The 72,089-nt window shown below is 44.2% G+C and overlaps 2 long non-coding RNA genes across 2 annotated transcripts; one reads left to right on the forward strand and one right to left on the reverse strand.

The window, feature by feature from the left end:
• Positions 1–9,025: 9,025 nt before the first annotated feature.
• LOC147578038 (uncharacterized) lies at positions 9,026–40,120 on the forward strand. The gene is made up of 2 exons (XR_015254726.1): positions 9,026–12,092; positions 38,126–40,120. It is a non-coding gene; the product is annotated as an uncharacterized LOC147578038 (long non-coding RNA).
• A 23,956-nt stretch (positions 40,121–64,076) lies between these two features.
• On the reverse strand, positions 64,077–66,159 carry LOC147578039 (uncharacterized). The gene is made up of 2 exons (XR_015254179.1): positions 64,575–66,159; positions 64,077–64,235 (listed from the first exon to the last, which is right to left on the reverse strand). It is a non-coding gene; the product is annotated as an uncharacterized LOC147578039 (long non-coding RNA).
• Positions 66,160–72,089: the final 5,930 nt, after the last annotated feature.

Consider the following 72,089-nt stretch of genomic DNA (forward strand, 5'->3'; position numbering starts at 1 on the left):
TGTGGTTTGATTATCCTACCTTCCCTGGCTTCTGGAACAGACCACAAGATTCTGCTTGTTGCTCAAACTATCCAGTATTTCAACTCAAAGGACTATAACAATACACTAGTTATCAAGGAACGTAAGGCCAAGTGAAGGATCTGATTATATACACAATATGCATGCAAGTGGGCACAAATGATTTGTCTGTCTCTCCCTCGAGGTCAGGTACCATGTCTGGCTCATTTTTGTTTACTCAGTGCTTATCCCAGGGTCCAGCACCTCTTAGGCACTCTGCCAGTATTTGTTCAAGGCAAGTTTTAAAACACTTCATAATGATTTTGGAAATGTTATAATATTCATTAAAGTATCGGTTCATTCCACATGTATGGGCACAGAACTAAGCTTTGAAAATGGGAAAGCAATAGATTTGTAAAAGAAAAAAAATTAAACTTCTGACATATTTGAGATGCCCACGAGCATCCAACTGGAGCTCTCCCACAGTCACATGGATATACCAAACACAGCACAGAAGGGGCGGAGTGGTGTTGAACTTGGAAATTCCAAATTGATCATCTGGATAGGTGGCATTTAAGTCCATGGGACCAGATGAGAGCAGCCAAGGAGTCAAAGAGAAAATAGGAAGTAACCAAAGAAAGAATCCTGAAACACTTCAACATGGGTGAGAAAATGGGGGAGAAACCAGCAAAAGGGACTAAAAAAAAAAAAAAATGCGGCAAATGATACAGGAGAAAACCCAGAAGCCAGGAGAAGAAAACACTTGAAGAAGCAAGTGATGCATAAGGAGTTCCAGTGCTATTGAGAGTTAAATGAGAATTTAGCATAGTATTTGGCAAAGTCCAATTCATGCCGAATACTGAGGAGAGCAGTTCTGAGGTGTAGCGGTGCACATCTGCCTAGAATCATGTGTGATCATTCGCCTTTTTGATCTTCCATTCCATCCCTTTTCCTCATTCTGTTCTGCATTGCAGAGGAATGCAGTTTCTAACATGCCTTGCCAACTGCCAAACTTCAGACCAGATTGAGTTTGTGAAAGATCTTGGCAGGAGACTGAAGGACAGAGGACAAGCCAGGTTATTTCTTCCACATATTCTCTGCTTTGAGTAGCATCTCCAGCAGGGACTGTATCTCCCCTGCGGTCCCACGTAGCAGTGGATAGTCATTTCTCTTTGTGATCCAAGCTTCCCAGTGGGCAGACCCATTGAGGTTCCAGCTTCCAGAGAGGTCTGGAAACAGTGTCTCCTACCTCTGTCTCTCCAGTCTACAGGCAGTCGAAGCTTCCTGAAACAGCTAATATCGGAGTTGCTTTGCCTCACCTTCCCCTTGCCACTCTTTCATCTCCTCCTTAGGCATAGCCTACTCCTCGGGACGAGTTTGATCATATTCATCCATTTTTGGTCAGAATCTTGGGCCTTACGTTCCACACATTCTGGGCCACTATCCAGACATCCCTGTGGTTTCCAAGCACATTTTTGAGAAGGACATGGGGACCCAAGCCCCAAGAACAATAGTTCTTTGGGTGTTTCTGGAATGGTTCATGGGGGTGGCTGATAGCCTCTTTCTACTTAGCTGGGGTAAAAGCATTCTGCCCAAGGCATAAATCTTTCCTCGGATGTGGTGGGAGGGCTCATCTACAGGAAAGCTGTAGGCAAATAAACGTGCCACCAGTTCCCAAGGTCCCATCTAATCAAGGCTGAAATGGAGGCAACGCACAAAAATTAACTCAGCATGCTTGGCATAAATGAATGGGAAGCAATCACTGGGCCACAGAAACAGGAAGGAAGCCTCAATTTCACCCAATTTTTTTCAGGTTAACAACGAGTTTCTATGTTTCACAGTTCGAAGATTCTGAGATTCTTAGATTTTGAGTTTCTCAGTGTAGTAGTTCTTGTGTCTCCAGGCTTCACCAGTTTATGGACATACACTGTGACCTCTTAATAATAATTACAATTTGCTGGCAGTTTTGCCCCATCTGTGGGCCTGTTAGCCTATCCCAAATATCTTACCTCTGGGCTGGCTCTTCTCTTGCCCCCACACACTTGTAAGATGGGGTCCCTTCCGTGGCTCTGGTTCTCACCAGGCTCTGACAACACTGTTCTCTTCTCTTCTCCTTTCAGACCCAGGGGTGGAAAAAGCTTCCCGCAGTTAAGAGGTTCCTGTCTCTGTAGTGTCCCTTTGTTAAGTTCTTATTCAGTTAAACTCTGCTCAGTTTGTGGTCTCTTTCTTGCCAAGGCCAAGATGATATACTCAGGTACTTCTTGGAGTCCTGGCAGCAGGGCTTAGGGGGGAACTGGAGCAAATTCAGGAAACTTTCCATCATGCCATTTAACATCGTGTGCCTGCTCTGGGCCAGGTCCAGGGCTTCCACTCTTATTCTAACTGCCTTCACTGAGATGTGTAGCTTGGAAGCCACTGGAAGACCTCTCCCCACTGCTGAGTCCCACTGGCCATGCCATGGTGCTGTTTAGCTCCTGATGTCCACAAGGCTGCAGGCTCTCACTATGCCAATGTCTAGTCAGGGCTCTTGGAGTCTCCACCGTGCTGAGGCCTTTCTGGTTCTGCTCAGAGTTGAGAACAAACCTCTCTCTTACCATGAGGTCACTGAGCCCAGGTGTCCCCAGTGCCTTACAGAATACCCTCCTTCCCCAGCAAAGTACTGCCATGTAACTTCTCCCTGGAGACCCCTCCATGGTCTCTGGCACAGGTTTGTGCAACTGGGCCAGGGGCTGTAATGGTATTCAGATGAAAACTATTCTATGGCTATATCAGTCTGGGCAACACCGAAATGAAAAAGAGGGAGGCCCCCCACCCCCAACTATGCAGAGCCTTTAGTAGACTGTGAATCTCCAAAAGGAGGACATAGATATCATATCTGTCCATGTTATTGGACCAGGGGATACTTCTATTAAGAAGTACTTGATGGACTGTACTTTTGGGAGTTGCCGGCCTACAGTGTTACTGCTTTTTAGTAACAGTGCATTACTTGGTATCTTTGTCAGTTCCTAATAATAATGAAGCTTTTTTAGGTTTTTAAATTTTCACCCTAGGTGGACAGAATGGACTCGCCAATGAGAGGCTACTTTGAGGAGAGGAAGTCTATTGTCATGGAAACTAACTCTGGCTTGGGCTCCGCCAGACTAGAGACTGAATCCTGATTCAGTCATTGAGTAGCATTTGACAAATCACTTAACCTTTCTGGGCCTCGGTCTCCACATCAGTAAAATAGAACCAATAGAGTCTAGTAAATGTGATAATATGATAATGGTTAAGTATCTACCATTGTGTCTGGAATATAGACAGTATCCAGCAAATGATTTTCCCTTGCCTGGAAACAAATGCTCTAGCATATGGGCCAGACATTGCCCACCTCTGATAGGAAGACTTATTGCCTATTTCTTTCCAAATTCTTTCTTCTTCTGAACTTCTCCAGTATCTAAAAGATAAATAGGATCTGGAGAGGCAGGGAAATAGATCTCAGTGAATTAGAGAAAGTTACATCAAGAGAGAAACAAACTGTCATTGCAATCCCAACTCATTAACAATGGCAACGGCTGGAATAGCTTTGAATTCTTGGACCTGCATCTTGCTAATACCCTCTGAGGCAATATCCACAAGGATTTCTTAATTTCTCATTCCAAAATCTGGAAAGAACTATTTTCCCCTCTGGTTACTATTTCTCTTAACACTGTTCCATAATCCTTACTACGATAACTCACCAAAGCCTACCACCCAAACACCTCAGATTTTGCCATCTTTGCTGGCGACTTTTGGTTTTTGCAATAGAATATGTTTGTGTACAATCACGTTATGGATATAGAATTAAATAATATTCTAGGTTGATGCCTGGTCTTCAAAATCATCACTAATCTTTACATGATACTCAAAGATTATTATGAAGATTAAATTCAGGTACTCTTTGAAGGGAAAAAAAAGTCTGCTCTGGTTATATGATTATGACCCCATTGTTGTCAATTTGTTTTGTTTCTAATCTCTTCACCAGGATATTTTGAGTTTTTTTTTTTCCCCTCTCTGTCCATGGCCCCTCACCTGAACTCAGGTCAACTGTTCTTATTCCAGACTAGAGGTAGCCTGGGATCGGGCTAAAAGCACAGCCTTCTAGAAAATTCTTCTCTTCCTGACTTTTGTTTTCAAAGGCTTGAGGTGGGAGTGTGGGTAGAGGAGGGATGAAAGGAGAGAGCAACCAGGGCATCTGGAGAGAGGCCGAGTGCCTTGGAAAACAGAACAAGAACATGGTTCCTGCTCTCCTTGTTAGGGGGATGGTGGGGAACATTATCTCTCACACACCCTGGGCTGAGGAAAAGTAGAGAGAGAAAACTACATGACCAAGAACATCAATAAAGCAGGAATCCAAGGTCTTCCTCCCTGACAGAAGAACTAGGAAGGTAGCAAGGTCCTACTATGAGGGTTTAGGCATCGTGTGGGACTGTGGAGACACAGTTGGGAACTTTCTCAGTGATCCTTTTGCTCTACACAAGATGCAGAAGCAACAGAGAGGCAGAGCTCTGGGGTTATCCACAGCGGGTAATGGAACGCCAACCTCATCCTAGTCCTAGGAATCTTCAGCATTATGGACAATCCTGGAGCCCTACCATGACCCCGTATTCAAGAAAACCCCAATAGCAGAACTTCAACTTTCCAAGACTATTAAAGAAATGGGTTTTGGAATTGGAAATTAAGTTATAGAAAACTAGGATACATTTGTACCCTGTGTAAGCAAGCTATATTTCATATCCATCCTTGAGTTATTTTCAGAGGGGGAGGTATTTTTTACAAATAAATTTCCTGAATAATTTCTGGATCGAGATATATATTTTTCTATCTCGTTTCATGTTTCCAGATTATTTTCCAAAAGAATTAGCTTAATTTACTCTAATACCAGGAATGATCAAAGGTATTTTTACCACATAGTTACTTGCTTTAGTTACTTGTACTTTAAAAGATTGTTGCTAATTGAATCATGAAAATGTTACTCAATTTAACAAGCACTTAAGTTACTAGAGGGTTTGATTATTCCATATATTATTTGTGACTTGTATTTCTTGTCATACGTTAAGTTTTTGTTAGTATACAACAGCTGTGAAAGCAAACATTTAATAGCTAACCCTCCTTGTGCATAGTGCCTCTCCCAGAATATATACGTCTTAAGTCTTCCCAATCCAGACCCAACCCCCAACCTCTGATCACTGAAAAATAGGTCTTTCATCAAGTGAGTTCAGACCTGACCAACCACCTAAAAGGCCAATTTTTCCCTTTCAGCTGAGATGAGCAGGCTCTAATTGAGCATCATGATTATAAGGAAATGATTCACTTTTGAAATACAGAGGAAATGTGATAGGGAGTAAGGCAACCCATCACATGATATCAAGACTTGCAGACACACGGGAGTTAAGACCTGCTACCATTGGCTGCACATTTTCTAAAGGAAAGGAAAGGAAATTACCCAGATGAGAAATGTGCCTTGGTTACAGACACAATATAAGCCTATGTAAGCAAACCCACGTTTTATTTGTAAAAGTGAGTTTAGAAAACTAACAGCCCCACCAAATGTTACTCAGGAGCACTTTCTTCATTCAATCCAGGTAAGTTTGAGAGGCCCCAGTCGTGAAATTGAGAACAGCACTGGATGGGGAATGCCCTATTTTTCTTCATCTACTTCTCTTGCCTGGAGAAATTAACTCATCCTTGATGTAGCTTAACGCAGGGGTTACCTTCTCCAGGTAGCTTTCCTTGACCAACAGATGGAATGATTGGCGATCCTGATCTGGGCCTTGGCAAACATGTTCTTCTGTCGTCTTTGACAGAATCTTCTGTGTCCTTCCCCTGTGTCATTAACTTTTCTCTCACCTGGACCCCTTCTGTCAATCATCAAGCAGGCCCCAGTCTCTTCCTATTTATAAAAGACTCTTGGAGTCCACATTCCCCTCCAGGTACTGCTATCTTTCTATCCATTGCCGAATTTCTTGAAAAGATTGCCTACATTCTGTCTTCACTTTATTTTTCCTTCTCTCTTCAACCCATTCCAGTCCAGTTCTGCTGTATAATTCCACCAAATGGTTGTCACCAGAGTTACCTTCATGTTGCTGAATCCAGGCAACCACTTTGAATTCTCATTGTACTAGACTTAAGGGCACCATTTATCACTGCTGACCACCAACCCTCTGTCTTGATTTACTCCTACTTTGGCTCAGGGACACCCCATGTCACTTGACTTTCTTACAGCCTTTCCAACTGCCCTCTCGACTATTCTTGCTGGATACTCATCTTTGTCCTGATCCCTAAATGCTGGCACTCTTTCCATTTGTTCTTTATCTCTACTTGCAGGGTTTCACTCCATCTAAATGTTTGAGTCTCACCTCTACTCATCACTTTTGCATTTTAGCTGTTTATCCAAACTACAACATGGCCTCTTTCACAGGCACTTTGAAATCAATGGGCTCCAAGTGAATTCATCACACTCTTTCCCAACTGCTCCTCTTCCAGTGTCCCTCCCTTTAGAACATTCCCCTTAAAGTTTGGGGTTATATCTTATTTCCGCTTTGTTTTCTCATGAATTTCCTAATTGACCGGATCTAAGATTTATTTTTCTAATAACCAAGAAGAAAGCTTCACACTTCATTATCAGTTAAAAGCATTTCCTGTTTAATCAAGAGTGCCTCCTCAATTCACCTTTCCAATGTGATTCATCAGTATTGTCTATGATCTCATCAATTCTTTGAAAATTTTGAATGTTTTTAAAGATTTTATAGGATATGGATCCTTTAAAACCAGTAACTTTGAAACCACAGTTTACAGTGTTTCTCCAGCACCAATGGAACTAGATTTAAAGCAAATAAAGCAGAGTTCATTAAAAAAAAAAAAAAGATCTGATGCTTTGAAAGGCTTCCAACTATGTGAAAAGCAATCACAAAAGGCCTATTCTATCCCCTTTGTGGCTATAGCGTGGAGCTGCCATGGAAGAGGCGACTCAGCTGGGACATATCTTAATCATGTTTGTAGCCAAACTCTTGCAAAAACACATCAGCTAAGAAGATCCTGAATACTAATGACAATCCCTTACGTTTGCATAAGCAAACACAAGCCTAAGGGATTGCTTCACGATTTGCAAAGCACTTTACCATCACTATCTTGCAGCTGCTCTGCCCGCTAGGCAGGACTTTTCATATTTCACAGATGAGGAAACTGAGGCCCAGAGAGAAGGAGGGTCATTCAGTTTGTAAAGCCCTGTGGTGTGTAAGTAAGCTGCATTGCAGGTGATTGTATTCAGGTCTCTACGTTTCAAGTCTAGAATTACACCACCCCATTCCACCCACCAGTACCCCCCCCCCCAACTCTGCCCCTTGTTTTACTCAGACTATAGGAATCCCAGTGAGAAAGCTATGCTCCATCATCTCTTCCAGGGAGAAGGGCAGGTTGATTTTTAAAAGAGGGAAAACATGGGAAAGAGATCATTTAGCATACTATCATGGAGAAGCATACAATTAGGGTAGCCTGAAAATTAGGGTTCGAGTTAAAGAAGAGCAGGAGAGAAGACTGGAAAAGGTGGATGGAATCAGGGCAAGAGGGCTTCAGACGTTAGGCTAAGTTGTTTCACAGAGCCTGTTCCCACCACTTGGAGTGGATCACATCCCTGAGATCAAGAGTCACAAGCTCTACTGACTGAGCTAACCAGGCACCCCAGGGTCAGCCTTCCTTTGGAATAACCAGATGAAGGACTGTTTTAAAAGGGGCCTCACCCAAGAGGGCTTCAGACTGAGGTTGGAGGAAGGGGGTTTTAAGAGACCAGCTGCCATGTCATGAAGACACTGGAGCTGCTCTAAAGAGAACTTCACAGGGGCGCCTGGGTGGCGCAGTCGGTTAAGCGTCCGACTTCAGCCAGGTCACGATCTCGCGGTCCGGGAGTTCGAGCCCCGCGTCAGGCTCTGGGCTGATGGCTCAGAGCCTGGAGCCTGTTTCCGATTCTGTGTCTCCCTCTCTCTCTGCCCCTCCCCCGTTCATGCTCTGTCTCTCTCTGTCCCAAAAATAAATAAACATTGAAAAAAAAAAAAAAAAAAAGAACTTCACAGAGCTAAGAACTGAGGCCTCAAACCAACAGCCATTTCTATTAGGCCATTTTGGAAACATCCAGCCCTAGTCAAGCCTTGAGTGACTTATTCCCTATGCCCATGGCTCCACTGAAGCCTCCTGAGAAACCCCCAGCCAGCAGTACGCAGCTCAGCTGGTCATAGATTCCCAAACACAGGAACCATGTAAGGTAATGATTCTTGTTTTTAGCTAAGTTTCAGGGTATTTTATGTACACCTCTGTGCTGCTAGATTACAACTCTTTTAACAAGAAGTATTAGTTCTCAAATGTTCCCCAAAGGGGATCACTGAAGGATTCACAGAAGCAGCCCTTTAGAGGAGAAGGTCAGTTGTGAACATTTACCCGTCCCCCAGGACATCCATGGACGACCACCATCATTCCAATCTAGGAAGGCTTTATCTTCTGGTTCCTCCCGCTGTGACCCTGCACACACCTGCCCATACCTGGGCTAGCCAGCTTGGGAGAGAAAGAGCAGCAAGAGACAGGCCATAGAAAGACACTAATCCCTTCCAATCTATGAAAGATGTTTTAACTTACAATGAAATTTGGCATTTTTGACTATTACATGGAGTTGGGCTCCTTCCTTGCAGAGATGACAAGGAGCGGACAGAAGGGTCAAAGGCAATTGCCCTGGTTTTCACCCAATGAACAGCAAAGACCTCCAAACAGATGGACTCTGAATAGACTCAAGGGAAAAGATTAAAATTCTGTGTCCTGTGGAGGGGTCCTTCAACACCGTCCCTCCATTAGTGTTCAGAATCTTCCACAGCTTAGGCTCCACCTGGATTTTCATTAGCTCTTCTTTCGAGAGTCAAAGTTTGACTCGTATTCATAGCATTTTGTATTTTTTTAAAAATTGTTTTGAGAGAGCACGCACACGCAGGGGAGGGGCAGAGAGGGAGGGGGAGAGAGAATCCCAAAGCAGGTTCTGCCCTGTCAGCACAAAGCCCAATGCAGGCTTGAACTCAGAAGCCACGAGATCATGACCTGAGCTGCAACCAAAAGTCAGACGCTTCACCGATTGAGCCACCCGGGCGCCCCCATAGTATTTTATACGTATCATGTGTCCTAAGCAAAGTCTCTTGGATACCATGTGAGAATTAACCTCTTCTCAGCCCATGCTCTACTGGCTCTCCATATTTGGTTGCCCCTTTCTTCTGCCCTTTGTACACACCTCCCTTGTGGAGTTTTTTTAAACGTACTTCCTCAAGGTAGGTTTACTGCTCTTGCTCTCGGACTAGACGGCAAGCTCACTGAAGTTGGGTCCTATGTGATAAATGCTGTAGTAGAGGTAAAAGCATTGCTAACGTACAGGTGGATGGTCCCCATTTGTATTTGAGTTACTACAGATCAAGTATGCCTGAAAGACAGCCCATACCTTCCAGACACTATTGAGGGAGGATCAAAGATTAATAAATTCCTCTGAGCCACCAGAGCCCAGAGCCTGTTCAAAGATGAAAACCTGGTATGCACTTGAGGTCAGAGGCTGGGGTCATGGGCAGGTCACCAGCAAGCATGCATAGAATCTACTGAGTAGACACTCTGAGGGGAAGCAAAGACAGGAAGTCCCAGAAGACACAGAATGGAGAGCTAATGCCTGAGAGGCAACAACAGGGTTGATAGGGACTCAAATTTATTCAGCAGGTCTCCATGAAGTGACAGGCAGACATTCTACAGTAGTTACCAAGGGCCAAAGCCATACCCCACCCATTGCTCCTTGGCTTAAAGGCATGGTACCCTGATTCTGGTCCAGATTTTCAGATAGGCGGGGTTTGAGACTGTGGTCTGGATCAAGAGGTGACACTCAAAGTACATTTGGAGAACTTTTTCAAAAAGATTAAGGCTATGTTGATATTACATTTGACATTGAGGAGGGCCAAGGACTGACTGCCACAGGCATTGCTTATCGGACTGTCCCCAAAAGCTTTGCCAAAAAGAAAAAAAAAAAAAGAGAGAGAGAGAGAGGGTGGCTGATACAAGCCAAATGAGCTCAATCTAGTGCACAGGCTAACTTGGTGATCCCACAGCCTATCTGGACCCTAACTTCTGTCACTTAATGGGCCCATGAACAAAAAAGCCTCATCAAGACCCTCATGGGTGACTCCATCTTATCTAAATAGGCTCCCTGTCACTGCATAGGGATGCTTCCACCTGATTGGGCCCCTGGGGATGGACACCAAAAAATACTAGTGCAGAGGTAAGGCAGCCTGTGCTCTGCTGACTTCCCTTTGGTCACCCCCACCGTGACACTGTAGGGCCTCAGCTTTGAAGGGGCTCCTCTGCTGCCCCTTTCCCCAGCCTCCCACCCACTCCCTTCCCAAAGTGGGGCGGGGTGGGGGGGGGGGTGTCTTGCCTTGAAAGCTCCAAACCCTGGCTTGTTAGCAGCCAGCTGCAACCCATCAACCCCGCTGATTAGGCATTTGAAAGGGTGGAGCATTTTAATGCCATGATTGACAATGGCTCCTATCACACACCTGCTGCTGTAAAATCCCCATAAAATGTCAGCAGGGAGTGTAAGTGATATATGGCAGGGGTGCTGCCCAGGGTAGGAATGTTAAGTGCTAGGAGCTGGGAGTGTCAGAACCTCAGCTACCGAAAACAAAATAAAACCAGCACCCAGTCGAATCCATTTCCAAAGACAGCGCCACCGAGGCCTAATTCACCAAGCCCAGCTCTGCCTTAGCACTGAGCCTTAGCACTGGCCATCACTGTTGAAGCCCTACTGGGTGGGTACTGGGTGACTACCACCAGATTGTTCCTGCCCCATACAGGGGCCTGGCTCCTAGAGTCCAGGCAGCTTCCATGTGGGTCAGCAACTTGCCCGTTTGGGCTCGATTCGAGTTTCACCGACTCCGTGTGTTTTCTTGGTGCCCTGACCGGCAGGAGCCAATCAGTCAAGTGGCTCTGAGTGATAGTTTCCTGGGAGGCAGGTTGCCAAATCCAGGTGGCCCAATGCTAAAACCTCACCCTAGAGCCAAAGCTCATTTTGCTGCAGGCAAAATGAGGATGAAAAAGATTCCAGGTGGATCTGAGATCAAGGGCTGAGGAATTAGACACAGAGGTGGGTCCCTCAAGGTGGAAGGTAACCTGAGTACAGTTTGCAAAGGTGGTCTTCAGTCGGGGGGGAGTTCAGTGGGAGGGAGCCGGGAGCAGCAGGCCTGGAATATTGCTCTAGAAGACAGTGGCAAGGGAAGCCCAGTTCATGTTTCCTATCTGGTATGCAAGGAAGGGGCTAATCCTGGGTGGTTACCAGTAAGAGCAGGTAGTGTGAATTGTACGCCGTGGGGTTATTAATGAATTAAGTTCTTTTACTTAATAAGTATCAAGTTCTTGGTTGACACCTGGGGTTACCAGAGCCCACAGATCCTCTTCTTGCCCTCACTGAGCAAAGCGGGTATTATTAACGCACTTCTAGTCCAGCCTGATGAGTATCTGGTGGGATGGCGAGGTAAGGGAACTCCGGGGATCCTGGATCTGAGGAAAAATGCAGGGAATCCTGGAAACAGCGGGGATCTCTGATTTTAATTCAACAAGCATTTATGAGCACCTGCTATATACCAAGTACTGACAATAAAGGAAATGGAAAATTCTTTCTACTGTCAACAGCTTAAGGACTGAGTTTCCATTTCTTCTAGGTCCACAGAAGCAAGAGGTAGCAAGAGAGGATGTCCAGGTACAGGGCAGCAAAAGGGTATGGGTGATTATTACCGACTTAGGTTTTTCTTTTCATTATAAACTATTCCAAGGGAGCTAACAGTTGCCAAGGAATGTCCATCATGCTGATTGGACAGTCACCAAGCTGCAAAGCATTCTGTGTCTCTCTCAAGGATTATGCATAGGACTGCAGCCTGTTCCTCTCAGAGAGCAAAAGTCTCCTGAAGCTGCTAGGATTCCCAACATTGTTACAACTGTTACTTTATCTGTATGACAAATGTCCTCTCCCTGTGGAAGACTTGTCTTGCCACCTCAAGTACATTGGTTTTGTTCAGGTATGTTCATTTTTGATTCACTCATCTTATTAACCTCTTAGATTTGCTTTTCGTGGTTGGATACAGAAACACTTTCCCTCCCCTGCTGTCATTAGATATTTTGGTGTTCCTTTCTAATAGTTTCAGAGATTTGCTTTGCCTTTTATGGCTAACTCTTCTCCCATCTTGGCTTTTTCATGAATCACAGGCAGCCAATTATCCCAGCGTCATTTGGCAATTACTCCTTCCTTTTCAACCAACTTTAAATGTCCTTTCTCATATTCACGGTTTTCATAGATGTGTAGACCCATTTCTAAACACACTAATTTTTATGGTTTGTCCCTGTGTCAATACCATACCATTTTAGGGATCATGCCTCTGTTGGGTTAAGGTTTTTTTAAAGATTTTATTGATTTTGAGGGTGATAGAGGGGAGGAGCAGAGGGCAACAGGGGTGGGTACCAGCAGGCATGTGCAGGGGAAGGGGAGAGAGAGAGAGTGCAGGAGAGGGAGAATCCCAAGCAGGCTCCACACAGCGTGGAGCCTGGGGCAAGGCTCACACTCCCAAACCTGAGCAGAAATCAACGGTCAGATGCTTAATCAACAGAGCCACCTGGGGACCCCTGGATAAATTATTCTTGACCCTTCACTTTTTTTTTTTTTTTTGTAAAATTTTGGCATCAACATCTTGACCTGCATTAAAAAAATCCGTTGTAGAACTTCAGAATTTGAATTATAGGGATTTGGGTATTAATTTAGGGAAAATAATATGACTATCTTCCCAAATTTGAATCCATTTAGATTTTTTTGTTCAGTCAAGTGTTATAATTTCCTCCATAAAGACGTTCGCAGATGCCAACATATGTTTTAAATGAATTATGCCTAAGTGCCCTCTATTTTGGTTGTTATAGTAAAAGGTATTTATAGTTTTTAAATTGCTATAGATTTACAGGTTTACAACTGGATTTTGCTTGATACAGCAAGTTGAAACTTCGGAACTTCATTTTTCTGCAGCTACTCTGCAATTTTTCGAGTAGACAATTTTATCTCTGCACATGATACTGATTTTTTATTCTCTCCAGTCTCGGTATTTTGTATGCTTTGACTTACTGTTATGGCTCGAAACTCCTGTACAATCTGTGTGCTGCATCTGGCATAATTGTTTAGAATTATAGTTTATTCTTCATTTTCATTTTTCTACTTTGTCTGTTATGTTTACAATCTCCTATTTCATTCTTTGATTGACTTGATTCACTTCCACATTGATCTTTCTTTCCATAGTGTCTTAGATTCAATTGTGCTAGGTCATTTGGCAATAACCTCGAACTCTTGGTGGCTTACAATTTAATGTTGTATGCTCAATGCCCTGAAAAAAAAAATTGGTAAAATGCTCCACACAGCCCCCCCCCCATAAACGCACACTGATTGCACCATCAACGTCTTGTTTCTGCATCAACTGAAACAGTAACAGCCAACCATGGCACGGGAAGAGAGCCTGTGTTAATGGACTGAATATTTTGGTCTCCCCCACATTCATATGTTAAAGCCCAACCCCCAATGTGATGGTATTTGGGGAACAGGGCCTTTGGGAGTAATAAGAGTTAGATGAGATCATGAATGGGGAGCCTGCACGATGGAATCTATGCCCTTATAAAAACCAACACCAGAGAGGGGGCCGTCTTTTTTTTGCCACATGAGGGACACAGCAAGAAGGTAGCATTTAGCAAGTCAGGAAACAGGTTCTGGCCAGTGAACTACATCTGTCTGCCTACAGGACTTGAGCTTGGACTTTCCAGCCTCTAGAACTGTGAGCAAACACATTTACAAAATTTAACATTTATTTATTATTTATTTATTATTTATTTCTCAGGTGGTTTCTGTTTTCATGTATTTAACACATTAACTCTTTCCAATTCTTAAACTGTATTTAATCATCTCTAATTTGGAGGATGGGTTTTATTAACTCTTGTTAACTCTTCTTTTGTAATCATTTCTTGTTTTTACATTTTCTATTATAAGCTGATCTTTTGCTGTCTTCCCGACTTGAAGGGAGCCCGTTAGTTCTCATATCTCAGAGTGTATTCCCAGAATATTTGTTCGTTTCCTTCTGCCATACACTCCAGGTGTATTACTGGTCAAGGATCATTTTATCTTATTTAATTGGTGTCAGGGTTCCTAAGTCCCATGACTAGAATTCAGACTCCAAATACCAGAGATCTAGATAGGCCTAGTGTTCCAAAATTTTCAGGGAGAGTATTTGCTAGTCAGAGTCCAGGTAGGGGAAACAAGCTTCCTTGGTCTCTTCCTATCCGGGTAGTCATACTACTTTTACAGCATTGTTTAACCAGTGTTGCATCTTTTGGAGCCTCTGTTTTATGCAGGTGTCTTAGTTTCAACTCTTTCGCCTCCCCCTCCTCCACACCACGGCAAACCCAAGCTCTTGGTGTTAAATGCCCGAAGTTGCATGATCAGTAATTTTTGTAATTTTCCCTCATTTCCTGACATCTGATTTTTCCCTTTTCTTATCAAACAAAACTTGACATTCTTATTCCACAGTTTCTAAGAATTTCAGTGTGTATATATTCTTGTAGTTCTTCATGTTGCCACAATTAGAGCTTCTATAAAACGAACAAATTGAGGGGCGCCTGGGTGGCACAGTCGGTTAAGCGTCCCACTTCAGCCAGGTCACGATCTCACGGTCCGTGAGTTCGAGCCCCGCGTCAGGCTCTGGGCTGATGGCTCGGAGCCTGGAGCCTGTTTCCGATTCTGTGTCTCCCTCTCTCTCTGCCCCTCCCCCGTTCATGCTCTGTCTCTGTCCCATAAATAAATAAAAACGTTGAAAAAAAAATAAAAAAATAAAAAAAACGAACAAATTGAGTATTTAAGCCTTTATCAATTATCAAGCATCTCTTTATCAGGTGCTGTAGAAGGTTCTGGAAATCCATATATACATGGAATAATCTCTGCTCTTGAATTCGTCCTGGTCTTGTGTGAAGAAAATCAATGCAGTAAAAATGCTCTAATAAAGGAGGTTAAAAAAAAAAATTCTCAAAAAGATGGATAGAAGCCCAATTCCTAGGTCTTACAATGTAATTGAGATTTTTTTCCAACTAGTGATCTTCTCTTTGCATTGATTTTATGTAAATCACTTTTGTGAATTTTTTTTCTGATAAGTTGAGATTCTGAAGAAAAGGAACTAGCACATGTCTTAGGCCTCAAAGGAAGTGTGAGGTTCTTAAGATCACTATCAAGCTGGTAGCAGTTTCCTTGAATTGCAGAAAGGAGTTCAAATATGGAAGCATCGAAAATGTAGGTTGCTTCTAATAGTGGTCCTATGGCTGAAATTGCCCAAGCTGATTATCAGGCACAGGGATTTTATTTTTAATTCTATTTTAACCTTCAAGAATGTAAATAACTTCAAGAGGTCATAAAGTTTGCCATAAAAATTTCAATGCTGATCAATTGCTTTTACATTTTCTAGTGAATCTTAATCCCTACTTTTTTTTAGTTATTCACAATCTAGTATTTCATTTAAAAACGTTCCCCCCGGGGGCGCCTGGGTGGCGCAGTCGGTTAAGCGTCCGACTTCAGCCAGGTCACGATCTCGCGGTCCGTGAGTTCGAGCCCCGCGTCAGGCTCTGGGCTGATGGCTCAGAGCCTGGAGCCTGTTTCCGATTCTGTGTCTCCCTCTCTCTCTCCCCCTCCCCCGTTCATGCTCTGTCTCTGTCCCAAAAATAAACGTTGAAAAAAAAAATAAAAAAAAAAAAACGTTCCCCTAACTGTACATGATGGGCATTTTTATTAAAAGTATAATTCAGAACATTCACTAGGTAAGTGCATTTTGTTCTATTTTGTTCCATTTTTATTTCCATAATGTATGCATAAGCTAACAAATTGAAGTTTTGATCTTGAGTAATTTTTGCTAAATTGAAGATAGGTGCAGTTTGTATTACTCTCATTATTAAATTACTCATGATCAAGTTTTTTTTTTTTTTTTTTAACATTTCAAAGGAGCATTTCCTTTATATCCATTTTGAAAACTTTTCACAGCCATATATCCACTCTCTCAGATACTGAGCAAAGATTCTTGTACTCAAAGTTCAGTCGAGTTTGGTGTTAGAAACTCATAGGCAACTTCTCTTTAGTCTTTTTTTAGCAGAAACCATCTTTGAATGGACTAATTTATCCAAAAGAAGAGATGCAATTTTTTTTTCTTTTAGATCTGAATAGTTATGCCTTCGTCCTCAGTGTAGTAAGTCAGTAATCATGAAATATTGGCATAGGTGATCTTATCTCACTCTCAGAAATTGGAGGTAGGTATTACTATTGTGCATTCAGAGAAAATGAAACAGAGGAGGACTTTCAGTAATGGTGGCTGAAGATGTTGGGGTTTCCTTTCCACTACCAATGATGAAACTGGACAAAATTGTCAAAAGCAATCGTTTCAGGTCACAAGGACTGGACTACAGGCAGACAAAAAATTGAGAAGCACTTACTCTTGAAAAGCTATAGAATTTTGGGTAAGAAAGACTGGACTGTGGTCCTTTTGCCTGGGTCTGATCCTTGCTTTCGCCCTCCCTTCCTCTCACCAGATTAGCAGGAAGAACAGTAGCTTTGTCAGCCTGGAATTGACTGCAAAAACCAGCAGCTTTCCTGCCAGAAGCAATTAATTCAAGTAGGGACAGGAAGCAAAACCTTTTGGCTTTGCCAGCTAAAATGGCAGACTTAATTGGAAATGGATGGGGAAAACCCACAGCTGTTCAAGACCAAGGTTGCCATTCCAATTTGGAATGAGTGACAGGCCATTCAGAAACTTTATGGAGAGATTGTGGAACGGAGACAGCCATGTAAAGGTTGAGATAAGCTTTTCCACACTTTTCTTCTGTCTAGAAAACTACATATGCATAGGGGAGACCAAAGAGCCTGGTAAAAATTTAAAGCCAAGGTACACTTGAGAATTGCCTTAAACTTTAAATGCATTCCCCAACCCACATAGAACTGACAGTGGGTGAAGGAATCCAGATGTTAGATTTCCTCGATAAAAACTCCAAAGCAGCCATTATAAATATGTAAGCTATGTTTAATAAATTAAAGGAAAATGTCCTAACAATAAATCAACAAACAGGGAATCTACGAAATGGAAAATGTATTATAGAAAGAACCAAATGGAAATTCTTAACTAGCAAAGGAAAATAATTAAAATGAAGCAACTCACCAGATGTGTTCAATAATCAATGAATTTGAAGATGGATATAAGTTATTCTAGTAGAGTAACAGAGGGAAAAAACTTGAAGTCAGCATAGGGTCAGATGTTTGTAGAAAAATATTATGTGTTCCAACGTGTGCGTATGTGTGTATACATACACACACACAATGGAGAGTTAGGAGGTTAGAGACAGAGATAGAAAAATCTTTGAGGGGCACCTGGGTGGCTCACTCAATTAAGCATCAGCTTCACCTCAGTCATGATCTCACAGTTTGTTAGTTTAAGCCCCGCATTGGACTCTGTGCTGACAGTTCAGAGCCTGGGGCCTGCTTCAGATTCTGTGTCTCCCTCTCTTTCTGCCCCTCCCCTGTGCACGTGTGCTCTCTCAAAAATAATTATTTAAAAAATATTTGGATATAATGGCCCATGTTTCTCAAATTTGATGAAAACCATTAACTTACAGATCCAAAGTCAATGAACCCCAAAAGGGAAACACACAAAGATTATCACACATAGACAAATTGCTAACAACAACCACCACCACCACCAAAGCCAACAGAAATACTGGAAGAAAAACAACTCATCACGTACAGGCAAAAAATAAAAAAATCCAGCTGGCAGTGGAATGACCTATTCAAAGTGTTGAAAGAAAAAAAAAACTATCAATCAAGAATTCTATACCTACCAAAATCATCCTTCAAAAATCAAAGTGAAATGAAGATGTTTTCCAAATAAAAACTGAGGGAATACATCACCAGCATACTTTTTCCAAAAGAAATACTAAAAGTCTTTCAGGTTGAAAGGAGATGACACCATCTGTTAACTTGGACCCACAGTCAGGAATGGAGAGTACCAGAATATACACCAGTTTTGTTTTTCTTTCTTTAGATAAGGGATAATTAGGATTTATTATTGGATTTATAGCCTATATAGCCATAATAGGGATGATATTACTAGCAACAAAAAACTAGGAAGGAAATGGAGCTATATTGGTACAAAGCAACTATCTTGTGCAGGAATCAAGTCAGCATTAACTAGAGTTAGATTGTGATAAATTACAGATAGATATTGAAATTTCTTAACCAGCCTTAAAAATACCTCAAAATTATATTTAAACTATTGCAATAATTTAAATGGTACACTCAATATTTGTATCACACAAGAAAATAAGAGAAAGACAAACAAGTCACAAATGGAAAATCTAGCAAACTGGCAAATTCCTATCAATAAGTACATTAAATGTAAATAAAATAAATATTTTAATCAAAGGCATACATCATCTGACTAGATAAATAAAGCAAGACCCATCTTTAAATCTTGGATCTAAAGACACAAGTCGAATTTTTTAAAAAGTGCAAACCATATACACAGTAATCTTAAGATCATCTATTTTAAGATTAATAAAAACTCCAACTAAGAAAAATATTAGGGGCAAAGATGGTAATTTCATAATGATAAAAGCATCAATTTGTCAGGAAAATATGTTATAAATGTACCTAAAAACAGAACCAAAGGATACATTTTAAAATTGACTGAACTGGGGAGTCTGGTGGCTCAGTTAGGCATCTGACTCTTGATTTCAGTTCAGGTTATGATCTCCCCATTTTCAGATCATGCCCCATGTTGGGCTCTGCACTAATAGAACAAAGTGTGCTTGGGATTCTAATAAACATTTTTTTTAAATTTTTTTTAACGTTTATTTATTTTTGAGACAGAGAGACACAGAGCATGAACAGGGGAGTATCAGAGAGAGGGAGACACAGAATCTGAAACAGGCTCCAGGCTCTGAGCTGTCAGCACAGAGCCTGACGCGGGGCTCGAACTCACAGACCGTGAGATCATGACCTGAGCCGAAGTCAGCTGCTTAACCGACTGAGCCACCCAGGCGCCCCAATAAACATTTTTAAATGTGGCACCTGGGTGGTTCAGTTGGTTAAGCATCTGATTGTGGCTCAGGCCATGATCTCACGGTTTGTGAATTCAAGCCCCACGTCAGGCTCTGTGCTGACAGCTCAGAGCCTCGAGCCTGCTTCACATTCTGTGTCTCCCTTTCTCTCTCTTTCTGCCCCTTGCCTGCTTGTTCTCTCAACAATGAATGTTAAAAAAAAAAAAAAAAAGTTGAATGAAAGAACAAATAGGCAATTGAACAATTATAGTTGGACATTACATTAGGGTCCACCAGAGAAATAAAATAGGATGTGTGTGTGTATATATATGTGTGTGTGTATTATAGATATATTCTTATAATGATGAAGTAGTTATACATAAGAAATTTATAAATAATTTATTATAATAAAGGCTTTTATTATAAGGAATTGTCTTGTATGATTATGGAGGCTGAGAAGTCTCAAGATTTACAGCTCACAGGTTGGAGACCAGGAGAAATAGCTGTGTACTTCCAGCCCAAGTATGAAGGCTGAGAATCGGGACAGCTGATGGTAGAAGTTGCATTCATGTCCCAGTAGAATTGTCATGGAGGCAAAGTTTTCTCTCAGGTTTTTTTGTTCTATTTAGGTCTTCAATTGATTACATGAGCCCCGCTCACTGTACGGAGAGCAATCGACTCATGCTACCAACTCAAATGTTGACCTCATCCAAAACACCCTTGCAGACACACCCATGACATCTGGCCAAATATCTGGGCACTCCATGGACCAGTCAATTTCAAGTTCACACGTAAAAGTAATCATTGCAGAGATTTCAATGCAAATCTCTCAATAATCAATTTAACAGAAAATCAGTAAAGATAGACTATTTCAACAGTATGATCAACCTACTTGACATTTCCTTTTATTAGCTGCCACATGTGTTACATGAGAGGGTCAGTCTGGTCTAAATGTACATAGTGGAGATAAGTAGGGCTACCAGATAGGTTATCTTGTCAGTAACTTGTAGTGCAACCAGACACAACAATGGGAACATTAGGAGTGAGAGCTGGGCACAGGCCAGGGTAAGTGGCTTATTTTAGTCATCAGGTCAGATCTTGTGCACTAGCTCTGAATGGCATCAGCAGCTAGGCTGACTTAATACTGAATACCTCAATCACTTACAGTAGATGGTATCATTGTACCCAGTTATTTAGTCCCCTCCTTGTAAGGGATTTACATATCCACCTCAAAGGATTATATAGATCTGTTGCCATGGATATGCAATGCTTCTCTATGGGAGGAGTATAATTCCCTGCAACACAGATGTCCTGCTTGGCCCTGTGGTTTGATCTAGCCAATGGAATCTAAAAGCCAATGGAAAGTATGTCTTCACTGACATACTTATGTCTGTGCAGCAACTTTATTTTTTTCAACGTTTATTTATTTTTGGGACAGAGAGAGACAGAGCATGAACGGGGGAGGGGCAGACAGAGAGGGAGACACAGAATCAGAAACAGGCTCCAGGCTCTGAGCCATCAGCCCAGAGCCCGACGCGGGGCTCAAACTCACGGACCGCGAGATCGTGACCTGGCTGAAGTCAGACGCTTAACCGACTGCGCCACCCAGGCGCCCCAGTGTGCAGCAACTTTAAAAGCTATTCTGTGGTTCAACCTTTCAAGAGTGGCTTGTCACAGACAGGGCCTGCTTCTTCAGCCTCAATTTCAGAATAAAAAAGACACACTAAGGGGCGCCTGGGTGGCGCAGTCGGTTAAGCGTCTGACTTCAGCCAGGTCACGATCTCGCGGTCCGTGAGTTCGAGCCCCGCGTCAGGCTCTGGGCTGATGGCTCGGAGCCTGGAGCCTGTTTCCGATTCTGTGTCTCCCTCTCTCTGCCCCTCCCCCGTTCATGCTCTGTCTCTCTCTGTCCCAAAAATAAATAAAAACGTTGAAGAAAAATTTAAAAAAAAAAAAAAAAGACACACTAATAGAAAGTTTCAGCTGACCCATAACATGACCCAAAATGGAGCCATGGCCTATCTGAAGCTAGCATGTGATGTTAGTGAAAAATAAGCTTTGTATCACTGCAATGTTTGTTGTTGTAGGATAATCTATTAAAAGGTAACTGATATACCTTGATACTGACCATTTCAATTAATGCTACTACCCCAGTGTGGTAGACCTTTATTGGAATGTCTGCCCCACCAGTTTTCTCTACTACTCAAGAGGTTACAGATCCATAGGTTAGGGCCATGGAAGCCAGACTGATATTCTATCTCCTTATCACATTTGGCCACAGCTGGTCAATGTGCCAAATTCTCTCCTTTGAGAATTTTACCCAAGGCCTGGAGCCTAGAAACTGGGAGCCAATTCACATTCACTGAAGAGCTTCCAGAAAAGGTCTATGAAGTCCTGCTTGTCCCTGGAAAAATCCTTGTTCTTAGCCCATTCTGCTGTTTTATTAATTTCTCTCAGATTCCATATGATATCCCATAATTCTTAAAAAAAGAAAGTTGCCTTTAAACCTAAGCCAGTGCTAGTTGGTTTGCAACCAAAAGAACCTTAATACCTCACGCACCTAAAACTACTCTGTTATTGCTCACATGTATTCTTTAAATGTTGGCTCAGCAAAAGCCAGTCCCTGCCAACCGGGGGCTGCTCCTCCAGTGGCAGGAGATGTTGAAGGAGCTGCGAGCTAAGGGAATTGGCCACCCCTTTAAGTCCAGCCAGGAACAAAGCAGAGTCTGGTGTTTCCAAATCCCATCCCCGCATCTCAATCTCCGCATCACGTATCCTTTTTTCTCCCTCACCTCCGTAAGTAACATCCAGGTTTCTAGCAGACCTGGTGCATCCTCTCCCTGGATCACTGGGACAGTGGGTGGACCAGAACATGCACAGCGCAGAGCCTTCTTGCTGTGTGAATGGGTGGTCCCTGGCACAGTTGTTTTTGGCCAAGTGGGTGCTGTATATTTTCAACTACAGTTGCACATCATTGCCTACACTTTTGGGCAGTATTCCAACTTAATGCATTAAAATATAATTGCCTTTATCAAGAGAAAGAACAGACCTGCATTAGCACATGGTTTTGCCAAGTTAAGGACCGCTAACTAAGGAGTAAAAGCTTGTAAGAACAAGCCTTAGTACTTCTTTTATTGGCACTTTCACATGTTCTTCTCTTCTGGGCATCGGAGGAAAATATCCATCCAGCTACCAAATCTTCTTTAGGATGCCTGTCAGATTTCTGGATGAAAGGCTCTAAGGTTTAGCAGTTGATACAACAGAGGAGGGATTTCTCCTTCTCACACGGCTCTAGCCAGAGCCTCCTGGTCACCCCTATGAGCTTTAGATCTATGGCCCTAAGTATCTGCTGGATAGTACCAATCTGTAGGTCAGTCCACCAGGTCTGAGTTTGGTGCAAACAAAATTCACTCTCCCTCTCCCTCCCCAGAAGCTACATCTCTTTTCCCTATCCACAGTTAATGTTGTTAACTATTCACCCATGCGAGCCAATTACAAGTTTCTCTATCATCCTGGACTCTACCCTTTCCATGACATGCTGAACCAATTATTCACAATCTTCTATTTGACTTTCCAAATCGTTTTTGAGTCTGTTACTCCAGTGCCTTAATAGAGATGAATAATGCTGAATCATTACAGTAACTTCATCATTAGTTTTCATATTAACCACTTACTGTATTACCTCTTCTCCAGTTAGTTATTCCCATTGCTACCAAAGTGATCCTTCTAAAGGATAAATTGGGTGATGCTATTCGTGATGAAATCGGTGAATTCTATAGACAGATCTTTGATACTATAGGCAATACGGAAACACAAACAGTGTAGAAGGGCATTTAAGAACCTCCAATCATGAACCTTATCTACTTTTAAAGTATTAGTGTGTAAAAGTATAGAAAACTTTGGTTGATGTGATGAAAAAGCCAAAGTTCTGAGAATTCAGCTCTTCTCGTGTCACCCCTTCATCTCCTACTCAAGTAAAAAGAGAGGGTCAGGGAAAACTTGAGTGCCTTCTTTGAATTTTAGATTTTCTTCAGCATTTCCTGTTTTCTGTCCCAGAAAGAGCCACTTATTGGGATGTTTGACCACTTTATGCCAGTATGTGTCCAGTTGGGGCCACAAGATAGATCACTCTTTTTGGAGGTGATGGGGTAGAGACCAAACATACAGGAATGTTTGTCCTCAAGGGAATAAAAACATTCTATTTTCAAAGAGCAGTGTTCTCGGTCCATCCTTAAACCAGCCTATGGGATGCCTATAGCACAGTGTGTGCCCAGCATTATCACGTTGCAACCAGATCTTTCTTATGGACTTCCCAGCGCAGGATCAAGTGAAGGTCAGATGTGCACATCCTTGCTCTGGATCTCCCTTTTAAGATCCTGAGAACAACTGCTCAGACAATACCATGCATGCCAATTATTGATGGTTCTCATGTGTGTTCAGACCTGTCCTAAGAAAAAATGTCTCCACCCAACTCTTGATTTTGGGGGCACCAGCTGTGTGGTGCATCCTCTGCCTTTTCTCCAATCCCATTGTACATACCTGCTCTCCTCTGTGGAAATCCCACAAGCCTCAGTTCAAGGTCACTACAACAGACCCCCCAGCAGAATTAATTGCTCCCTTTTGCTTGCACTGCATTTCACATAATGCTCTAGTTAGCGTTTTCATTTTGAGTAGTATTAAATCAAACCCCCCACCCCCCTGGTCTAGGCAGTGCGAGAGTCCCATCTGGAAGATGCCATGTCTGGCTTCTCAGATTTGTCCCCATCAGAAATGCAGGCCTTTTAGAGAGAGGTTCATTCCTGTAGTATAACTTTTTAACCTACAGGGACAACAGAATTTGGGGAGACTGAATTGTTCACAGAATGGGCCAGATAATTTTATCCTATCCTTACCGGTAGTGACACCATTTATTATCCAAACTGGGATATTTTGAGTACACCAAGATAAAAAAAATTATGTGAATTTAGTTAAGTATTTATTGATTGCCTAACAACCTATAATTATATTCACACATTTCTAAGTTTCTAAAAAAAAAAAAAAAAAAAAAAAAGGAGTAACATCTATTAATTGAAGTTCTTTGTATTACTCGTGAACATCAGAAAGTCAAGTAATGCTATGTACCCACATTCTTTACTCAACTTCTTCGCAGTCTCCCTCTGTGGTACGACATCATTGGCATTTTTATGCAGGAAATTTTCAAGGTCATGTTACTTCAGATTTTTTCCATACATTATCAGACATCTTCAAGTTGTATTTTCCGCTTAATGAATTCAACTTGTTTACAGTCATAGTATTTTTGAGAAAAACTAAGTACAGAGGTATCTGGTAAGCTCAGAGAAAATTCCGTTCAGTTAAGGGGTTTACAGTTTTTGTTTTTGTGTGTATTAAAATGTGTAGCCCAAATATTTTTAGGGGTACTATCATTTGCCCTCACTTGGAAAATATTTGAAATCTATTTTTAGAAGGTAGAAGTGACCATATAGGTTCTCCCGAGGAATCTTTTTACTAAATGTAGGTTTCAAAAGTGTAGGTACTCTCCATGTTATTTTTGGTTCCAATACAGAATACTTATCCAATTACAAATAGGAACTTCGAGTGATTTCTACTTGCAATAGCACACTGCTATCAAACTGTCATTAATTAGCTCTTTGCAATTTTTTTCTTCTGCTTAGGATTAGGTAAGCTCATCCAAGTGGGGTCCCCATGATAAGATTAGTGTCCTCCTTAGATTAGAGGTCTCTCTCCCACTACCACCCCCCACCCTGCTACCCCTGCCACACCCTCCCCCCCATAGGAAGACACAGCAAAAAAGGCAGCCATCTGTAAGCCAGGAAGCAGGTTCTCTCCAGGAACGAAATCTGCTAGCACCTTAGACTTCCCAGTCTCCAGAACTAGGAGAAATAAACATCTGTTGTTTGCCACTCTGTCTATAGTATTTGTCACAGCAGCCCAAGCAGGTTTAGACAGTGGCTATTTTAAGACAGATGAGAAAATGGAGGGACAGATCACCTAGAGTCAGACCCAATAACTTAGGCTACATGACCTTCAAACGCCAGGCTCCATCACCTTTTGCCCAGTGATGTGTTTGAAAGGCAATTCTATCACCAGATTGTCTGGGAAAAGACAAGCCATCTATGTGTAGCCATTTTCTCCTTCCACAATGTGGAAAATTTAAACCCTTTCGGCAGACAGCCTGCCTGCACTCTCCGGAGACACAAAGATCCTGGCAAGTTCTGTGCTCCAAAATCACCCTTCTCCAATTACACTCCCCCAGGTTCCTCAGTTAGCAGGGCCCCAGCAGCTCCTCTCCTCTGAGCCAGTTCTGGGGTTGGGGCCTAATGCATCACAGGTGGGTCCTGGCTCCAAACTCATTCCAGATGGCCTCACAGCCTAAGCTTCCCAGCAACCCATTCTATTTTGGCTATCCTGGGATCATTAATGATGCTGAAGGACCATGAGTTCCGGGGATGACAAAGACACATGCTCTGAAGTCAGGACTTTGAGAGACCTTGTATATTGCAGCACCCACCATAATAAATGCATTCACAGAGAGCAAGTATGTGCTGACCTTGGCACTCAAAGGTCACTGTAAAGGGCCCATGAACTTGATATTGTGAATGGTCTGTCTGCTTGGCTCACAGCACAAGCATAAAGGAATCATCTGTGCTCTTACAGAAAATAACTCCACTGCCCCTAGGCTCTAGAGAGAGTAAGGATATATCCTTGAACCCTACTAATTGCTGTTCCAGTTATTCCTAGGGGGAGGGGGGACATGCTGGGGCAATTGCAAGAAAAGTGTAATATTCTGTTAATTGCATCTTTACAGTACTAAATAGCCTTCTCTTCTACAGAAGAATTTCAACTCCCTTTCTAGCTGGAAAGCTTCCCAAGGCAGATACTGAAAGTTTAGCAAATATTAGACTATTCAAGGGGCTTTTAAACTTATGATCTGTTTTTGAAATGGGGGAAAAAAATGTTTGGAATCCATGTTTTAGGGTCTTAAGAACTCAGCCAAAAAATCTTAAGAGTCAAGGGCATGACACTTAAAGCCAGGCACTCAGTCATTTTTGGATTTAAGTTTCAATCCCATCATTTATAAACTTAGAGAATTTGTTGGAGAAAACTGTCCCTTCTCTCATGGTCATTTTCTGTGAAGTTAGGATACCCCCAACATAAAAGGGTATTTGCTGGTTTTGTTTACTTCCTGGTTCATTTTTTTTCCCCACCCTCATTCATTTGTTTATTCCCCGAGTACCGGCTTGGCCCCACCCTTAGTGCTAGACAATAGAAGAAATCTAGTTCAGGAGACAAAATGGACCTTTAATTCAACAAATATTTGTTGAGCACTCACTACATGCCATTTGCTGCACTGCAGGGCAGAAAGTGGTGGAAAACATGTCAGTCCTCATGGGAGTTGGGAGTTAGTAGATCTTAAGTCAATTAGCCTTCAGTGGAATTATTGCTCCAACTGTGTGTGCCTGCACACTGGAATATGATGGGGTGGAGTAGCCTGTGCTTGTCTGGCTCACCACAGCTCTCTAAGGATAGGACAGTCACTCTGGGTGGCAAGGAAGAAGTTTATGCAGTGGCTGTTCTGGGAGAAGTCCCTTTACATGAGCACACACCTTCATTCCATAGACAAATTCCTAAAATTCTCCCAAAACTTTTTGTTACCATTCACCTGCTCAATACCAGAAATAGCAAGTTTTAGCACACGATGTTTTTTACTCCTGAAAAATTACAACAAAACACTAAGCACTGTTGAGGAGGTTAAAGTTCCTTTCAACCACTGTGCTAGAAATGGCTAGTTGTTTATCCCGTTTTCCCTTCTACCGGCTGAGAACATGGCTTTAGTGCTAGCTTAAAGACTGCATTTGTTGGCCTCTTTCTGGTTGAGGCAGATGGTTGGCAATGAGGTGGTTATTTTGTTTTTAAGGTGGAAACTTAACATGGGTTAAACAACAGGTTTGGGCAGGGTGGGGGGTTAATGCAGTAGGGAGTTAAAAGGTTATCACTATAGACCATTGGACATAAACCTAGGTAAACGTAATGTGACTCTACCATGAGCTTGGGTATGCCACAAGTGTTTGTGTGTGACTCTTTACATGTATTAAATGTTCACCTCCAAGCAAGCTGCTTCCTGTTTCTACCACTCACTCACCCAGGGCCACACAGTTCATTAGTAATGGGACGGACATGCCAACTTCCAACTCCTTCCTCTACAAACTGGGACTTCCAAGTTTAAGAACAGTAGGACTTGAGACAGTACGTCCAAGACACCTAGTGTTATCTTAGAGCAAAGCTGGTACTCAATCCGTGGCCCGTTTTCGCCCCTCCCTTCTACACCTTTACTTCCTGTATCCTGGACTCCAGCAGGATCACAACAAACGTGTTGAAAACCAGTTTGAGTCTTTAGAATGTGTGTGCGTGTGGTGTGTATTCACACACGCACGGGTGAGGGAGAGAAGTTGTTGAGAGAACACTGTGCAGGCATCACGAAGATGCAGTCCAAGCGCTTGTATTTATTTGTATTGCAAAGGAGCATGTATCAACATCTCATCGTCTGGACTGGAGACTGGACCCCTTGATTGGGGCCTAGTTTCAATACCCATTAAGAAATCTGGCCTGGCCTGTGAGCCAAGCCTATCTTTTTTCCACGTTCATCTTTGCAGCTCCTATAGCACACCCTCAGGATGTCTGGGCTTCTGGGCAATGTAAGAAACATGATCAAACAAAGGCCCAAGGGTCAGCTACTTTGGGGAGACTCAAGCCATGGATGTGTATGGTTCTCATAGATACGTGCACATGCGCAATAGAAAATTGTTCCCAATAGCAGCTAAAGGAAAGACAACCAGTAGCCAGAGACATTGGGGATCAGTGTTGTGAGAGTAAGTCATTTGGCAGCTGCTGGGTGCAGATCCTGACTCACCACACTTGCGTGCATTGCCTGCCTCCTAGTTTCTATGCACTCTGTCATTTTTCATCTTCCTGCTTGTATTCCTGCTATCCCCTCCTCCCGAGATGCCACGTAACTCCCTCCATCCTCCAAGACTTCGTTAAGGCCAGAAGAGCTCTCAGAGAATTCCCTTCTCTGCAAAATCACAGACTCCTGGATAAAAAGAGATTACATGCTTTAGTACTGTAATCCCCCACACCCAAATAAACTATGGGTATGTAAGGATTTTCTTTTATGGAATGAAAGGCTAGTGTAAACAGTATTTTGTAAGAATGGTCACAATATAAAATTTCAGAACAAATGAAACTACCTTTCAACTCCAGTACCATATTGGCCTTTGTGCAATACACAATGATAGGTAAGAGACTTGAGTGATATGCAGTTTGTTCCGAAAATCAGACTTGTTTTTTAGTTTCTTATTTCTGCGTAACAAATGACTTAATACCTGGTGGCATAAAATATGTATTTATCATCTCAAAATTTGAGGATCAGAAACTCAGAAGTGGTTTGGCCAGACAGTTTTGTCTCAGGGTTTCTCAGGAGGTTTCAATGAGAAAGTGAGTAGTCATTCTGCTTTCCATGGGATGGAGGGGTTTCCAGGGATGTAAGACTTCCAGGGCTACCTCCAGGAAAGTACCAGGAAAATGGGAAGGGCTGGTTATTCTACTCACTTCATGGCTGTCCATGGGAATCTTCTGTTCCTTCACATGTGTGTGTCCCCCATTCTGCCTGAGTAACTAAACTATGGGGTGAATGCTTTGTACCAAAGAATGGGTGATTAAAAAGACCGAGGTAGAAGCTGCAATGACCTCATCGCCTAGCACGCAAGTCACACAGTCATCGCCATCATAGTCTATTGGTAATACCAATCAGCTCTGATGTAATGTGGATAGAGACCGTACACGGGCATTGCTATCAGGACACAAGGATCATTATGGGTTATTTTAGAGACTGCCGACCACAACTTCTTTGGAGGAGGGCCAGAGTGGAGCAAGGAGACTGGTAGGAGACTCTTAAAATCGACTAGTATGGAAACATTAGTGGATTGGACCACAGCCCTGGCATAAGTAATGAAGAAAAGCAAAGACATGTGATGTAAGAGTTGGGTGTATAATTAATAAGACATTTTTATGTGCCCAAGAATACATAGCCATACTTTTGCAGTCTTAGATCCAGTTGTCAATGGTTGATCACTGGGTTTTTGGAATAAGCTACCCAGAGTAGGTAATAAGCACCTACTATGTGCCAAGTTCTGGACTAGGAGTTTTAGTTCAGTAAGTCACATTTGAGCTTCTCCTTTTGCAGATTGTTTATCAGTTAGGTAAGTTGCCTAAAAATCAATACCTAGTCAGAGTGTTGTAACTGAACTCAAACCCCCGGACTTATTGCTACACCAAGTCCATGATCTTGATAGGTTTTCCTAAACAACTAAATATCCTATGGCATTTTTAAAGATCTGGGCTTTTATTAGTTACCTAACCAGGAAAAGTCAAGCTACTTTCATATCTAAATAAAGTCTAATAATTCTCATCACATGTTAAAAATATTTTCTCTAGCCTTATTTAAAAATTATCACAGGGGCGCCTGGGTGGCACAGTCGGTTGAGCGTCCGACTTCAGCCAGGTCACAATCTCGCGGTCCGGGAGTTCGAGCCCCGCGTCAGGCTCTGGGCTGATGGCTCAGAGCCTGGAGCCTGTTTCCGATTCTGTGTCTCCCTCTCTCTCTGCCCCTCCCCCGTTCATGCTCTGTTTCTCTCTGTCCCAAAAATAAATAAACGTTGAAAACAAAAATTAAAAAAAAATTATCACAAATGTTTACCCATAGGCTTAACATGCATGGGATATCGTTTGATGCCACAACCCTAGATCAATTTTACAGATGAGGAAGCCAAGGATCTAAGATGTGCATGATGTGCCTATGAGCTCAGAGATACTTGGAGTCATTGACAAAAGCTTAGCCTGAGTAATCTCTGTATTATGTAAAAAGCCTTCCCCTTTGGTGGGTGGGGGGGAGGGCATGCAAAGGGCAGGAGGGAAAAGAGGAGACCCTTCTCCCCTCACAGGTAGGGAACAGAAGACACGACCGTGCTCTTCAGAACCAGATAGACTCCAGTCCAAAGTCCTACTTTACCAGTTACCAGCCCTGTGTCCTTGGAAACATTTTTAGCTCTTGGAGCCTCTGTTTCCTTTAGCTCTTGGAGCCTCTGTTTCAGTAAAAGATAATTATCTTCAAGTTGTGTAATGTTTAGATGTGTTAGGTTATGTTTAGAAAAACTGACTCCATGTCTACTTTAAGAATTAAGTTCTTCCTTTTGTCCCCTTGACCACCCCAATTTGAGGCAGATTTGTTTTGTTTCAGTGTTTCAGACATTCAAGGAAAGACCCTTTTTCTCTTGGTGAACCAGAGTTCTGGTCAAAGTGCCCGAGGAGGATTTAGAGATGTACACTTTCCTAGAACACACGACCCAGAACAACCAGGTAGAGCTCTTGAGCTTGGCAGTAAACACGCGGCCCTGGGGCGGGAGTATCAGTCTTCACACGTTTTTGGACCACATTTTCCTAGTACACTTATTCCAAGTTTTGGATATTGTTGCATTTTTCCTTACAAGGTTAAGAAAAAACTTGGAATGGATAACTGCGTATGTCCTCAAACTATGAAATCTTCTATTACTTTTGTAGCATTTTTCAATTGACAAGGACTTTTCACACATGTTCCCTTGTTTCCTCTTGAAATACTGTGCGGAATAGGAAGAACATGAGTTAGTTCCATCTTACAGATGGGCTTGGGCCCAGAGAGGCATGAATAGGTCTTGAAGAGGAATCAGAGGTAAAGAAGGTACCGTGAGGGTTGGGGACAACAGAGGAAAGATGTCACAGGTAGAGATTTACAAGACTATTTTGCAAAACTTTGACAGAATAAAGGAAGATTGGGCACAGCTGCTGGTTGGGTGTGGGGCTGTGGGAAAGTGTAGATAAGATAACTGGAGAGCAAATTTTATTATGATTTGTGGTGTGCGTGAATGCGATCCTACTTGGCATTACTCAGGAGATTACACTGAAGATGTAAATTATCTTTTACATTCTTTTTGGATGTTTATCTGATTTTTTTTTCTGATAATGATGCTATACCAAAGGGGACCACAGAATCTTATTCATCTATGTTCATCAGGCCTATTGGCCTGTAATTTTCTTGTCATGTCTTTGTCCTGCTTTGTTATCAGGGTAATGCTGGCCATGTAAAGTAAGTTTGGGAGGTATACCATCCCCTAGATTTTAAAAGAGATAAATATTGGTATTAATGGTCCTTGAAATGTTTGGTAGAATTTACTGGTAAAGCCAGCTGATCCTGGACTTCCTTGTTTGGAGAGTTTTAGTTACTGATTCAATCTTCTTACTGGCAGTCTGTTCAGATTTTCTATTTTTATCATGATTCAGGTCTTGGAATGTTCTAGGTTTCTCAAAATTCACCCATTTCTTGCAGGTTATGTAATTTATTAGCATGTAATTGTTCACAGTTGTGTTTTTTTTATGATCCTGAGTATGTGTCATTAATTCAAATGTTTCTTCTTTCATTTGATTCTGAGTCTTTTTTAGTCCAAAGGTTTGTTGATTTTGCTTATCTTTTCAAAAAGCCAGCTCTAGTTGCATTCTGATTTTTCAGTCTTTTATTTTTGCTCTTTTGTTATTTCCTCCAACTTTACTAGTCAATCGGGAAAGGTCTATCAAAACTGCAATGAGACACCATCTCACAGCCATTGAGGGTGGCTGCTACCAAAAAAAACCAAACCAAACCATGAGTGTTGGCAAGGATGTGCCCAAGTCAGAATCCTCATGCTCTGTGAGAATGTAAATATTGCAGCCACTATGGAAAATAGTATGGAGGTTGCTCAAAAGTTAGAAATTACCATACAAACTAGCAGGTCCAGTCCTGGGTATGTATCCAAAAGAACTGAAATCTGTGTTTTGAATATGTATTTGTACACCCATGTTCGTAACAGCATTACTGCCAAATAGCCAAAAGTTAACAATCTAAGTGTCCATGGACAGATAAATGAAGAAAATGTATTATATGCATGCAATGGAACAGTCATCAGTCTTAGGAAGGAAAGAAATTCTGACACAGGCTACAACGTAGATGAACCTTGAAGACCATCTGCTAAGTGAAATAAGTCAGTCACCCAGAGATTAATACTGTAGGATTCCACTTACAGGTGTTACCTAAAGGGGTCAGATTCAAAGACAGAGGGCAAAATGGTGAAAGGCTAGGGGCTGGAGGGAGAAAGGAACGGAGCATAGTTTAATAGGTACCAAGTTCCTGCTTTGCAAGATGAAAAGAATTTTGTGGGTAGTTGGTTGTAATGGTACACAACCATATAAAGTACTTTGTTTTTCTAAGTAGGCTTCATGCCCAGCCCAGAGCCCAATGCCGAGCGTGAACTTATGATCCCAAGATCAAGAGTCAAATGCTTAACTGACTGAGCCACCCAGGCACCCCTGAATATATGTACTTGAAAATAGTCGACATGGCAAATTTTATGGTAGGTGTATTTCACCACAATTTTCTAAGTTACCTGAAAGGAGGTTCAGGACACTCATCTTACTAAAAAATTGTTTTGTGTGTGTACTTATTCACCTTGTCCCAGCATATAGAAAGTGGGAATGAAGCAGAGTTTAGCGAGGGGACTCATCTCAGGGAATCTTCAGGATTACAAGAACTGGTGGGTATCATCCATGTACTGTTCTAAATCCACTTTTCACCCATCCCTTACTTGCCCTCATCCAGGTTGTCTCATGTGGACCATATCCATGACCTCCTTTGTCCTTTGGCTCTAGTTGGGCTTGGCCAATGCGAAGTATCAGTCCATGATCTTTGCACATTTTTCTATTATGTTACAGGCCTTAGTCATGTTGATTTATAAGAGCTCTTTAGAAAAATAGCCTAGAGAAATACATTTCTAAGTGTAGGACTTGAGAGGATAGACCAAAGTTGCTGTGGGAGAGGAATAAATATTTATCCTACAAGAAAAGTGCAGTTCCTTTACACTGGGACCCCTCAGTGGGCATCTCCCCCTCTCCACACCTTCTAATCCAGATGGATGTACTTGAAACAAATCCCCACACATCCAACTTGGGAACGTTCCTGTGACACTTCATATTTAGAGGCAACATCGAACAGTAGAGGATTCATTTCTCTTTGGCATCAGGGGATTCTGGTTTGATTCGTCATCTTCTAACGGGGTCACATTTCTGTGTTCTCCAGTAAGATGGGCAACAATGCTTACCTTGTGTGATATAGGTAAAACATCTAGCAGAACACCTTGTACGTAGAAGAGACAATAGATGCTTACTAAAAGGCAGAAGAAGGATCAAAGAAGTTATCTAAGGCATACTCCTCTTGAGAATCAAAGAAATTGATCTCCCTTCCTCCAAAAGACTTAGCCAGCAGCTCCCTCTCACCAAGATGCAAGGGCAATAATTCAAAACTGCCTTTAAACTTGTTTGGACATTACCTCACCAAATGTTGCCCTTATTAGTGCCATACTAGTTGTATTCTTCTGTGAATAGGGTTTTTCAGTTTGTCCAAACATTTTCAGAGCAAGCATCTCTTGCAAACCACACATCTGCTCTTTCTGCCTCTCCCAATCGTCAAGGTACTTGGTGAGAACCCCCTTCCCCTCAGTTCTACTACAGTAGGAGTTTATGTTCTTGCCCCACTAGCCCAGCTCTGCTGGCTTCCCAATCCCTCCACAGCCTCCAGGAGGAATGGTGCCCTCCTGGCATGGGAGCCCATTTGCTACAAAAATGCCCATCTGCTGAAACCTTGTGGCCACTATCACTGCTGGGAAATAGGAGTCTTGCCTCATTTCTGCCTTTCAAATCTCACACCAATGCGTCTAATGTAGAATTCTGGCAGCAACAGTTTGAGAAATGTAGTTCCCAGGCTTCCAGCCCCTGTGAATCTACACACCTGGCTTTTTCCTAGGATGCATGCTGGTACATGCTCTTCTCCCCCCTAGAAGACCCTTTCTTCCTGCAAGTGGCCTGGCTAGCTCACTTTCCCTCTTCCTTTAGGCATTAGCTGACACATCCTTTTCTTGTGGAAGCCTTCCTGATTGCCCTTCCTGGTTGGGTGCATTCTGCCCATGCTTCCCCATCACCACACACTCTTGTCCTATTTTATACTCCTCTGTTTACTTGTCTATAGCACAGTGCTTTTTATGTAGCGCTCAATGGTCTACGAGAAAGGAGAAAGACCTTCAGCAAGTACTGACTGGGCATGTGCCACAAGCCAAGCATTACGATGGTCTTATTCAAAGACCAAGTGGACAAGAGGAGAACCATTACACTGTAAAGTCTTTATCTATTAAAAAATTCATCATGATCTTTTGTACCACTAATTACCTCTCCACTTCCAGTGAAGGAGTGGAAGAACCAGCTCTGGAACGATGTTTGTAGTAGTTGCTTCAATGTAATCTTCCTCTTCTAGCAGGCAAAAGAGGATGGTTACCTGAGACCTCAGACTTCAGTCTCCTTACAGAGATATGCATTCGTAAACCACTTCTGTTCCTGGCCTTGAGCAAGGCTGGTAAAGCATGGGACACAACTCCCCTCAGACGGCTAAACTCTCAAGGACACCTCTTGCCTCCGTAAGCTCTTAGGACCTTGGGGTTTCTGACCCTGTCAATGGTCATCAGTGCTGCCAGGACAAATGAAGTCTGTAGTCCATCCTATGTGCAGACAGATGTTGTCAGTGGCAAGTGGGGCCATGGCTTAGAAACTGGTACAGTCTCATTATGGAGACTTTTCCCCCCTCCCCCCATGCTTCAAATCCATCAGTGGTCCTGGGATTGCTCATTAGGAGAGAAATGGCAGTGCATAAAATCTGATCTTTTAAAGATATAGATTGTAGGTTTACACCTGATGTTTAAAACCCCAAGGCATTTGTCTCCATGCCCTGGAGCAGGAGCAAGAGACATTTATTCAGGTACTCTCTACACATCAGCCTGTTTCAGCCCATTTCCTCGCTCTGGGAAGTAAAAAAGCTGATTCCTAACCTTTTGTCACACATTCCTTGGAAATCTAATGATTCCTTGGAAATCTAAGCTGCATACTCAAAGTCTGCAATTCATGTCCTAGTGACCTTAAAACTTAGTTCTTGTTCTCACTGTCCCTGTGTGGTGAAATAAGAATATTTTTTTCCCCTTCAACCTACATGCAAACTCCAAGAGGTCCATGGTTTTTCTGTTCACTCTTCATATTCTTCTTCCTGTCACTTAGGTCAAAACACGAGTTTAATTCAGGAGCCAGAAGATCTAAAACAAGGTATTAACCCCAACCCCAAACTTGAGTGTGAAGTTTTCCCCTTCAGCTTCGGGCTGCTTTGGGGGTCAGTTCCTGACCTGAGAGTCGGTACCAAGAGAGGGCAGTGAGGGGATAACAAAGTTCTTAATGGAACTGGCCTTGCTGTCTCTGTTGGGGCAGATGTTTGGGGTAGACTTGTCTCTGGGCTCTTCAGTAGGGCTCTGGAGCTACCTGCTGGGCACCACCTTCGACTAGAATTCCCGTGATGTGGGCCAGGCTCATTTTCCTCAGCTGACAGCTGCTCAGCTTCTCCCTCAGCTCTGGGTTTGGGATTCTTGCTCTTCAGTTCCCTAGACCTCTCCCAGAAGTGCTCTTGGGCAGCAGTCTCTTATTACTGGCCCCAGAAAACACTCCTGTATCTGTAGTCCCAATCAGTCTGGGGTGAAGACTGACCTGGAGGGAGCCCCTCCATCCTGGCACCAAGGCTGCTTTACCTTTCTCAAGTGGGAGGTCTGCCTCAGGCTTGTGCCTCCGAAACTCAGGCAATGCTTATCAAATTCTTCCAATGGTCCCATGGAAGCTTCCATGACATTAGGCTGGAAGTAAAGCAATTAGCCTCCTCATTACCCCTATTCTCCTCTTGGATGGAAGTAGATTCTCCCAGACAGTAAAAACTCCTCACAAATCCTTTGCTTTCCCTACCTCTTTAGCCTTTTTTTTTTTTTTTTTTTTTTTTTTTTTTTAAGGCCCCATCTAAAAGTTCTGGAGTCCTGGAACTGGTTGTCTGTATGTCATTTGGTATCATAAGGGTATGGAATTATGAAGAGTAGGAGACAAGCAATTGATAATTCAATAAAAGTGAAAGCAGCAAAATCCCAACATTCTAAATAACGTATTCAAATGAATCGTTTTGCATATGGTTTCAGGGAATCAAGCCAATAAATGGAAGCCAGGACAAACTTGGGTTGGATTTGTTGATCCCGTTTTTATTAAGCTCTGGTTGGTTATAGGCTGGGCAACAATTATAGTAGTAGGGAGCCATAGGTATTCATCCCTATATCCCTATCTTTAATATGTAAACCAATTAACAGAGTGCTCGGTTATAAATGCTATAATGCAGCAGAGCAATTGGGCTGGGGACAGTCAAGCACCTGATTCATTCAAAGGACATGGGAAAGATCTCAGAAATAGGTGACACTTAGAAGGAGACACTTAAAAGGAGACCCAAGGTAGACCTACTGGGTGTAGAGGTGACTGAGGGCATCCGCAGACAGAAGCAACATGAGCAGGGCTGGAGAATCATGACAGCATGTAGAAAACGGGGCTCACGGAGGCACCTGGAAGATGGGACTAGAAAAGGTAGGTAGGCACATGGGGCCTCGACTGCCTTGTTCAGGAGGTTCTTCGACCTTCTTCTAGCTCCCCATTTTGTTCATTAGGGTAAATCCTGGGTCAGAGATCCACACAGGGAATCCTTTAAGCATCTTGAGTAATTTAGGCATGAGATTATGACAGACTGGAGCAAAGTACTGGCAGGGAGAGAAAAGCTAGAATGGTAAAAGGCAAATGTAGCTGGGGGAGAAGATGGAAAATCTAATACAACTAATAGGATATACATAGCTAACATCTAATATGTCCAATACGAAAAGAAGAACACAGAAAAAGGAGCCAATTAAGGGAGGGTGGTAAACACGGAGGTTGAAGTACCTGTGAGGTTTGGGGCATGCTGATTTTGTAGTGCAGAGGTGTAGGGGGCCAGACCATGTGGCTACAGTAGAGGATAGGTAGATCTACAAGGCTCCAGTCACTGCCTGGTTGCAGCCAGCTGCTCTGGGCTAGTTTTCCCACAGCACTCAGTATCAGAGAGATCGATGAAGTGGAGATAGGTTTTAAGACCATGGGGAGACTTATAAACCAGGGGTAAGAAGGTCTTCATTCTTTCTCAGAAGACAAGGAGCTTGGGGCACCTGGGCGGCTCAGTAGGTTAAGCTTCCGACTTTGGCTCAGGTCATGACCTCATGGTTCCTGAGCTCAAGCCCCACACTGGGTTCTGTGCTGACAGCTTAGAGCCTGGAGCCTGCCTCAGATTCTAGGTCTCCCTCTCTTCCCCTCCCCTACTTATGCTCACTCTCAAAAAAGAATACGAAAAAAGCTGTTGTTTTTTTTTTTCCAAAAGACAAGGAGCTGAAATTCACAACCCATTCCAGAAAGGATTCAAAGGTTAATTCTCTCTGATGGTAGGTTAAATTCTTTGCTTAATGAAGGTGTACATATCTGGATTCAATCCCAGGTTGGATCAGGCAGTTCCACAAATTGGTCAAGTACAGGGCATGAGGGTAAATGATCAGACCTGGGTCTGACTCATAGAAGCAGATGCAGGAGAGGTTACAGAAGTACAGTGGACAACTGCTTTTTTGTCCACACGCCAACAACTTAATCTAAGGGGATTGCACAGTGTAGGTAAGAACAGAAGTTAGGATTATTTGTTGGGGGGGGGGGGGGTGCCGTACCAAGCTTGAGCTTCAAAAAACAAGAACGTGAATTCAGTCAAGAGGTTAGAAACAAGGACTCGCTTTCCTCATTGCCTAAGGCAGATGGTTTCCTTACCCATCCCACCAAGTTGGTCTCAGCTCCTTGTTTTGTTTGTGGCCCTTTATAGACGTTTTTGTTTCCACATGTGTTCACTTGTGACTTCTCCACCAAACTTCAGGGAAACAACTTCATCTTTTCTACTCAACCTCAGAATATGCCCGGGAGAGTGACTGGCATGGAGGAGACAGATGTTGAGACAACAGAATACATAGCAAATGGTTCTGGAGATCATACACCAGATGAAGCGGACTACCAACTCTTTATTAGAGAATCACTGTGCACAAGCCACATGTCAGCACAAGGACCTCGGCCAGACTAAGTCACTCTACGGTTCCTATGCCGGGCAAGTCCCTTCTGCTAACAGCCTTTACGTATTAGAACCAAAGACTTGCCATCTGCTACCTCTACTGGTGTCCAAATGTAACGTTTACATCGTCTCTAAGATATTCTGGCATTGACCGGCTATCCTATTTGTACAACTAGTTCTAAGGGTAGAAACTTCTGGAGTGAGTTTCCGGAGCCCTTTGCTCTATAGGTAGCTTCGACAACTATGCTTTGTACTGTATTGGAAATAACTGGTATTTATTTTTACTTACCATTCACCGAACAGTACCTCCCTGAAGAAACGCGGCCTATGCTTGTTTTTATGTACACAGAGATGAGGAACAGATAAACATCTGTAGCTGAGCCGGGAAACAAAGTTTCAAGAGGTATTTTTGATTACTCTTCACTTATTGGAGTTGTGGGAAGTGAAAATGCTTGGCTTTTTTTTCGGTCTTTCAAAGAAGCCATGACCCAGTTACTCCATGATTAAAACCAAACAGTGCGGTAACTTCAGGGTGTAGAGAAACAGCCAGGGTTTGGGATCAAAGAGGTGAATGAACTTCAAGTATTATCTGGGAGGCAAAATCAGTAGCTAAGGAGGTGAACCCAAGGCCAATTGCCAAGGGTCAGTAGTCTCAGATCATGCCCTAATCAGGAAGCATTAGGTCATAGTTGAAGGACAGACCTTAAAACAGTTACTGAGGTCTTGCTATCTGGCACCTTGGCCTTCAGTGACCTTAATAGTTGTAACATGGGTAGAAGTCAACTTAGGAAGGTTAATTGTGGGGAACTTCAGAGAAGTCTTGCTGTTGGTCAGTGAAGTATCTGACGAAATTTCTCCTCAAGCTCCAGAATCACCTATACAACTGCTGCTTGACTATCTCCCGTGGGTTTTCTCCAACCTGATTTGGCCAAAACCATGGTCCCAGGCATGGAATGAGGGAAGAATGCTGGTACATCACTGGGGGGTGGGGAGAGGGTCTGAGCTATCTGTTCTTTAGCTTGCTTGAACCTTCTGCCTCCATCGGATCTTTAATATACATTTTCCATCTTTCGATGGAGTGTGGCTGGGCCCATTTGATCTTATGGCCCAATGAGCCTGCCCGATTCAGTTCATGACTGATAGCTGTGGGCACATGGTCACTTGGCATCAACATCCCCAAATTCTACCAGGACCTGGTACCATAACAGGAGTTGGTTTTAAAAATCATGCCCAAAACGTAACATTTCCACTTTACCTTTTTTCCCAGAAATTTCTAATTGAAAATTCTGATCAGCAACAGATGTACAAGCAATAGGCCATATTTACTACTGGGTGAGGGTCAAGTACTTGGATGATAGAGTTAAAAAAGCAGAAATACCAAATACCTATTCTCTCTATCAAAAGGCATTTTCAAAATATTGTTTTTTCCCTTAAGTTTATGTTTATGTCATAAGTTTAAATATAAACTAATTTTTTGTAGGCTAAGAGCACAGCTTAAAGAATATAAAACCTGTAGATTTGATGTGGAAGTGATTTTCGTCATCATAGAGCAATAGAACATAGGACACAGGAATTGAAAATATGCCCCGACTTTCAAGAAGAAAAAAAAGGTAGAATTTTGGAAATTATAGATCAGTGAGTTTAATGTCAACCTGGAAGGAATGCTAGAAGGGACTACTAAAGGAGTTGAGAAATAATCAAGTAGGTAATAACTACGAGGAACTATTAGGTTTAATACTTTACTATGTAAATACCCTTTAAAAAAATGTTCTGAGTCTGTAAAATAAATATAAACATGCATAATTATCCATTGAAGAGGACACGTCCTTCTTTGCCTAAAAAAAAAAAAAAAAAAAAAAAATGGCCAGAAGCTGGTGTTGTGATTGTCCCCCTGGGACTTGCCATGAATTCCACAGGCATCTTTTTCCAGTACTGACACTTCCAACATCATCGGGCCTGCCAGATCATATGGCCCAAGTAGTAGGGCTGCTTGTAGCACACACAAATCCGGCCTTTTAAAAACATACAGAGCCTCTCTGGGCAAGCTTGTTTGGAATTGAGAAGGTTAGCAGAGGTGACTTGAATCTATGTGGGAAGCAAAGACGAGGAGAAAGGAAATCCTGTTCTTGTCCCAGTCCTATAAAGAAAAACACTGGGCAAAGTGCTGAGCCAGCTTCTCTCTCAGAAAACCCTCCCAGACTCATTTCTGTACCACAGGGTATGGATTCATGGGGTCAAGTGTGTTTTGTGGTAGGTTATGTGGTTGCTTTTCCAGATTGTATGAAGCCGAGCCACGTGAAATCGCCAACACCCTACACTCCGATCTGCTCACGATTTTCACCGTGATTCAACGTTATGACACATCCTCTCGAATTATGGGTGGCCAGGCGCACTAGTAGAGTCAACGTGGTGAAAACTTAGAGATAGCCAAGGGCAAAAGGAAAGGGGTTGATTTTTGTTTGCTATTATTTAGGTCAGGAAATATGCCAGGTGCTTTTTACATTCAACACTCAACCCTCCTATGCAACCATCTCACTCAGTCATTAAGCTTGGTTAAACCTTCCACTTTACCTTGAATGTGAAATGAGTTTTAGTGATTTGCTTAAAGTCACACACAAAGCCCAAAAGATGTACGGGTAGAGTTTTGACCCAGTTCCTCTAGAAAAGCAGCCCAAGTGTAAAAGTTGGTGCTAACATTTTTGCTGACAAGTCAAATCCCAGGGAGGCAGGAGTGAGGCAGGGAAGGAGCAGAGTTAAGGCAATTGTGCATTCTGAGCTACCACAACATGGCAACAAATCGTTTCCCTGCTCTTTTGGGCATTTTCAGAGAGGCTGTATGAAGCGGCTAGATTTTCAAATGGTCTTTCTAGAATAAAGGATTTGTGTATCTACTCCCATCTCACACCCCTCAAAAGGATGGCCCCGTGGAGCATCAACTCTGGAACTACTAGGCTACTCGACTGAAGATGTCAGGAAGTTGGTCCCATGGCAGGTCAGCCACAACCCAAAAGCCCCAGGGCAGAAGGTGATAGGACAGTACTTGGGCTTGAGGCAGGCACCAGCAGGGCAAGCCCTCAAGGGACCCAAGTGACGAGGGGCAATTGCACATTCTCCCGATGGTCTCTGCAAGCCACCCCTTCCCTCCCATTTGCAGGAACAGCTGAAGCTTCAGAAATTCGAGTCTAAGATCATGAGAACCAAGTAAGTCTCCTGTAGGTCCACACAGGTCAGAAGGCAAGAGGAGGGCACACATCACGGCTGGTGTACAGTCTGAAGCCCCCAGGGATCGCGTGCGTGGACTTGCTTTCTCTTAACCTTTGAGCTATTCCTAAAAATGCTTCAACTCATAGGAGCACTGAAAGGAAGCAAAAATTCCGGTACTATAGACATCTTTTAGGTTCATGAAGGTCAAGTGCTCTTTTTCACACCTAGTGCTCTCCTTTAAACGATTTAAATTCTCCACGGATTTTTCTTGTTGTAGAAACACTAGAAAAACTTTATTTTTTCCACTTCTAGATATTTTTCCAAGTCACTCATCTCAGCAATGCCTCGAAGTAACCATCGGTAGTCTTGTGTGTGTGTGAGCACCTAAGAAATATAGGCAGGTATTACATAAACGGGAGGCAGAAAGGAACCAAAATGGTATGTAAGCAGTGTGTTGGGTATACGTGTTTTTCAACATCTTATTGTGTGTGGTAAAGTGTCTATAACAAAATATGCCCCTTGAGCCATTTTTTGAAAGGTGTATCATTCAATGGCAGTAATACTCCTGTTCTTTCCTAGCCCACTGTTGTGAGACACGCATGGCTCTTAGATCCCATGCCCGGCAACTGCCAAAGGGCATCAGCAACAGCCTGTTGAGAGCGAAATAACTAAGGCTCCAAGACGCAAAAGGGGAACCTGCTGAGGTACATGGGGAGGTTCAAGGTTGTGCACATGACACCAAGAGCATCCGCTGTACTTCTGTGGGGTCCCTGAGGAGTCAGGAAAGGACCTCTCCCACTCAAACCCCAGCCCAGAAGGAAAGCTCCAGTTTAGAGCCATTCCACGGTGGGTCTTCTAGGTCAAAATCATCTCCAGTGCAGAAACATTCACAAGAGACACTGATCACCTTCTGAGGCAGGCCTGGGTCTTCCAGTGATGAGGGTGCAGGTCACTAGACTAGGTGAGCACCCTTGGCATGAAGCGCAGGCTGAGTGCGGGAGAATTGGGTAATGGAGGAGGGAGGTGGTGATGATCAGCCACACCCTGGAGGCTACCTGTAGTACAAGTGGAGTTTGTTCCATCCCCCACCCACATTAACCCTGGCAGAGACCGCAGTGAGCCATGCCCATAGAAGTACACTGCACTGAGCAACCTTGCAATGGAGGCAGAGACAGCGATCGGGCATGACGGGGGTCAAGGATGGCCAGTCTCTGGCACCTGTGCCTCTCTGCCACCCGTTTTCCAACCCTCCTATCCTTTCACCCGTTGCCGCAGCACCAGCCTCACCCAGGCATAGGCTTTCAACACCTCCCATGTCTTTCTCCTTGGCCCAGGTGTTCCCAGACACCCCAGAACAGGATGTCCACGGAAAGTCACTCAACACTCACACATGTGCTGCCCTAGACAGAGGGTAGCCCCTGTTGGGGTAAGCCTTGACCAGTGAGAAATGGAGTCGGTGAACATAACCTTCCCTCTCCCATTCTTTCTGCAAACGATTCCAAAGCACATTCTACACAGCTCCTCAGAGGGTCCCAGTGGGACTGAGCCCCCGCCTTGCACACAGGGGAGACAAGCTCCATAATGCATCCTTGTACTGGCTTTCCCGCATTTCCTGTGGGACACCTCCCATTCCCCTACCCCTCTTTCCCAAAACAACTTCCCCCAATCAATTACATGCTAGCAAGCCCTTATCCTAGGCTATGCTTTCTAGGAGAACACAGGCTCAGACTCACAGTGTGTGTGTCCAACTCTATGTCAACCACATAAGCCTGTCTCCCTATCATTATAAAGTATGTGAACGTTTTTAACGGGTGTAACGTAAGGCAGACTCTAGACGCTGCCTGTTAAGTAACCTTGGACGCGTTAACTTTTTGGTGTTGGTTTTCTTCTACGTCAGGTGGTGAAAACAGTATTACCCTCCTAAGGTTGAGAGAATTATTATGTTAATTCAGAGTAAGGGTTTTGAACTTTGCCTGGCTCAGAATAACTAACACCTTGTGTTTTCTGTTATTTTTATTGTAGTTGGCTAATTACGATTTTCTGTTTCCACACTTACCCCACTGTTAAAAGTAATTCACTGTGTGAACCCTATCAGCGTGAACAGTCTGCTGATAAAATGGTCTACAGTGCGAATCATCTCTATCAGCCATTTCTACATTTCAGACCATTTCTTGAGGCTAGATTACTCCAAGCAGGATTTATGGGTCGAAATAGCCCATGCCCATTGCAATGGCAGCACTTACCCGGTTAGTGCCTGTTGACCCCAAGATAGAAGTCCTTGGGGATAGGAGGCAGGGTTTTTTGATCCCTACTGTATTCCCAGCACCTGACAAATTGAGCCCCTCCTGCGTGCCAGCCTCCATGTTCAATAAACACAAAGTACAGTATCGATGTGTATTTCTGAAGTGTTCTCCAGAATAGGTAATAGGTCTTCAATATGTTTTTAGCTTGTGGAGTGTCAAGATCTAAAATGGATCAGGACATACGGTTAGAAACTCACGAGACAGACATGCGGTCAGGGTTGACAGAGCGGATGCTCAGAATGTATGACTGTCAACTTACCCATTCACCCCCATGTAAAAAAAAAAGTAAACATGTTTCATATTCCAACTGTGTCAATAACCAAGAGGGAGAAACGGATCCCGTAAGAAAACAAACATTTGGCCTTCGTAATGAAAAGTCAATATTAGACCAAGACCCCAAATAGGCCAGGCAATTACCTGCCTCCCCTTAGCTCATGCCTTGAGGATTCCTCCCTACAGACCACGGGAGGAACGGCTGGCTTCACCAAGGCTCACCTGGTTAGAATTTTTCATGGAGCGTGACTTCAAGGGGGGAAAAAAAAGCCCACTCAAGCAAAACTGTGCAAATTAATTTGGGTTGACATTACCCGGTGTGTATCTCAACCGGGTGTCTGCAAAAGGGTCTCAAGGAAAATTGAAACCTAAAATGCTATACACACAGAAAAATAATTCACTACTTTGGAAGCAATAAAATTAGTACCTTCTGGAAAAGTAAACTCCGTTACAAAGGAATACTCAGCAACAACAAAACTGATGGAAATGACAACACACACTGCTATGAACTCAGAGAGGGTGGGATGTTAAGAATTTTGACCCATCACGGTGCATCTTTGTGCCTGTCACGACACGTACTAGAGGCGTGGGACTGAGGGTACACACTCTTCCACCAGGATTATATAGTCACAGAACAATGCAGGTTATAACAAAGTATAGTGGGAACACAGATGCTGCATTAGCTTTGCTTGTCATATGGAGACCTTTTCTTATACATGTTTCCAGGAATAATGAAGACCCAAGATGAATTGCCCTGCTCTTTGAGATACACAAGTATTTTCACTCGACCCTGTGTCTCACTGCCCTTTTAATCTCCTTGGAATTCTAAGGGGGGGGGGGGGAGTGTTCTGGAAAGGTTTCTGTTTCTCCTGGTCATGATGGCTATGGCAAGGAGGTCCTAATTCTAACAAATTAGACCATTTTATCAATACCTGGCTGTCCATATATGTGGTCCCTTTTCTACGCTGCACCGTCCCGTGTCTTACCCCTCAAATACCACCAATACCAACTGTGTAGCACCAGACTTTGACGGAGTGGTTGAATGATGGGGGGGGGGGGTCTCACATTATAGCATCAGTAGTAACTCGAGTATTTAAATGTTCCTATTCTGCAAAGGGCACAGCATGGGGAATATAGTCAGTGACACTGTAATAGCATTGTATGGTGACAGATGGCAGCTACACTTGTGAGCACAGCCTAACGTATACAGAAGCTGAGTCCCTGTTGTCCACCTAACGTGGCATTCTATGTCAACTACAACGATTTACAAAAATGTCTTTGTATAATAAAAAAGTTTCTTCAATAAGTCATTTATCCACTTGCCCACTGGGAGTTTCTATCCTATTTCTTAATCCCTTCCTCCCTTAGACTGATTTACTTATTCAGAGAAAGAGTGCAAGAGCATGTGCACGTGAGCAGGTGAGGGGCTGAGGGAGAGAGGGAGGGGGGAGAGAGGGAGGGGGGAAAGAGTCCCCAGCATGGGATTCCCAAGCCCCTGATGCAGAGCTCGATCTCAGCATCATCAACTGGGAGATCATGATCTTGGGGGGTGGGGGGGGAATCAATCAAGAGTCAGACACTTAACCAATTGAATCACCCAGGCGCCTTGACTCATGCTTTTCACCCCAAGTCCCCGATTTTTATACCTAAGTTATTAGTATCTTTATTTTACTTCTTATACAGATTTCTGTTTTGGTTCTATCATGGTACTTTCTCAAATGGGGTGGGATGCATTATTAGGTGTTTCAGGGGATAATGGTAGAAGAGGAAAAAAGGACAGCGACATCGGGGTCTGAAAACATTTTTCCAAACCTGGATCTTTTCTGAGTCACTTAAACGTTGTGCCCGGATTGAGAAGGACAACTACCAGCTCTCAAGCGTTGCAAGAGTTGATGAAATGGTAGACGGGGGACATCCATGGACCGACTGGATAAACCATGGAGAATTTAGGAAAAGATCAAAGGAATCCGGCAAGCTACGGCCCAATGAGCCTATAGACAAATGAGCATGGGTCCTACCATACTCATTCTTTTTCAGGCCAGGTTAGTTGTGAGGGATTTTTGCATCAATAAGCTGTTTCACAGGAAGCTCTTGTGTTCAGCATTGAAAAGTCTGAAAGATTTTAAAACTCGGGCCTGCCTTCTCCCTGGCAATGACTGGTTAGGGGCTTTAGTAGTAACTGCCCCATCACAGCGGGCGGGCGGGCTTCAATTATTTCCACTAGCTGCTGGCCTCCATCAACCTCAGGGTCTGCAACGCCCATCCCACGAGGGATTCCAGGACCCTGCTGAAGACAAAAATACAACAGCTGGTCTGACAAGGATATGGGCAGTCACGAACATCAGGACGATAACAGAGGAAGTGGAGATTCTCCTGGAACGTCTGAAATGCAGTTTCTAGAGTAACAGGATGGCAGAGGATAAAGGGTAGCAAGAGGCAGGAACGGGATGGAGGTGAAGAACCTAGGTTAGGCCCAAGCTCGGCAGTGCGACAACAAGTCACCCAGACCCAGCGGACCTCCTTGGTGCGGTTTTTACAGCAACATGAGCTTCAGTTTTCAGTTTCTAGGAGTCTGAGTTCTTTCTCGCCCTGTTTCCTCTTATCTTATCAAAACACAATTTCAGCAGCAAGAGAATGCAGGTAGGTAGGGGCCCCTCTGTCTCCTGATTTCTTCCATATGTGGTTTATTTCATTTTCCAAGAGGCCCTAGGTTTGGGGAAAACTACTTGTCCACTGTAATCACCTATGAGCTAGTATAAACTCTGGCTTTGCTGCAATTTATTAGTCACTGACATGCCAAAAGGAAAAAAAGAGTTTAAAGGAAGAAAACAGCCATTGGAGATTTTTATCTGAGGTTCGTTTGAGTATGTTCGGGATTTAAAAGAAAGATCCATTTCTATCAGCATCCAGGCAACATCCTGCACAGATTTAAATTTTTTTTATTTTTGAGAGAGAGTGCAATGGGGGAGGGGTAGAGACAGACACACACACACAGAATCGGAAGCAGGCTCCAGGTTCCGAGCTACCAGCACAGAGCCCGGCATGGGGCTCGCACCCACGAACCATGAGATCGTGACCTGAAGTGGGACACTCAACTGACTGAGCCACCCAGGCGCCCCAAGCTGCACAGATGTGTTAAAGCCCAAGTGGCTTGTGTGAGCCCCCATTTCCAAAAACAGCCCTAAGAATTGGACATTAGGGGAAAGCCACTGAAACCCAGAATATTGGTGTTTGAAATCCTCTCATGAGAAATCAAAGCTTGGGTCTGTAGTACTCCTGCTCCATAAATTCCCGATTGCCCCAAACTTCAAGGGGCAAAGTTGGTATGCCCTAGGGCCAGTGAAGGTCTTTCCTGTTTTAAGTAGTTCTTTTACAAGTCTCCGAAAACCCTCCTTCAAAAAGGTAGAGAATTAAGGCCCAAAGAAGAAATTGATCCAGCAAGCCCATGAGCCTTTACTCGTCATGGCACTAGTATATAATCAGAGATGAACACCTGCCCTCACAGGGCTTCCATACTAGCAGAGGAAACAAATCCATACACAACGGGGGCTGGGCTAAGTATCCTAGAGAAGTTTATGCATAGACATGTCTAATCTGGGCTGCTGCAAGGTCTCCAAGGAAGTGCTGACCAATGAGAAGAAACCTCAAGGATAAGTAGGCATTAACGGGGCAGACCTGGTCAAGTCACGGGGTGTTAGATATCCTGCCAAGAGGGTGAAGGCTTCAGAGATTCAGATTATGGGCAGCAACAGAGGGAATGTTCTGTGCACCGTTCCTTATCTCCAGTTTCCGCCCCAACACAGCCCTCCCAAGCAGTTTTAAAATGTTGCCACTCCTACTCTAATTGTTTCAAACACTTCTGTGCCGTGTACTTCCTCGATATTGGGAATAAAAATAACCAAGGATTTCCAAGCCCAGGGACCGTTACAGAATCTAGGAGTGCTGAGATGTCCTCCTGGTCTGCCTTATTCGCTCATGTTCTGGTGCAAGTGTTAATTGACAGAAATCTTCTAAACCCGCAAAAAAAAAAAAAAAAAAAAAAAAAAAAAGGAACTCCCGGACTAATTGGCCTTTAAGTCAAAAATTTCTCCCTCTGAATTGGTTGTCAGAACAACTCCCTGACCAGCGAAATGATGTGCAGATTGCTCCCACATTCAAGCCTCGCCTGTTCATGTTGCTGTACGGGATTAGAGTCAACGGAAAATGTCAACAATCAGACCTGTGATGAGGGGCACCTGGATATCTTGGCCCCGTTTTGTAGTAATGATCATTGGATGGTTCATTAGCGAGAATGTTAACAAGATTAAGCAAATGTTTCTGCTGAATCAGCTCCAGTTCAAATTATATTGCTTTTGGCCCAAGACATCACAAGACACGTGGAGCAAAGGGCAGTTATAGTGTATTCTAATAATTATTGAAACAGTCACATCAAAAAGTCCTACGAACCTTGTTTAAATTAGATCCACCAAAAAACATTACTCCTTCATGGTCTCAGTGCACATGGTCATTTCAAATATAGTGCTAAAAAATGACTCAAGCTGATTTTAGAGAAAACTGATGTAAAGAACGTGCGTCGACAGGTACCTGTCATTATTTTACAGGTTTTCTGGAGATAGTGAATCCTTGTTAAAATCACCTCGAGAGAACTGTGGTCCTGTTTCCAAATTCCCTGGATAGGATTAACATGTAGTATACACCAAACCAAATTAACACGTCTAGTGGTCCAGCCTTAGAATAAGGTCCCATTGAAAGAAAATGATTTTTTTTTTAAAAATAAAGAAAAGACAAAGAAAATGGATTTTTCAAGTTTTTAGAACTGTTTCAAAAAGGCAAAAGCGAGATGTTGCCACATCTTCTAAGTTCTTTTCTCCCCCATGCAAAGCCGTTGCCCAGCAGCCTGCTTTCCCTTCCCAGACTTTCTAAATTCTCCAACCTAGACTTCAGTATCTCCCATTTTTGTAACTTATCATCTGAATATGTTAGTTTCTCTTCCGCCACAAAATGCCTGCCCTCTCCAATGCAAATTTCTACTCAGGTCCTCTAACAGCTCTCCCTTCTTCCCCTTACTAATTACCCTAATTTTGCAAAATAAATATCCAGGAACCAAGCTGGCGTAGACAGTTTTCCTGGGAAGTGTACATATGTGAGTGAAGGCTAGAAGTCTGTGACAGGGGTGAAAGGTTAATGCCTAGATATCCATAACCCCTTTGCTTGTCTGATGGGCTGACCTCTGCCGGTGTGTTGTAAATCCTTCCAAGGAAAGGAGTAAGCCATACAGTGCGTATAATCGTCCCCTGGAAATTTGAGTGACCACTGTACTAGCAATTGGGTGTATAGATAAGCCTATTGGAAACAGTTTTAAAATTGGGTTAGTCTTTGGGAGTTAATTCTAATCATTCAGGATCTAACATGGGTTTTGGCGATTTTGAAATCAGAGGACCCATGTACTTGGGGGAGTTTTCACTTCATTACAGCCCATTAAAACATCACCTTTCTTGGAGACAATGAGCATTGAAGGGCCCCTGTTTAACCTCCTGCAGGAGAGAAAGCGCTCCAAAGTCGGAATAGGATTGTCTGGGAACCCTTTGCTCTGCCACCTTATAAGGGCGGCATTAATCTCTATGGAACCACACACAACGCCTCCCTTGGGGCCTCGCTTGGCTGATGCTCTGAGCCACCCAATCATTCCCATCTCAGAACCTGTTCGTTTCACCCTACACATGAACCAGCTGCCCTAGGGAAATGAACCTCTTCCAGCTCTCTAACGTGGCAGACTAAGTTTCCAGGAGCTAGCAAGACGACTAACTGGTCGTATTCTTTTCATGCTTTCCCCACATTTATTCTAGAAATCGTTTTTGAGACCCGAGCTATGACATACAAAATTTCCTGCCAACAAAACATACAGGAAATTAAGTTTTTATGACTAGAGACAAGCTGATGGGTGAATGGGGTTAGAAGATTTCATTTTTTATTAGATGCAAAAGCTGATAAACATTAAGTGCTGGGAGATACGAAAATCCAAAGTTCTGGCATACAGAGGGGCGGCTGGCTCAGGAGGCAGGGGAGAAGATAGCGTCGTTGTCAACACAGTCTTCATGGGAGACACTCCATCAAGCAGTGACAAGCGATCAGCGGGAAATATCAAGGACTCAAAAGTGAGCCAGTGTTCTCCAGAAAGCAGATCCTGAGAAAAGGATTAAAGTGCTAATGATGTATTTAAGGGATACCCAGCCCAATTAGCAAGGATGAGGAAAAAGGGAAGTGAGGCAACAAAGAACGGAAGCAACGTGAAGGGGTACAATATCATACCAGCACCCACCTGGTGATAAACTGAAGCAACGTAGCGTATTGTGCGGCACATGCATTTGGACAACATGTGAGACTTCTCCAGAGAGGCACGAGGACAAACTGAACCAGAGTAGTTCATCACAGGGAAGACATTTTTCTTTTCTTTTCTTTTTTTTTTTAATCTCCCCAGCCATCTCCCATGTCTTATTTCCTTCCGGTCAAAATTTGCCTTGCGGGAGGGAGTTTTATCACCTGCCCCTCCCCCCCTTTCGGCTGCTTGGGGTGCAAGAACCTATGCCCTGAGGTCTCACTCTTGACTAGAAGTGGCAGAAGGAGCTCACAACTCCAAGCATGCAGCTGGTCAGCCTGGCTCGGGAATGGCAACCCTGACGGTTCCAGGGCAAGCGACTAGCTGGCTTCCGGTGGGTCTCATGGTTGTTGGTCAAGATGAGGAGAACAAGCTGAAATGAATCCAGGGCATCGCAGAAGGGTCGTGCCATTTCTGTCTGGTATAACAAATCTCTGACTGGAGAGCAGAAAACATCCTTAAATCCTTTGACATTCACTGCCAAACTGATCTTTTAAGTGTTGATTATTTTTTTGTTTGAGAGACCAAGACTGAGGGTGAGTGGGGAGGGGCAGAGAGAGAGGGAGACACAGACTCCAAAGCAGGCTCCAGGCTCCGAGCTGTCAGCACAGGGCCCGACACGGGGCTCAAACGCACAGACCAAGAGCTCATGACCTGAGCCCAAGTCAGACACTTAACCGACTGAGCCACCCAGGTGCCCCCAAACTGATCTTTTAAATACCTTCTCGTGTGCCTCAAGCCTTTTCATTGGGTCTGCCAGGCCTAGAATAGCTCATGCACATCAAGTCCAGTCCGTTTGACTTTGAAACCTGACGTATGTGGCTTAAGAGCTGGCCTGGCCATTGAACTTGTGGAATAGAGTGGACATCAGCACACAGGCTTACTGCAGAATTGCTCAAGTGAGGAACCACCTTTCTCATCAGTACTTGATCCATCTACTGAATACTTCCCTCACTCTCCAAGTCCATTTCATTTAATATTTTGAAAGAGCATGAGTGGTGGAGGGGCAGAGAGGGAGAGAGAGAATCCCAAGCAGAGTCAGCACTGTGAGTGCAAAGCCCAATGCAAGGCTCGATCCCTGAACCTTGAGATCACGACCCGAGCCCAAAGTCAAGAGTTGGATGCTTAACCAACTGAGTCACCCAGGTGCCCTTTAAAAGTCCCTTTCAGAAGGCTGGAACAAAGTAAATATATAGATTTGGTACTTCAAGAGATATAAATAAGCTCACTTGACTAGCTCTAGATCTATGGCCGCTAAGAGGACTGACTGCAATCAAGTGAAACCAAATCAACTTCCTGAAGAAATGATCGGTGTGTGTGATGAAAAATGCTCCAGAGCATCTTTGGAACCGGGCAACAGCTAGAAATACCTGAGCACCTGCCTGACAGGTCTAGCTCTAAGAAGAAACACTAGGTCATAGCTGTGGACAGTCTAGAGCTGAAAGGACCTTTCTAGACGAACAGTTCTAGCTTCCTGTGACCCATCCAAGACACCACTGGTGATTGTCATATCCTAATCTTCCCTGACCAGCCAGACCAGGAGGGAGAAGCTAAAAGGTGGTGAGACCCTGCAGGAAATTATTGAGTCCTTAAGTGTTAACAGATAGCCTGAGTGGCCAGCAGGAAATGCTGCAGCAGGAAGTAAAGACACCTCTAGAGTTGGCTGCAGGCTCAGGGTCAGCTTTGCTTCTGGGTGATTATGGATAACTTACTCTCACAGCATCTCTACTTCCTTAACTGGCTAATCAAGGGTCAGAGTCTTCTAGGTCTATAAATGGTGGACATACTTTGAAATCATCTCTGTATTCTTTGGATTTAGAGGTCTTGTTTTAACCCTGAGATACATTCTTTAGAAGCAGATCCAGACAGATCTGTCAAAGTGGATCCAGATCCTCGTCAAAGTGAGGGAACTGCCCCAAAAGAGAACCATGCATAGGAGGGAGGGAAGGAAGACCCAAGTTCAAAGATGTGATTTTACCTGAAGGTGTAGCTCAGACTTCATTCTATCAAGAGAATGGGGGTATGAAGGGATCAAAGTCATCCCACCCTGAAAAGCATCCCTACTTCCCCCGTCTTGGCCCCCAGAGCCATGTGAAGTGTTTTACTAGTGGGAGGCCAGCAACACGTAGTAGCCATTGGTTTAAGGTAAATTCTGCATCCAAAAGGATAGTCCCCCCTCCTTGCAGGTAACTCCAGCTGGCACTTGAGTTATGCCTTCAAGAGGTTGTTTAGCCACTTTACAAAGCCAGCAGCTTCTGGACAAGGACATCCACACATGTAGATTTTGAGCCTCATTCCTGGTGCCAAGGGTTTAAGTCAGGTTTCCTAAGCTCTGGGATTCTTGTATGAGTAACTTGAAGGAGTACTTTCAGTAGCAATCACTAAGGAGGGAAGAGAGATGGGGTTTCAGCTCAAGTCTATTTCAGCATGCTAAGGGAATTCTAGAACATCAACGCACCCTAGAACTGTCTTACCCTGAGGCAAGTGATCTGTGCTTTTGTATCCCAACGTCAGTCAATTGTTGGTCTTGGGCCACCCCTGGGGACATTTCTACAGGAAGTGGTGCTCATCAGCTAAGGGCAACTTTCTGGAGAAACATACATCTGAACTCTTAGCATCCCACATTCACATCGGCTCTGATTGATAGACATGCTGACCCAGGAAAGAAGATCTGAGTGAGTCTAAGGCAGCTGACTGCACTTTATCTTCTAACTCTCACGAAGGTTTGGATGAGCTTGAGAAGATTGTCACAGTCACTACGCTTGTAGGTGCCCCATTCCAATTGCCTAGTCCAGGCCATCTACCCAACTGTCCCATTAGTAAAGTTCTTTCACAGGGCACCTGTGTGGCTCAGTTGCTTAAGTGTCAACTCCGGCTCAGGTCATGATCTTGTGGTCCATGGGTTAGAGCCCCGTGTCAGGCTTTGTGATGACAGCTCAGCCTGCCTTGGATTCTAGGTCTGCCTCTCTCTGCCCCTTCACCACTTACGCTCTCTCTTGCTCTTAGAAACAAACATTAAAAAAAAATAAGAAAAAAAAAAAGAAAAGCTCTTTCACTGCAACTTCAGTCCATGTAGTCAACATTTGTTAAATCCTGTGACTAACACTAGGCTGTGCTTTGAGAATACAGAAATAAATCCAACAAGCTTGCTGTGATAAACGCTCTATTCCCAGCATTTTGTAGACAGCATTAACTAAGATTTTATACAGTAACTGAAGTCCCACAGTCTACTGTAGTCACAAAACCATTCATCAGGACAGGGCATTAAAGCTTATAGCCACCAAATGTTTCCATATCCCAGCTTACAACGTCCACCTCTATCAACTTCCCAATCTGATTATATTCTGAACGATCTGACTTCTCTGCCAAGGCTGGTTCTACTGACGAAATCAGCACACGTAGTCACGATAGCAGCTTCTATTTGGAGTCACTTAAAGCTTATTACAGATCTAAAACGATCAACAGTTTTTACCAGTTCTAGAAACCATTGTGTAATGAAGATTCTCCAAGTAGGGTTGGGGAATCAGAGAGAGAGGGAGAGAGAGAGAGAGAGACAGACAGACTCTGAAGCGGGCTCCAGGCTGTCAGTGCAGAGCCCGATGAGGGACTTGAACCTAGGAACTGCAAGATCATGACCTGAACCAAAGTGAGACTAAGCCACCCAGGTGCTCCAAGACCCACGTATTAAGAATTCATACCTCTCCTTTTCGTGAGAGAGGACCAGAGGGACTTTGGGCTCCCTAATAATACTCTCAGTAGGTAGGAGGGCCAGAACCCATGCCTTTAACTTTTAGGGAAAGCTTTCTCAACCTCACACATTACTGACTTTTTGGCCAGATAATTCTTTTTTGAAGGCACTCTCCTATTCATTGTGCAGGATTAGGCAGCATCCCTGGCCTCTACTCACCAGATGCCAGTAATGGCCAAGTTGTGATAACAGAACTATCTCCAGTCATTGCCAAATGTTTCCTGGGTAGCACAGCTGTCATCCCTACCATGGTTGGGAACCACTGCCTTAGGGGATGGTGTTGCATGTACAATAATCATACCACGGGTTTTAATAGCAGATGGACTGGTGTTTGAAACTTCGCTTCACCACTTACCAGTTATATGATCTTAAGGGAGAACTCACAAGAGCCATATGAACTAGTGGGGACACAAAGTCCTAGCTTCAAGGGAGTAGGTTGTACCTCCCCCATTGTAGGCTCAGACTGCTCCCTCCCACGGGCTTTACCAAAGCAGACCACCAGAGAAGGTTGCTTGCCATACCAACACTTCAAGTCCTCTTGGTCCTGCCCCCCACTTGAAGCTAGGTTTCACTGCCCGTATGACCCTCAAGTACAAATCTTGTCATAGTAGGAGTAGTATTGATTGATATTTCCTCTAAAAGAAATGGGAACCGACTAAGGCAGACATCATCAGTACAGCCTTTATCACTCAGAGTTTACAGTTTTATTGTGTTCCAGTCAGCTCCCAGCATCTTCTAGGCACACTTCCAGAAGGCTGCTTTGCTGCCGCACACGTGGTAGGTTAGCTGTTGAGGACCAGCACCCGGCAACAGAGCTTAATCAAGGCTGCCTGAGAAAGTGGACATAAATGCCTCAGCTCTCTTGACTCGGTGGGGAGAATCCTGAGGGATGTATACTAGATCATTCAGAGAGTAAGCTCCAGCCACCAATGGTGGTAGCTAGCTTAATACGTTCACTTACTACCCATATTCCCTGTCTCTTCTTCATTCCCGTGTTCGCTGCTCCTCCCAAATAAACCTCTTGTATCAAATCTTTGTCTCAGGGTCTATATCTGGGGGAACCCAAACGAAGTCTCGGAAAAAGTTAATATTTGTTAAGTGTGAGAAGGGAGAGAAGTCATTTTCAGAAATAGATAAAAAAGCTGTGCTGTCCACTTAGCGGGAGATCTACAACCTACTAGAAATAGGTGCAAACCACCGTCCCCCTGCCCACAAAGGAGTCCCGAGCCTTTAGACACTTCACTTGCTGGTTCTTCTTCCCCTCTCAGTCAGGGCTTGTTTTCATGGGCTTTGCAGTGAGCATGCACCATAGAATAAAAGGAGGAGGGACTGAAAGTCTCTGCCTCACCTCAGAAAATATATGTTTGTTCTCATCAGACTACTTTTTGCCTTACATGGGCATAGGTGACACGTTGGGTGGGTGGGTGGGGGGGGGCGGAGAGGCTGGTAAGGCTGCAACCTCTGTAATCCTCAGCCAATGAGGAACCGGGAAAAGGACGTGCATGCTAGGAGAAAAAAAAAAAAATCACCTGCTCTGACTGCCCAGATTGTGCCCGTCCATCAGACACCTGCTGTTGCAAAACCTTGATGAAACCCTTGTTTCACTGTGCTCCAAGTCTCTTGTATCCTCCTCTGACTGCGGCAGCAGGCTCATTTCTCACATAAAGTACCTATAGTTCATGGCCTTTGACCTCACCCCCATCGTAAAGTCAACCTCTCACGGTAGAAAGGCTCTTCAACCAACGTGCTTTGAGTCACTATCAACACCGTGCCAAGTTTAACCGTAAGGCAGGAACTGGCAACGGAGGGAAGAGAACATGTACTTTCAATACTTTGCATTGCTCTTGACCTTGCGTTGGTGTCCGTTCTTAGCAGGAAGGTAGATTAGGAAAGGCAGTTGAGCCTGGATAGTGTTGCCATCTCCCCCTCCCACAGAATTCGTCAGAGCCCAGCAAGGCTTGGACACCTTTCACCATCAACTGCCATTGTGCAGACTAGAAAGAACATGACACTCTCCCCAAAAATCAAGATCCATGGGTTTTGTTAAGTCTTCAACTGTTTTATGTTTTTATCAGCCTAAATACAGAAAAGCCGTTTCAACAGATGGATTGCATCACATTCGGTAAACATTGTAATTGTTTGGCAGGATTACTGCTTACACTGAAAAATGTAATTTGCAAGGATACACACAGACGACACATTCCGCCAATACGCACAGTGACACCATTTGCCGTAGATGAGGCCCCATCATATGCCTTCTGTACGGTTCTGACACAACAGATCTAGAATTAAACAGCAATTATTGCCAACATCTCAGACTGCTGTTTCTGCCCTTTTGCTGTTTCACGGGAGCTTGAGCAATGCAATAAAGCACATCTTCCATTCCCTTCTTCCCAGAATGTTCAGAGACCCTGGAGGGCAGCCTAACGACACAGCCTTATAATGAAATCAGCTCTTTTGATTAGGTGTGGGCGGAGCAGGTCTTTTATAAGATCAGTATCCCTTAGCTGAAGCATTTCACAGTCCTGCCCCAGGACATTTACAAAGCCTCTGGTCTAGTTTACAAAGCTCTTCTCAAACGATTGTTCTGGGAATGAATCAGATGGCTTGGGGAAGGAACCCTCTTAACTTACATAATTTCATCAACCTCCCATTTTTATGGAGTATTTTATTGCTAAAAAATCAAGAAGGGAAGAAATTGCAAGTAAATTAATCCCCGGCATGCTGCCATGCATGCAAACCTAGGTCCGTGGAAAGTTTAAGGTTAGAGAAAGAATCCTTCTCTCAAGACTCCATTAGGGCAATAGTGCCTACATCAGGATAATTGAGGGCTTTCTCTGTGTTAGGTACTAGGTCAAACATAGTCACTCCTTAGGCTGAGTCAGGAACGATTCTTAAGAGGACAGTTTGGGGGCTTTAGTAACTTGCTCAAGGTGATGGCTGTCAGACCTGGAGTCAAACTTGAGCAAAACAAAGTTCCAACCTCTCTCAAGCTGCACTGGGACCAGTTGCTCATGTTTCTAAACCCATTTTTGACAAATCTTCCAAGAGATCCTTGCCATTTTGAACACTTATGTAGCCCACCAGGAAGAAATGTCCCCCACCCACCCCAATACTCAAAATTGAGTCATGGATGAGGAGGGGGCTTAAAAGCAAGCTGAGGGCCAAGCACAAACTAGCATTACCCAACCCCCCTCCCCAGGGTGGGATATAGGACACTCCTCAGGCATCCCTGGCTGTCCAAAGACAAGGATGGAAAACAAATGGCTAAATTGGTAGAGTCTTCAGCAGTTCATAAATACCTTAGTAAGCTACATAAAAAAGGCAATCCTATCAACAGCCTGAAGTCCAGCAACTCCCTACCATATTAATGTTAATGCTTTGCTAGAGGGAAAAACAACCTTAGCTTGACAATAGTTAGGTCTCCAATAAGTCTTTACCATATGGAGGTCTCTTTGTAAATTTCCTTGACTTTATCTCTGGACTCCATCCAACAGTCACCACCACCCCCACCCCCACCCACTTGCTATGCACCTCTTCCTGCACATGGATCCTGCCCCCATGCTTTAGTAAAACCACCTTTTTGTACCAATGAGGTCTTCTAGAATCCTTTCTTGGTCGTTGGCTCTAGACCCCCCCCCATCACCCAAAACTTCAATGGAGAAGAGGCAAGCTCCTCAGTGGTGGGGATTGGGAGAGAAAAAAAGAACACGTTGGTTAATAATGAGATCATCTTCATATGGACATTCTCTCCTCTAATTCTGAAAGTTCACAGCCAACCTTTGGGGCAAAGTTTTTTTTTTTTGTCCATCCAAAAAGAAACGCAGCATACAACGTTGCCTCAGCATTTTCTGATTACTGAAGAGTCCAATTCTCAGATTCTAAAGGAAAGAGCAGACTTAGGCCGGCTGACTCCATCTTGTTCTGTGTCCTCCATCTTGAGTGACTATGTCCCCGACATGGCCACAGAAAGAAATTCCCACTCAAACCGCAGACCACGCCTCCTCCCCTTGAGTAACTTGCCACTCACCTAATTCAGACTTCCCGTTCAAACCACACCCGGCGACCTGCACAACGGGACTCTGACCCACTCGGCTAAGGCCGTGACCATTACCTCACCAACCACCCCTAGATCCCTATAAAACCTTTGTACTTTTGAAACCCACTCTCTCTCTCTGGCATCTCACCACTGCGTCGGTACAGGTAGGGGATTGAGCTCGAGCTAGCTTGAATAAAGACTCTTTGCTCTTGCATTGGACTCAGCTCCCTGGTGGTCTTTGGGGATCATGAATTCTGGGCATAACATTTGGAGGCTCGTCCGGGATCCCCAAGACCCCCAAGGGACCCCCGACCCAGAGAGCCTGACTGGCCACCGTTAGTGTCTGTTCGTTCCCTGTCTCTTCTGTGTGAGCTCATTTCTGAAATTCTGGTAGTGCCGGCATGGTCTAAGTGGGCACACTGGAAGACCATGGGCCGGGAGTTTCAGAAGACATTCCGATCCTCCCTTCTGGAGGGATGTGGAATCCTCTCAAAGGTCTGAGACAAGGTGGGTTGCTCCCGCTGGTCGGCATGAGGCCGTCATCTAGCTTTCAGTTTTGCTTCCACGGAGTTGGAAGACTTTCTAGGGGCCCTTTGTTTCTGTGTTTGTTTTGTTCTGTGGACTTACTGGACAGATGTTATGGGACAGACTCAGACTACTCCTGTAAGTATTATGATTGATCACTTTAAGGATGTCAGGGTAAGAGCTAACAACCTCAGTGTTGAAGTCTGAAAGGGTTGGTGGCAGGTTTTTTGTTCTAGCAAGTGGCCAGCTTTCAATGTTGGATGGCCGCCAGAGGGAACTTTCGACCTCCCTACCATCCACTGAGTCAGGGGTATCATCTCTCGGCCTAAGACAGGCCATCCTGATCAGCTCCCTTACATTATCACTTGGCAGGACCTTGTAGAAGACCCACCCCTCTTGTCTTAAGCCCTTCCTAGCCCTACACCCTCTGGAGCCGAAACCCATTCTTGCTTTGCAGGGAACAGAGAAGACAGACAAGAAAAGTCTTACCCAGCCTTCAGCAACCCTCTACCCTGTCCTACAAGGGGGGGGGGGGAACTGAAGAAGAAATAATTTTTCCTCCCCCATATAATCCCCCTAGGATGCTGGAAGAACACCATCCTTCCCCTCCGGGGGAGGCAGACGCTGTTCCAAGAGCAGGAGGCAGAAACGCTCCAGTGGGAAGCCCGCCCTTTACCAGACAAAGGGCTCAGAGGGAGCAATCCACCACCGACTCCACTATTCTGCCCCTGCGAGCCACTGGACCTCCAGACACAGAGGGGAATCAGCCCCATCACTATTGGTCTTTCGCCACTAGTGACCTCTACAACTGGAAAGCTCAGAAGCCTAAGTTTTCTGAGAAACCAGCAGGGCTTATTGATTAGACTCTCTTCTTTTTACCCATCAGCCCACGTGGGATGATTGCCAGCAGTTTTTGCAGGCCCTTTTCACGACTGAAGAAAGAGAATCTTCAATGAGGCCCAAAAACTAGTTCCAGGCACAGACGGGAATCCCACCACCAACCAGGCTCAGATAGATGCCTCCTTCCCCTTAACTTGGCCCAAGTGGTATTTCAACATGGCAGAAGGTAAGGAGAGGCTCCGGGTCTACCAACAGACTCTAATGGGTGGGGGGGGGGGGGGCTCCAAATGGCTGCTAGAAAGCCAACCAATTTGGCCAAGGTAGGAAATGTACAACAGGGAAAAGATGAATCTCTGGCTGCCTTTTTAGAACGGATCATGGAGGCATTCCATACCTATACCCCCATGGATCCAGAGGCTCCAGAAAGCAAAGCAGCTGTTGTCATGGCCTTTGTAAACCAATTGGCCATAGACATTAGGAAAAAATTACAGAAAATAGGCTAGGAGAAAAAAGTCTGCAGGACTTACTGGTGGTAGCCAAAAAGGTATACAATAACTGGGAGCCTCCTGAGGACAAGCAGGCTCGCGCCATGGCAGCTGCCAGCAGTAAGCAGACTCAAGACCTGGCCAGAATACTACTAGCTACCACTGCTGACTCCCCCGAGGAACGAGACTGCCGTCTCCGGCAGCTGGCGGACGACTCAAGAGGAGGTAAAGGAACCACCAAGGGGGAAAGGCAGAGGCTGCAGAGAAATCAGTGCCCATACTGCAAGGAGATAGGGCATGGGGCCTGAGATTGTCTGAAAAAGGCCGGTGGGAAGGGAAGCAAGACTGATCGAGTAAAAGTCTTAGAGCTAGATGAACTGAGTGATTAGGAGCTTCGGGCTTCAGACCCTCTCCCCGAGCCCAGGGTAACTCTTAAAGTGGAGGGGACCCCTGGTGACTTCCTTGTCGACACTGGAGCACAACATTCTGTCCTCCACACCCCACAAGGAAAACTAGCCAGCAAGAAGTCCTGGGTATAAGGGGCAACTGGTATGAACCAGTATTCATGGACTAGCCGAAGAACAGTAGATTTGGGAATGGGCCGGGTATCCCACTCCTTTATGGTAATACCAGAATGCCCCTACCCACTGTTAGGATGGGGCTTACTGACCAAGATTGGAGCTCAGATAACTTGCAGGCAAGGGGGGGCCTCAGGTCACCGATGGCAAGGGCCACCCCATCCAGGTCCTGACCATGAAACTAGAGGATGAATACCGCCTCCACGAGGAGGCACTCCCGAGAGAGGATAATATAGACAGATGGCTACAAGAATTCCCCTCGGTTTGGGCAGAGACGGGGGGATAGGACTAGCCACTCACAGGAGCCCGGTCCTGGTAGAACTCAAGCCAGGAGAAGGTCCGGTAAGCATCAAACAACACCCCATGTCTCAGGAGGCCCGGAAGGGGATCCAGCCACACATCTGGAGACTACAAAGCCTAGGGGTACTAGTTCCTTGCCAGTCTGCCTGGAACACCCCCCCTTCTGCGGGTCAAAAAGCCTCAAATGACTATCGACTGGTACAAGACCTCTGGGAAGTAAATAAGAGGGTCACGGACATACAATCAACTCTTCCCAACCCATATACTCTCTTGAGCTCCTTGGCACCCTCCAGGGTCTGGTATACTGTACTAGATTTAAAGGATGCCTTCTTCAGTCTGCCGCTGGCACCCCAAAGCCAACCCTTCTTTGCCTTCGAGTGGCATGATCCAGAGGAGGGCTACAGCGGACAACTCACCTGGACACGGCTGCCTCAGGGATTCAAAAATTCGCCCACCATCTTCGACGAGGCACTACACGAGGACCTGGGTGAGTACAGAAAGGAGCACCCTCGCCTCACCCTCCTACAGTACGTAGATGACATCCTGATTGCTGCCAACATGGCCAAGGACTGCAAGTGAGGGACCCAGGACCTGCTGGCTACCCTGGGGGCCTTGGGGTACCGGGCATCCACGCAGAAGGCTCAGATATGCAAGGAGAGGGTAAGTTACCTGGGATATATCCTGGAGGGTGGACAGCAGCGCTTATCAGATGCCAGAAAAGAAACTATCCCAAAGATCCCTACTCCCACCTCCCGAAGGTAAGTAAGGGAATTCCCAGGATTGGCCGGCTACTGCCACCTCTGCGTTCCGGGTTTTGCTGACATCGCCAGGCCCCTATATGAAGCTACCAAAGAGGGGAAAACATTTGAATGGACTGAAAAAAGAAGAAACTGCCTTTCATCAGTTAAAAAAGGCCCTTCTAAGTGCCCCAGCCCTGGGCCTACCAGATATCACGAGGCCCTTCCACCTCTTTGTAGATGAACACAATAGAATAGCAAAAGGAGTTCTAACTCAAGACTTAGGCCCCTGGAACTGCCCGGTGGCTTACCTGTTCAAGAAGCTAGACCCAGTGGCTGCCAGCTGGCCACCATGGCTAAGAATTATTGTGGCGACAGCACTCCTAGTCAAGGATGCAGACAAACTGAGCCTAGGACAGGAGATCTGGATCACGACCCCACACGCCATTGAAGGGGTTCTGAAACAGCCTCCTGATAGATGGATGAGCAACACACATATGACTCATTACCAGAGCCTCCTACTCAACCTTCCACGGGTGCGGTTCCACCCCAGTGTGGCCCTCAATCCTGCAACCCTGCTGCCCGACCCTGACCTAGATGCTCCACTACATGACTGTGCGGGGATCCTGGAGCAAGTACATGGATTCCAGACGGATCTGACCGACCGGCCCCTCCCCGATGCCGAGGCTACTTGGTTCACTGATGGCAGCAGCTTTGTGCGGGACGGACACAGGTATGCAGGTACAGCGGTAGTCACCGAAACGGACACCGTATGAGCAGAGGCTCTATCCTCCGGAATGTCAGCCCAGCGAGCAGAGCTCATCGCCCTTACCAACGCACTAATGCTGGGAGCTGGAAAACGGCTTAACGTCTACACAGACAGCCATTATGCATTTGCCACAGCTCATATTCATGGGGCAATTTATCAGAAGAGGGGGTTACTGACAGCAGAAGGACGGACTATAAAAAATAAGCAGGAGATACTTGACCTGCTTACAGCCTTATGGCTTCCTACCAAGCTGGCCATTATCTACTGCCAAGGGCCCCAGAAAACTGATAACCCAGTAGCTAGAGGTAATCGAAAGGCTGACCAGGCAGCCAAGGCAGTAACCCTTACTTCAGTCCCCACCACCATGACCATACAATCACCAGAACCAGGAGACCCAGTTTTACCAGACCAGCCCAAATACTCCTAGGAGGAGTTAAAGCTGATCAAGAAACTCCCCTTGGCACAGGAGATAAAGGGATGGTGGTATACACCTAACAAGGAGCTCGTGCTGCCAGACGGGCTCGGAGTCTCAGTATTAGAACACATGCATCGGTCTACTCACATGGGGGGCCCAAAAATTAAAAGACTTAATCTGACATGCTGGAATCAAGATTCACCAACAGGACACCAAAATAGAGCAAGTTGTATCTGCCTACAAGACCTGCCAACTCACCAATGCAAGAGCCACATCCAATAAAAAAGGAACCAGGCTCAGTGGCACCAGACCGGGAGCCCAATGGGAAGTCAACTTCACTGAAGTTAAACCAGCAAAGTATGGTTATAAACATCTTTTAGTGTTTACAGACACCTTCTCTGGCTGGGCGGAGGCATACCCAACCAAGCATGAGACGGCTCAGACAGTGGCTAAGAAGCTACTAGAAGACATCTTACCCAGGTATGGTTTTCCTGCCATGGTAGGATCAGACAATGGACCAGCTTTTATCTCACAGGTAACACAGGCAGTAGCCAAGGCTATGGGGGCAAACTGGAAATTACTTATAGGCCCCAGAGCTCAGGACAGGTAGAAAGAATGAAAAGAACCCTAAAAGAGACCCTTACCAAATTAACCATGGAGACTGGCGGGGGCCGGGTGACTCTCCTACCGTACGCCCTTTACCGGGTTAGGAATGTTCCATACACCCTGGGTTTTACTCCCTATGAGATCATATTTGGCAGGCTACCCCGCATTAGTCCCAACTTTGAGCTGAACTTCTTGCTGAGTTTAAAGATCCAGAACTGTTTCTTTCCTTGAGAGGGCTCCAGAAGGTGCACGAGGACATTTGGCCGCGCCTCCATGCCATCTACAAGGCTGGCCCGACCCCAACACCTCATCACTACAGGCCGGGAGACTGGGTCTACGTCAAGAGGCACCACTGAGAGACCCTTGAGCCGTGCTGGAAGGGACCCTACATTGTGGTGCTGACAACCCCCACCACTCTCAAAGTAGAGGGCATCGCGACCTGGGTCCATCACACCCACGTTCGGCCAGCGGACCCCTCCTTGATCCGGAAGGACTTTGCAACACAATGGGCCATCAATCCGGACCAACACAACCTGCTCAAGGTCAAGTTACAGCGCATTCGACCCATCTGATATTGGTAACTCTGTTAACTCTGCTTGTCATTGCTCATGCTGCCGGGAGTCCCCACGCCCCCCAAAACATTACCTGGCAGATAATAGACACCAGCTCAGGGACCGCATGGGGGCTGTCCAACTAATGGTCCTCTGTGCTCAGTACAAGCCCCTAATAACAGAAGAGGACAAAATAGAAATGCAGCCAGTCCCATGATTGGGTCTGCAAGCTACATGACAAGGGGGGAATGAAAGAGCAGACCTAGGCTGGCTGACTCCATCTTGTTCTGTGTCCTCCATCTTGAGTATGTCCCTGACATGGCCCCAGAAAGAAATTCCCGATCAAACCTCAGACCACAACTTCTCCCCGAGTAACTTCCCGATCAAACCATGCCTGGCAACCTGCCTAACAGGACTCTGACCCTTCCCCAGCCAATTGGCTAAGGCCACAACCATTACCTTCCTGACTACCCCTAGACCCCTATAAAACCTTTGTGCTTTTGAAACTCGCTCTGTCTCTCCGGCATCTTACCACTGTGTCGGTGCAGGTAGGGGATAGAGCTCGAGCTAGCTCAAATAAAGGCTCTTTGCTTTTATATCGGACTCGGCTCCCTGGTGGTCTTTGGGGATCACGAATTCTGGGCATAACAAGTGAACTAAAGCAACATCAAAGTCTGAACATTCCCCAACCCCACTCCACCCCCATAGTTCAAGAGACATTAGCAGTCTAGAAGATTCCCTCTCAGCGACCCCTCTTAGATCACTAGCATCTTCTTCCCCACCTTCTAACCACTATCTTGATTTCCTCAACTATTGTTGAGCTCCACCTGAGTTTAAGTTTTGTGTAGAGACATTTTTGCTCAACATTGAGTAGTTCATATTGATCACGTGGCTAGAGTTCATTGATTTTAATTGTTGTATAGTATTCCAGTATGTTCAGATTCAGCAAATGAATGTGTGTGATGTCCAGTTAGATTTGAACTTCAGATCAAGTGTTCAGTATGTCCCACGCACTATTTGCAGTGTTTATACACAAAAATAGGATTGCTTGTAAGGGGTGACTGGGTGGCTCGGTTAAGCGTCCAACTTTGGCTTAGGTCAGGATCTCATGGTTCATGAGTTCGAGCTCCACGTTGGGCTCTGTGCTGACAGCTCAGAGCCTGGAGCCTGCTTCCAATTCTGTGTCTCCCTCTCTGTTGCTCCACTGCTCACACTCTGTCTTGCTGTCTCAAAAATAAAGACTGAAAAAATTTTCACACACAAAAAGTCTACCTGAAAACTTAACTGGGCATCCTGTATTTTGTCTGGCACTACTAGTTTTATGACCTACAAGATTTGTTACTTTTGGATTGTTTCTGCTTTTGGCTATTGTATACACGTGTTGCTGAAAGCAATCTTGTACACATCTTTAAGATTATCAAGCAAACCATTTCTGGTTTTCATCTGAAAACCATCTGTTTTCAACATATGAATATATCCAATAAAAATGCAAAATTTTGGTGCTATAATTTGATCACATGTTCTAAACATTAAGTATTTTTATTACACAATATTCCTTTGAGTGATTGAAATTGTTATAGTAAAATTATGGTACATTTTGTTGCCTTTTTAGAAACTCAATTCATGGTTCTAGAGAACTATATAGACTTTGAAGACGACTAGGTGAGTCAACAAAAAATGAAGACCCTGAAGAATAAGCAAATAGGAGCACTTAAGATTTGCCTCAGGATCTTTTCTAGAGAGCATAAGCTAACCCATCATTGAAAGAACAATCCCAAGACTGGAAAGAAAGAAAGCAGCTGGAAAAAGGAAAAAAAGCAATTATAGGTGGGGTATTACTGAGCTGGCATGGCTTCAAGGAAGCTTTACAGGTTGCTTAATCTTAAGAGAGGTTCTAAGAGAGGCATATGGATCCACTGAGTTTGACTGAAGCATTGTGGGAGAGAAATAGAAATGATTCATCTTTAGAGTGTGCCTGTGAGGTACTAACTCTGTCATACTTCCAAGTCTGGATAATCTAACCTCTCCGTTAAGACACTGGGGAAACCACATTCTGTGTGGTCACCATCTAGTTAGACATAGCTATTCTGCAACCCGCACCCCACCACCCGCCACCCTTGAAGGTGATCAAAGTCTTGGGCAGAAAAGGAACACACCAATGATGGAAGGTGAGGCAATGGCTGTGCTGGCCAGAGTGTTGCAATCATAGACAGGCAAAGCTGTCACTGTCCTTGGAGACAAATTCCAGGACTCAGGGGACAGATGATTGAACCCATCTGGAGTAGCACCTATATCTGATCAAGTCCAGGAAGGGGGTGCAACATGGATTTTCAGTAACACAGAATGGATAGAAACACAGTAAGCCAAAACCCAACTGTGGCCCTATGAACAGTCACAGATGATAAATCCAGGCTTTATTTTAGTTCTTTGGTTTCATTAGAATTTTCCCCAACATTTTATTGTAAGATTGATAAACAAAGACAAGCTGAAAGAATGATACTGCAAACACTCCTGTCCACGACTTAAAATTCTAGTTATTTTCATTTATCTACTGTTAATTCAACATTTTTAATGCACTCAACTTTCAGAATCAGATGTTTTACCCATGAATACCTTATGTTAGTATTTTCAGTTAAAATTTATATATAGTGCAAGGCACTGGAAATACATAGTGAAAAACCCTGAAGACCTGTCTCTGACTTCATTTGTTTCCATTTTGACAGATTTTTTTTTTTTTAATGTGCTCATTGGCTATTCTTGTGGTTTTATTTGTCAAGTTTCTATTAGAATGTTTTGCTGAGTTTTTATGGAGTCTTAGGGATTTGGAAATTCTTTTTTATAATTTTCTTTAATGTTTATTTTTGAGAGTGACAGAGGATGAGAATGGGTTAGGGGCAGAGAGAAAGGGAGACCCAGAATCCAAAGCAGGCTCCAGGCTCTGAGCTGTCACAGCACAGAGCCCAAGGCAGGGCTTGAACTCAAACTGTGAGATCATGACCCGAGCTGAAACTGGATGCTTAACCAACTGAGCCACCCAGGCGCCCCGAGTTTGGGAATTCTTTATTCCAGACACTCGGAAAACCTGTCTGACAAAGGACTCAAGTAAGGAATAAGCTAGGAGAAATGGTTTTCTTAAAAACATTTTCCTCAAAAGATATTAGTGTTGACATATTCTCGTTTATTCATTTTTTATGATACTTCTTAAAAACAGGACCACAGAATGCAGTAAGAACTATCCTTAAGTGCTTACCTCCAAAACAATATAGTGTCTTATGTCTTCTAGAAGGCTTATAGTTTTAGTCAAGTTTAGTGGCGTAAATCGATCTGAAGTTTTCTTTATGGTAGGAGATGGGAAAAACACAAACCCTGAGCCTCCATTTCTAAGTGAATGTCTAGTAATTCTAGCACCGTTTGTTGAAAAGATGGTCTTTTCCACCACGGGGGCTTTGTCAAAAGTGAAGTTACTATTAAGCGTGGGTTTATTTCTGCCATCTATTTCATTTTCATGGACCTATTTGTTGATCCTTATGCCTGTACTATGCTATCTTGATTACGTATCTTTGTAGTAAGCCTTGAACTCTGTTTGGGTCCAACTTTGTCCTTCAAGATTGGATAGTTTAGGTCCTGTGCATTTTCATATGCATTTTAGAATCTTCGTATCAACAACAACAACGAAAAAATCCTGGTGGATTTAGGATTAGGATTTCACGGAATCTATAGATTTGTGGAGAACTCACACGAGGAGTCTTTCAATTCATGAACATAGATCTCCATTTATTTAGGTCTTTTCAAATTTCCCAGGAGAGCAGCGTCAGAACAGTGAAGACCTCTGAAAATCTGCTCTTCCACAAAAGTAACAAGAATGCTAGTAGAAACACTGTAAAAACAAACAAAAAAACCAAGAGTCAAGGCTTTAAGAACTCTGAAAGGTAGCCAAAGGCTTGCAACAGTTTGTGGAGACTGTTTTCAAGAACAGAATTTGGGGAAGAATAGCACTTAGTGGTGTTTTAACTTGCCTTATACCAATACCCCTCCCCCCAGATCATGGTAGCCTTGAAAAGTAACAGCCTCACAATCATGGTAGTTATCAGGAATAGAAGCCTAGCACTTGGAGGCCAGAAAGGAGTTCGGTGCTATGCTAAAAGCTGGACTTGCAGAGAACAGTCCTTATCTTGCCTGTCTGCCAATTCCCTGGGAATCTTCAGAGACCTTGTCTTCAGCTGACCTGATGCAGGGCTCACTCTCCACCAAACTGCCCTTTCCCTAAGGCGTTTGTCGAGTAACTCTCAGCAGCAATCATTTAACACCACATGGCTCGAGGTGGTATTAACAGCTGGGGTAAACAAAAAGCTGACCAACAAACATAAAAGGACAAGCTGGGGGATGACGGGTCCAGAAGGGGTTTGGAAGAACTCCAACCTATTCCTGGGACTCTAGAAGGCCACACACATGTAGAGCTGTGTATGGTCCCAGAGTTGTGTGCTTGCTCAGCAAAGACCTGAGAAGGTCTGAGAATCTCTTGCCTCTGGCTGACCTTGAGATGCTGTATAAGAGTGAAAGCAAAAGGTAGAGCTTTAAACGGTCTCCCAGAGCACTGAAGACACGCCTCAAAGTATACACACAGCTCCTCAGCAAAGGATAGCAGACTCATTGGTTTAGGGCATTTAAGGAAACCTCAGTTCAAGCATTAGTTGACCACAAAGCTAATCGACAGAGACTTCAGTAGCCACGTTTAAAGTGATAGTTCTTGGATCTCATGTGCACACACAAAAAAACGTGAGGAACTTCAACTTGAATCTTGGACTCAACCCTCGGATTCTCAATCAGTACATCTGGATAGAGGCCAGGAATCTGTCATCTTGACTGATCAGGACTTTGATTACCTCTTCAATACAACAAACTCTGCACATTCATAATACACAGAAGCTTACAGAAAGTATTCTTCTAAATGGAACTAAGTCTGTTACCGTTTCTTAATCTATGGAAAAGGGCCAAGAGATGGGATAAGAGAGGGGGCTGATGAGAATAAGGAGTCTCATGTCTGTGGGGAGTGCGTGGAAGTGTCTATAGCATTTGTGCTGAAATTGGTAGCACAGAGGCAAGATAAGGCCATGTCTGAGTCCCCAGATTTGCATGGGCAATCTGGTAGGAAAAAATGTCGAAAGGGACGGTAGAAATTAAGGCGAGCGTACTGAGCCACATGATGCACTGCTTCTTAGAAGGCAATTCGAGGGTACCCTGAGACGGTACTTTAGTGAAAATGAAGTGCCCTTATAGGCCTTGGTTTTCAGCATCAGGATCCCCTGTATGTTCTATTTCTGGTTTGCCCTCAAAGTTTATCATTGCATGCTACCCATGTCTGAAATGGTTGGGAGTTGGAGATTATAGAATTTCATTTTAACCTTTATTAGAAATGGCCACTTAAAGGATTATTTCCTCATATGTGACAGAGCAAAAGTCACGGTTATCTACATGAAAAGTTACCTACATGAAGAACACGTTTATACTGACACTTGAGCTTAAGGGGTTTCTTAAGTATCAGAGGACATATAGGAGCATACAAAACAGAACACACTTGTTGCAGGTTAGTTTCTCAAGAAAGCAGCTTGAGGTGCATATTTGCACGCACAAAGTTTTTTGGGGAGTGCTCTCTAGAACAACACTCTTGGGGAGGAAAAGGAGGCAGGATTGAGCCAAGGGGGCATCTGAGCTACGATGTAGTCACAGTGCAAGCCTTAGCCAATCCTACAGGCAGTCATAGAAAACACTGTACCTGGGATAGCCTTTCAAAGTCATCCTGAGGTAGAACAAAAGTCCTCGTATTCCCCTCCCCCACTCCAGAGAGCATGAAAGGGGGGGGGGGCGGTGGCAGAGGGAAGAAGAAGAGAGAGAGGGAAAGGGTCAAGCAGGCTTCATGCTCAGCTTGGAGCCCAGTGCAAGGCTCCATCCCCCAACCCTGGGCTCACGACCAGAGCTGAAATCAAGAATCAGATGGTCAACCGATTGAGCCTCCTAGACACCCCTTTTTCCGGATACCAAGCCATCACTGAATCCAGGCTGGGTCTGGCAGTGAGCATGACCTTGGGCTAACAGTTCTCTTCAACCAAGCGCAAGATGAAGACTCAGCTTAGTACTGTTAGCTGCCAACACTTTGAGTAGCTAAGAATAACGAGTGCTTAATCCTGAAGTGGGGGTAGGGACGGGAAGGATCTCAATGGCACAAGAGTAGGGGCGCCTGGGTGGCGCAGTCGGTTAAGCGGCCGACTTCAGCCAGGTCACGATCTCGCGGTCCGTGAGTTCGAGCCCCGCGTCAGGCTCTGGGCTGATGGCTCAGAGCCTGGAGCCTGTTTCCGATTCTGTGTCTCCCTCTCTCTCTGACCCTCCCCTGTTCATGCTCTGTCTCTCTCTGTCCCAAAAATAAATAAACGTTGAAAAAAAGTTAAAAAAAAAATAAATGGCACAAGAGTATCCACCGCTGTTCAACCACTGTACTCCTCAGGTGAACTTGCCTCATGCCTTCTGGAAGAAGTCCTTGCTGCCTTCTAGGGGGAACAGGAGAGTTAGAATGAATTACAGTCACGGCCAGTCTCAAGGCCGTAAATGACATTTGTCATTACCCTCCCCTTAGAGGATTTCCCTTGCCCTTAACTCCTCTGCTGACCTTGACTTACAATAGGGTAACCATGCAAGCCAACGCCCTGATGGTAGGAAAGACATGACAGACCTCTACCTCTGGTCACATGCTCTTTTCCGGTCAGGGTTGCTACACCCCTTCTTTTACAGTCACTACTTGTCAAAGGAATGCTCACAGGTGCCCAAGTGGCCAACTAGGTTCCAAACATATGGTGTCTCCACTTTTTTTCAATATATGAAATTTATTGTCAACTTTGATCCTCTCCCACTCTAACCTCTTGATGGTGTCTCCACTTTTGAACAGCAGCACTACTTGCTAATGATCACGTCCAGGTTGGTCACTGCTTTTCCACTCATCTCTTAGTGAGAGGGCATAGAAGCCAAGAGGCACTAGCCATAGCTTGAGCTATCATGGGGTTCCTTTATTCCCTCATGGCAACATTACCATTTGGATAACCAGGCTTTGCAGAACTAAAGATCCCCAAGTTGCAAGGACTAGAATTACACGTTATCAAGTTTGGTCATTAGGAGTGATAGAATGGGGCCACTTTTGCTTTACCCATTGGTTCCTGAGCCCAGGTACTTTCCCTGTGATAAAACACCATACAATGGTTGATTTAGTTATTACCCCACCATCCCAGAGGCTTCCAGGATGATCCCTCGTAAACTGGAACGTGAGCTATACTTTTAGCAGGCTGTTCCATCATTTCAAGCCTGGAGCTCTGGGTGTTACAGTATGGTATACAACTAGTAAATCCCAAGGTCATGTGCTCACTGCTATCCTACTTTGCTCAAAGTGGTTCTCCTGCTCCCGGTAACATGAAAGATTCTCTTCCATTGGATCTAATGCCTTGTTGGCCTTACAATAGTACTGGTTTCCAAAGGCAAACCCATGCCTGGAGGATTATTCTATTCTGGTCAAGATGAATGGCCAAATGACCAATTGGTCTCTAAAGATGGTGCCACATTCTGAGGCTCAAGCCTGCTGGCATTTTGTGTCTGGTAGCAGTAACTAGCCCAGCTTTGCTGAGTGAAAGTCAAAGCTTTGGGGTACATGCATAGCTTTCCATCTCTATAACCATGACCACTCTACTCATACACTTACTGGGAAAGCATGGAGGTCACTAATGACAGATTGGTTGATGTCAACTGGAAGGATCATTCTGTCTACCTCATTATAGGGTCTTTTCTGGTGTAAAAATTTAGTGCCTCTCAACACAAAGGTCCTAAGTTATGCCCATTCCCACATGTATACCTACAAACCTCCTCCCCTTACCTCTTTGCCCCTCATCTTTCAACCTTTTGCTTCCAGACCCCCTATTTGCAATTTAGGTTATTTCCCACTCTTTGTGATTCCCTATGTACTCTTACGTCCTTTTCCAAAGTATTTATC

The sequence above is a fragment of the Puma concolor genome, chromosome C1 (genome assembly GCF_028749965.1).
Source record: "Puma concolor isolate L17-30 chromosome C1, mPumCon1.1.hap2, whole genome shotgun sequence".
In the NCBI taxonomy this organism is placed as follows: Eukaryota; Metazoa; Chordata; class Mammalia; order Carnivora; family Felidae; genus Puma; species Puma concolor.